General features: G+C 41.3%; 5 protein-coding genes across 8 annotated transcripts in view; 2 read left to right on the forward strand and 3 right to left on the reverse strand.

Moving 5' to 3' along the window:
- LOC128113978 (olfactory receptor 12D1-like) overlaps window positions 1–1,497 on the reverse strand; it is a 1,917-nt gene extending 420 nt beyond the window's left edge. Inside the window, exon 1 of the mRNA XM_052743819.1 lies at window positions 1–1,497. This exon is cut by the window's left edge and continues 420 nt beyond it. Coding sequence (XP_052599779.1) covers window positions 354–1,295 — 942 coding nt within the window. The 5' untranslated portion in view covers window positions 1,296–1,497 and the 3' untranslated portion in view covers window positions 1–353.
- Window positions 1,498–7,084: 5,587 nt separating this feature from the next.
- On the reverse strand, window positions 7,085–48,121 carry LOC128114217 (olfactory receptor 11A1-like). Of its 4 annotated transcripts, XR_008219732.1 has the most exons (4): window positions 48,012–48,121; window positions 25,895–26,023; window positions 14,890–14,983; window positions 7,085–8,240 (listed from the first exon to the last, which is right to left on the reverse strand). XR_008219732.1 is itself a non-coding variant. In XM_052744041.1 (2 exons), exon 2 carries the CDS (start codon window positions 23,426–23,428, stop codon window positions 22,487–22,489), a length of 942 nt encoding a protein of 313 aa, XP_052600001.1. In that variant the 5' UTR covers window positions 23,429–26,023; window positions 48,012–48,121; the 3' UTR covers window positions 19,653–22,486. The 4 variants fall into 4 exon arrangements, 1 of the variants encoding a protein (XP_052600001.1); XR_008219734.1 differs by lacking the exon at window positions 14,890–14,983 and having other exon boundaries at window positions 7,086–8,240; XR_008219733.1 differs by lacking the exons at window positions 7,085–8,240; window positions 14,890–14,983 and adding an exon at window positions 16,486–19,319.
- Window positions 26,033–42,560, forward strand: LOC128114219 (olfactory receptor 10C1). The gene has a single exon (XM_052744042.1). The coding sequence runs from the start codon at window positions 34,871–34,873 to the stop codon at window positions 35,807–35,809; it is 939 nt and encodes a 312-aa protein (XP_052600002.1). The 5' UTR covers window positions 26,033–34,870; the 3' UTR covers window positions 35,810–42,560.
- LOC128114220 (putative olfactory receptor 2I1) lies at window positions 43,406–49,061 on the forward strand. The gene is given in 5 exon segments (XM_052744043.1): window positions 43,406–47,871; window positions 47,873–47,954; window positions 47,990–48,084; window positions 48,086–48,111; window positions 48,113–49,061. Coding segments are annotated over 5 exon segments (1,182 nt in total). The 5' UTR covers window positions 43,406–47,841.
- A 1,184-nt stretch (window positions 49,062–50,245) lies between these two features.
- On the reverse strand, window positions 50,246–52,240 carry Ubd (ubiquitin D). Its single transcript, XM_052743820.1, has 2 exons — window positions 52,144–52,240; window positions 50,246–50,814 (listed from the first exon to the last, which is right to left on the reverse strand). The coding sequence occupies exons 1-2, from the start codon at window positions 52,159–52,161 to the stop codon at window positions 50,347–50,349; spliced, it is 486 nt and encodes a 161-aa protein (XP_052599780.1). The 5' UTR covers window positions 52,162–52,240; the 3' UTR covers window positions 50,246–50,346.
- Between the last annotated feature and the right edge of the window lie 19,849 nt (window positions 52,241–72,089).

Consider the following 72,089-nt stretch of genomic DNA (forward strand, 5'->3'; position numbering starts at 1 on the left):
ATAATGATAATCATCAAACTAATATGTGTTGACAGATAAATAGTCATAAGTACTAATAATTTATCCTAAACACAGGTAGTATACACATATTTCTATAACCAGTCACATTAGAGTATGTCACAAGTCAAAGTTACCGACAAATATGCCAAAAGCAAATTTAGGAACCAGATTCTATGATTAGAGTTCCACAAGTTCAAGTTTCCCTTGCTTTAATAGTTTAATACCACTAGATCATATTTTCCCATATATTTTCCATTACTCAACTTGTTCAGTTATATATGTGTCCATCTATTATACATAAGAATATATCTTAATTTCTCATTGCCTGGTTATTTATGCCTCAGAAGAGTTCTTTAGATCTCTTCAAGTTGGAGCCATCTTCTCATCTTCCTATTCAATGCACCCCTCACTTCCTTGTTTCTCAAGGTGTAGATGAGTGGATTGAGAGCAGGAGTGACTACACTGTACATGATGGCAATGACCCGGTCCTGATCCAGAGAGCTGCCTGAGGAGGGACGGATGTAGGTGAAGATAACAGGAGCATAGAAAAGAATAACAACCATGAAGTGAGAAGCACAAGTGGACAGTGCTTTGTGAAGCATGCTGCAAGAACGGGTTTTGAGGAAAAGATATGTGATAATATAGAAATAGGAGAGAAACGTCAGAAAAAAGGGGACTGAGGCAATGGTGCCTGTTACAGTGTTGAGCAGCCAAAGGTTGAGCTTGGTGTCTCCACAGGCCAATTCCAGCAATGGCTTAACATCACAGAAGAAATGATGGATATGATTCGAACCACAGAAACTCAAATGAGATGTCATTACAGAGTGAAGCAGAGCATGGAGAAAAGCAATGGTCCAGATGATGACAGCCATTAGGATACAGAGCTGGTTTTTCATGATGACCGAATAGTGAAGTGGTTTACAGATTGCCACAAAGCGATCAAATGCCATCACTGCCAGCAGCAGGGACTCTGTGGTGCCCAGAAAGTGGAAGAAATGAAGCTGAGTTATGCATCCCAGAAAGGAAATTGCTTTGCTTGTGGAGAGGAAGTTCTCCAACATCTTCGGCACTGTCACGGTGGAGTAGCAGATATCTAGACATGCTAGATTTCCCAGGAAGAAATACATAGGTGAGTGGAGTCTTGGATCCGAAATGATGATCATCAGGATGGCTCCATTCCCAGTTATATTGACAAAGTAGATGGTGATGAAGACAGCAAAGAGAAAGGGTTGTGGTTCCTGTATGTCTGTCACTCCCAGGAGGAAAAATTCAGAGACAGAGGTTTGATTCGGCATCACCTAAAAGAAAAGATGACATAGTTTGTGGAACACAGCCTGGAACAAGACCAATCAATTTTTCAAGATTAGAATTTTCTTGATAAAATGAAGAAGAGGAGGAGGAGGAGGAAGAAGAATGGTTGTTTTGCATAAGCCAGCCTCAGATCCTGTGTAATATTAGAATGTTTGGCTCTTGAACAGCCTCGGTTTGTGATTTAACTATTTTTAAATTTTAGATTCATCATTAACACTTTTATTCTCTGAGAGGTTTGCAGCATGTTGTCCACACATGCTCTTCTCTGGTTATGAGCATCTGTATTCTAATAAAACTATCATCTGTAAGTCAGCTCTGCGATATGCTGCTTTTTTAATATTCTACTATATCATTCTTCTTTATCTATTGAGATACTTCTTGAAAATTTTTAAGAATAAGAGTCAATAATAAAATAATTTTCTACTGAAAAAGTAGAAAAGCTCTAAAATAGCAGTAGTCTTGTGTCCTTAGATTATTAATGTGAAGATACTGTTTTATTCATCTCTTCCTGGCCCACATACCCAGTAAAGTCAAGGAGCCCTATTTGATGGAAAGTGGGAGGGGAGATCAAAACCACATAGTCTGTGTCAATTTGAGGTATTTTGAAAATCTTATTGCTATAGTAGATGATGGACTTATTGTCTTACTATACTTTGAGCCTGAACATTTCCTCAAGCAGGAAATCGAATGACATCTTTAATGAGAAATGTTGCTCTGCATATGCTGTTTACTTGTGGTCTGACTTTCTTCTCTAAGGTCCTTAAATACAAAACTCCTGCTTTCTGTGAGCTCAAGTTTCTTCATTATTTCACCATTATTTCTTTTTAAGTATCTATGCCTTTGGTCTCCAGAAATCCTACTTTTGTCTTATGGCATATTTTAAATAATTTTATTTAACCAAATAAACTCACCTCTCAACTATGAAGGTATATTCCAAGATGAACTCACCTTCATTACAGTTCCTCTAGTAGGTCCCTGGCCTCTATGTTGTATCGTGCTATAGCAGTCTGTCTGTCTGCTTCATACCAACTCTCTTCAAAGTCGCTGGCTCTTCTCGATTACAAAATGTGTTTTCCTTATCTCATCTTACTTTCCATAATAAGAAACTCTGCCTTCTAGTAAGGAAATATATTCAACTTCATTTTTTGTTGAATTGACCTAAAAATATTTTATTCAGTGAATGATTTAACCTCTAGGAATTATAAATGAGTAGTTCATTATGAGACATGACTTAAAACTAAATCTGTACTGATTGCTGCCACAAAAATATTCTTTTGAATATTTTATTAAGGTTCCAGCATTACCTTCAGCTGTTCTGACAACAGCAGATAGAATTGGTGAACCAGCTTCCTCTCTGCTTCTTTTCTTTAAATAGATGCCATGGGTAGCATCTGCATATCTTAGGAAAGACAAGCTAGATATGTGGGAAACTTTAAGAGGTGAGATGTATGAGTGGAGAGTAAGAACTGAAAGGAGGGGCTGGAGAGATGGCTCAGAGGTTAAGATTACTGGCTGCTCTTCCAGAGGTCCTGAGTTCAATTCCCAGCAACCACATGGTGGTTCACAACCATCTGTAATGAGATCTGATGCCCTCTTCTAGATTGCAGGCATGTATGCAGTACAGAACACTATACATAATGAATAAATCTTAAAAAAAAAACTGGGAGGAAATATGAAGAGACTGACCGACACAAGTCACTTCCTGAAAGATGAAATGATTGGAGTTCTGAGAAGAAGTGAATTTGAAGTGACCGGATTGAAAGGGAAATGAACTAGGGAAACTTCTAGGCACTTTTAGCATTATTCTGGAGATGAGTTTTTAGAACTAACCTCTACTCTACCTCCACAAAAGGCCTCCATCCAACAATCAGAGTAACTTTCTTTTGATAACTAGGTATAGTATATTTAAAATCCTTACTGCTACCTTTTTAAAATGCAAACAATCTTCTAAACACTAACCATCATTTTAGTTTTTCTGACCCATAAAATAGAATTGCATCAAAAATATATTGGGAAAAAAAACAAGAAACAATAAACCAAACAAGAGACCAACTTTTTCCTGAGTTTTAGAGAACACTGATTGTCTCACTTCTCTCTGTGACATGATTTCTTTCACTACAGTTTCAATATTTAGAGATTATGGATTTGCCTTGGATGATGCCTAAATAATCAGGCACATTGAATTGAGAATGGGACATCATGGCAAAAATGTGGGAAAGGATGTACTTTCATGACCCACAACAGGGAGTCTGTCCATCATAAAATGGGAAACTAGCTCTAAACCTTAAACAGCTTTTTCTAATACCAGCAAGAGACAGATCACAACATGGAAAGTTACGGGAAACTTCCCATCCTGCCCATGGTTACGCTTTCTTACCTAACTGCACAGGTAAAAGGCTCCACTTTCCATGATTGTAAATAATAGAAAATATATGAGGCAATAGCTCATGTTAGATAAATGGGCTCAGTCCTCAAGGATAAGCATTTGCACTGAGTCAAAAAATAAATCATTTGTCTTCTGAAAATTCTTCCTCACCTTCTGAAAAATATGCTGGCTCTAAAAATCTTAAGACTCTAAAAATAAAAGTCCTGAGAGAGCCTGTCCCCTGATGCTGAGAATTATTCTAAGAGTAATCAAGGAGCTGCCTTATGAAATCACTATTTTTCTGTTGTGTTTCCTATTGTCTAATTATGAATAATCCTTAATTGAGAACAATGGACAACCCAAGTCTCCATGGCCTAGTAAGTTTTCTTAACCAAACTTCCCTTCATTTCCTCTGATAGAGGTGGGACTTCACTATCTGTTCCTGAAGAATCCCCAGAAAATACCCTGGAATTTAAAGTGCAAAAAGTTGTAGATAAAAATTAATCAGTTGTTCATCTCACACTGACAGTACAGTCCTCCACATGTATCCTTTTATATTCTACTCATTTATTTCTATGATATCAGTGAGAAATAAAGAAAGCAATTTGCTTTTGTTTCTGCTAAACTGAATCTTCACTGTTGATAACAAGACTAAATTATTTACTCTGATTTTGAGATGCCAGAGCTTACTTGTGGAGGGACACGTTTGTTTTTACAATGTGTCTCTCGCTTTTTGCTATAGCTCATATTTTTAAAAAATCAGTATGTTAATACAAGGGATAGATATGTCTGATCAGCAATTTATGGAAGGATTCTAAGAACAGATAAAAATTATGCATTTTGTCCATTTTTATTGTGTTTTCATTCTTGTTCCTGTGTGCTTCATTGTACTGTCACACATTAATCATTCCTTATTATTTTCTAAGCAGAAAATACAATACAAATATCGTTCTCTTCAGGCTTCTTGTGTATTAGTTATTGTGCTGAGTTCCTAACATGCATTCAGACATTTAATTCTCAGGAAAACCTAATAAAAGAAATACTAAAATCATCCCTCGTGTTACAATAAGGAAGTAAGGGTCGAAGGATTTATGCAAACTTTCCATTGTCTTGCAATGAATTGTAAAACAAGGACTGACTGAAGCTCTTCAGTTCTAGAAAACTTTAGGTTGTTTATTTGAAATCTCTTTGGTTTTTTGTTTGTTTGTTTGTTTGTTTTTAATGTAGGCACTTACATTACATGTTCTGGTACAAAATTGTTTTCATTTTTGTTTAACTCAAAATGTGGCATTTGTCTTACTGAGTTGAGCTTATTTTCTTAATATAATAATTTCCAGGTCCATCCATTTTCCTGAAAATGATTTGTTTTCCTTTCCTGCTAAGTAAAATGTGTGTGTGTGTGTGTGTGTGTGTGTGTGTGTGTGTGTGTGTGTGTGTGTTTGGGAACAGAGATGGAATTATTTCAAGTGATGTGTTTAAGTGTCAACTTAACAAGCTTTAGAATTATAATAATTTTCGTTGTCAGCTTGATAGAATTTAGAATCACCATAGAAACACACCTTGGGATGTGTCTATGAAGGTGTTTTCAGAAAGGTTTTACTTAGCAAAGAACACCTGCCCTGAATTCAAATACTTAGTATTCCATGGGCTGCGGTTCTGGACTAAATAAGACAGTAAAGATGAACAGAGCAGCAGCATTCATTTCCTGACTGTGATGTCTTGCGACGAACTAGCTGTTCACTTCATAATTTCATGTGGTGGTTTGAATAAGAAGGGCCCACAGAGGCTCATATCTTTAAATACCTGGTCCCCCAGGTGCTGTACTGTTTAGGAAGGATTAGGAAGTGTGACCTTGTTGGAGGAGGTGTGTTACTGGAGGTGGGCTTTGAGGTTTCAAAAGCCCACCAGGGATCCAGTCTCACTCTCTGTGCCTGCTGCCTGTGGATCAGGATGTAAGCTCTCAGCTGCTGCTCCGCTGTTGTGCCTGCCTGTTGTCATGCTCTGAATCATGATGATCATGGACTCACTCTCTGAAACTGGAAGCTATGTCCCAACTAGATGCTTCCTTTCATAAGTTACCTTGGTCATGGCATTTCATTACAGCAATAAAACAGTAAGACACTTTGCTGCCAAGGGACCCACCCTCAGCATGTCAGGTGCTGAAGAGTAGGCATGGAGTCTGTGCAGCTGCATACACACTCAGGAAACTTCTGAGGGCCAAAGCTTAATTCTTCATTTTACTTTTCTCTTTCTGTTGCTTGTTACTACTCTGGTTGTTGTTTGTTTGTTTGTTTGTTTGTTTGTTCTGTTTTTCTACCCAGATGTTTCCTTCTTCTTCCCAGTTGTTCTCCTTTTGTATCTTTCCTGATATTTTCTTCTACGTCTCTCCTGGTGTTTTCCTTCTACATCTTCTCTGATGTCTTCTTTCTACATCTCTTATTTTTCTCTTATCCCTTTTATACCTCTCAAGACAAAAATTTCTATGCAAGAAAAGATTACCTTACAACCACAAGTTACATATTTTCCAAAAACAAATTAAAATCTTTATACAGGAAGAAATCACATTATGATCACAAATTATGTGTTTTTCTTAGAATCCCACAAGTAGTTAAACATTTTTCTTCACCCCAAAGCAATAATTTTTTTTTACACTTGATTAACAAAGTTTTAAGCAAGCTAAACATACTTCAGCCAGTTCCCCCTTTGTGCTGGCGGGCAGCGGTGTGTGTTTCAGCGCAGCAGATTCCTATCCTATTTCTACACTAGACGAACTTTAAAGGAGTGGTCAGCTACCCATCTATTTTCCTTCATACACAATAGTGTCATTTACTTTCCTTTCACAGCTTTTTTTTCCGAGGTACATCCAGGGCCTGTGATTGATTCTGTAAGTTATGTGACTGAGGAACTCAGGCCTAACCTCGGGTATAGGGACATAATTGCTTTCTCTCATCAGCCTGTTTCTCCACAGACAGAATTCATAGGTCTATAATGCATGAAACTTCCTTGTTCTTATTTTCCATCTTCTTCAAATCTCCCATCTAACAAAGGGGAAGGTAAGTTTTGGCCTATTTTTGCCTTTTTTGGAGCAATTGACAGAATAACATAAACCATTTCCCTAATCATCTTCACTAACCATCTTAACCACCTGTATCTTTTAGGCTGACTCAGAAAGGTCAATTAAATTATAGATCTAACTAAGCATCATTGCTTTTATAAAAAAAAAAATTGTCTTCATTATAGTCTGTAAGTAAATTTCCCAGTGAGGAGTAGGATTTTCCCAAGAAACAGTCACACTATACTTCCTCCTGTTTGCTGCTGTCCTGTTCCTGCTGTAGTTGCTGTGACTACTATATGAAGGGATCCCAGTGTATCTAGTACAGTGTGATGGACTGTGCCCTAAAATGGTGAACCAAGATAAACCTCTCCTTTCTTAAGTTGCTTTTCTCAGATATTTTGTCACAACAATGAGAAAAATTGTCGCGACCACCTCGACCAGCAAGGAAGACACAACACCGATCTCTTCTTTCTGCTGTTTATTCAGGAACCTTGAACAATCTTCTGACCCCGGGGAAAGTCAGCCCATGCCCTTTATAGCCACTGGGCAACCAACCCCGTAGTGCCACGTGGACAATGCTGATAGGGTCAGACATACGCAAACAAGCCAGATTCCACGCCCAAGCCAAATAAGGAGTTGTTTATCCCAGAGAACACCTGCCATCAGGAAGGTGGAAGCCAGACGCCGGCGCCATCTTTGAGGCGCGGCCGTGCACGGCTCTCTATAGTTCCCCCTTTTTTGTTTTAAGCAGCAGGCAAGAGCAGAGGTCTAATCTCTGCCAAAATACAACTTGGACATTGTACTGGTGTTAGTCCAGGTGTCATCCACCCAGAGAACACTTGACCTGTCCGATACCCTTTTTTGCAGAGGTGGGGATTAGGGTATCAACACACATGCAATTAGACTTGCTCTTCTTGGGTTTTGCAATACAGCTAGACCCAAGTGCAGTGCACTAGCCTCGCATCCTGCGCAATAAAGCTTTTAATGCAGCCAGCCAGGCCTGGGGAGACTGTCCAGCCTCTATGGCTGTAAAGGCTTGGATAATCATGGCTGCATTGCACTGCTGAGAACCCCTTAAATGAACAATGCACCACAGGCACATCAGGGAGACAAGTACCAGTAGCCCTGCCAGGGCACCTAATCCTGCCCACTCCTTTAAAAAGGTGATAGAATTTCGCAGCCAAGACATCATTTCCTCAGCAGAGGCCAGGTGCACACAAGTGGAGTTGACTGCAATGATCTCATTGCACAGGATCTGGGTTCTGCTCCTGCAGCAAGTCAACTCAAAAATAAAGCAATACACTAGAATGTGATGTTATGGGTAAAGGGTATGGCCAGGCTTTTATAAGAGCCCAGAGTAGTCGATCCTCAGCTGCTCCCGCTGGCACACTTGTCAGAATCAGGGCTATCAGGATCAGGCACATCAGCTTCTGGGGTGTCATCACGTCTCTCTGTCTGAGGGGCCCATCACACCAATCGTTCAGGTACCCAGATAGGGTCTAGCCGGTCCTGTGGGAAAACACAAACAGAACCTCGTGCCCATGTCAGCACGGGATCGGGGCCATGCCAGCTACCCATGAGGATATCTTTCCACTTCACCATGCCCTTCATAGGGCTGTATGGATTATGATGCCTATCTGCTGATAAACTTCCCGAGGCATCCAAATTCAAAAAATTTAAGGTGAATAATGCCAGAGAGAGTCTTTCTCTTGGGGTTCGGTCATGGCCTATTCCCCCTTTTTTGTTTTTGAAGAATTTCTTTGAGGGACCGATGTGCACGCTCCACAATGCCTTGGCCTTAACTACTTGGCGCACATCCACACGGGAAAGGAAAAATTTAGCCTGCAACATGCGTGCATTCACAATCCCAGTAAGACCTCTTATGGTGGTGGAGGATCTTCCTATCAATAAACCCACCATGCCCGGCTTCAAAGGGCCTTTAAAATCAGACTCCACTAATTGTACTCCCATCTGCGGAGTCAGTAATTTTAAACCGCACCGTTTTCGCTGTTAGCTGCTGTGGGATGGTCTGTATGTCAAATGTGTTGCTGATTGGTCAATAAATAAATCACTGATTGGCCTGTGGCCAGGCAGGAAGTATAGGCGGGACAAGGAGGAGAATAGAGCTGGGAAGTGGAAGGCTGAGTCAGAGAGACACTGCCAGCCGCTATGATGAGAAACAGCATGTAAAGATACTGGTAAGCCATGAGCCATGTGGCAAGGTATAGATTAATGGAAATGGATTAATTTAAGCTGCAAGAACAGTTAGCAAGAAGCCTGCCACGGCCATACAGTTTGTAAGCAATATAAGTCTCTGTGTTTACTTGGTCGGGTTTGAGTGGCTGTGGGACTGGCGGGTGTCAGAGATTTGTCCTGACTGTGGGCCAGTCAGGAAAACTCAAGCTACAAATGGCGCCCAACGTGGGGCAAGAGTTTCCACCTAAAAACTGAGAAAAAAGATTCTAAAACGTAGCTAAAAACAGCTTCCTAATTGTCTCTCTCAAATGAGCGGCAGCTGCCGGTTTGAGCTACTGGCGGGTTCCTAGCGTGCGTGCATGCTCGACCTGCAGTATGGCGGGAATGAGGCCTCTGCAAATGGCATATTAAGCTGTGTGGTGGATTTAGTCTTTGCTAGTACAAAACAACAAAAAAAAGAGGTTTCTGGGCTACATGCTGCTTTGATAGAAGCATAGACCCACTATTTCTGAGAGTTGATGACTCCCAGAGCTGGCGGAAAACGTATCACCGCCATGTTGGGAAGCTGAAGTGGGCGGAGCCAGCAGCGCCAGCGCCATTTCAGGCTTAGAAGGCTGCAGTTCAAAGCAATAGGCTCAAGCTAATATAAAAAAATAAGCCACGTAAAGATGGCTACCACACAGAGAATCTGGATTATGTTCTCTTTGATATTAGTAACTAAAGAAAAACATTTGATTACAAAAGCTGTTGAGTTATGCCAAAATGTATATTTTAAAGGTACCTTGACTTCAAAATTTGGATGTAAGGATATGTTGCTTTGGAAAGGAGGCTCTGCTTTTGTTTCCACAGAAAGCCAGAAGCTATGGATTTGTTCCAGATTAAGACACATCAGGTTTGACCAGCCAAGACCCCCTGAAAGGTCTCCGATGACACGATGGCCCAGATGATCCAACATCCAGAACCGTTTCAAGGCAACTGGCTCAGACGATACACCCTCATGGACTACTCCATAATCCTAAAATATTCTTTGTGTCCCCATAAGATACAGCGCCCCCCTCCAGCAGGAAGTAGTAAGAGAAGCTACGCCCAAATTCCCAAATATACCAAGCTGACTTTGGAGATGTGTAAAGGTTAAAACCTTCCTTTTTAAGAAAAGAAAAGGGGAAGTGCTGTGGGATGGTCTGTATGTCAAATGTGTTGCTGATTGGTCAATAAATAAATCACTGATTGGCCCGTGGCCAGGCAGGAAGTATAGGTGGGACAAGGAGGAGAATAGAGCTGGGAAGTGGAAGGCTGAGTCAGAGAGACACTGCCAGCCGCTATGATGAGAAACAGCATGTAAAGATGCCGGTAAGCCATGAGCCATGTGGCAAGGTATAGATTAATGGAAATGGATTAATTTAAGCTGTAAGAACAGTTAGCAAGAAGCCTGCCACGGCCATACAGTTTGTAAGCAATATAAGTCTCTGTGTTTACTTGGTCGGGTTTGAGTGGCTGTGGAACTGGGGGGTGTCAGAGATTTGTCCTGACTCTGGGCCAGTCAGGAAAACTCAAGCTACAGTTAGCTCAGGTTTTTCTGTGTTGCATTGATTTTCCACAGATCTCAGCTGCAGATGTCTTGTTGTGCTGGTTCTGGCGTCCACCATTCTTAGCTTCTTAGTGGCTTTTGGAGCTTTTGAAACCATTCAGACTGCCTACTTTGCAGTCTACTGGGACACTAACCTTCTTTGTCTCAGGTTCTTTCACCACATACATTAAGCTTAGATTCACAATCAACATTTACACCTTTTCACAAACTCACATATAACATGTGCTTAAGCCTAAACTCACACTCAACGTTTACACATTTTTACAAACTCACATATAACATATTAACATCTACTTATTTATATTCTTTAATGAAACTATAGAACTACTTTAGCAAATATATTTCTTATTACTTCTTATATACTTCTTATATTTCTTATTTAAACTTACATTTACAATTAACATCTTTACTTCTTACAAGCTTATAACTACATGTCTTAAGACTACCTTAGATACTTCTTGCAAGCTTATATTCTTAAAGGAACTCTATGGATCTATCTTACAAACTTATATAGGGCTACCATTAGCATATATTTAACTTAGCAAACACCTAAAGATTTCTTAACACAGATTTAACAAGACAGAATTTCTACAAACTCACCTATCTTATTTTCATCCCGGACAGATTCCGCTAGAGACTTGATGACCTTAAAATCCAAAGGTTCATGGTATCTCTGTTGAGTCTGGGCATTAAGAAACACTGGGCGAGCTAGCTGCATTTCAGTTCTAACCTGTCTCCAAACCTCCGGGTTAAAAGAATTCCCCATGGAGACAACTCTAGACATGGAGGCAGATTCCAGATACGGTGGAGGAGCTGAGGGAGCGGCTCCACACTCAGACTCACATCTTTTAATTCTTTCTCTTTCTCCCTTATTTCTACCCCTTTTCTTTCTTATTCTCATGCTCTGCAAGGTTTCACATAATGACTCTACATCATCAGAATCAGGGGAAGAGATAGGGGACTCGGAACGCTCTAGGTCCGAAAGGTCAGGATATAACCTTGTTTTTTCTTCCCCCTTTTTTGTTTTACTTCTGGTAGACGCTGCTTTAGCAGACATGGCCTTTTCTGATCTTTCCTCCTGCAACATTTCTAAGGCTGCCTGCCCATTCTCTACTGCATCGCTGCAGCGCTGGTCTTCGAGACACCCTCTCACTAATTTCCAAACTGGTCTAACCCCATGTTTAAGCGTCCCTTGTTCTGCAGCAAAGTCTAGATCACGGCCCAACTTTTCCCAGGAAGCTATCGTGAGGCTTCCAGAAACTGCGAACCAGGGTGCCACGACATCACATTCCTCTAGAAATCTTTCAAAAGTACTCTTCTTAATCTTTAATTTCTTTGAAAGGAGCAGCTCGTTAAGAGCCAGAAAAATTGGGTGCAAAGAAGTTGTGCCCATGATACTAGCAGCACTTTTGCCTTCACCTGCTTTCACTTTCTTTAATTTTCCCGTCCGCTTTTGTCGCGGCTCTACTCTTTAATTTTCCTGTCCGCTTTTGTCGCGGCTCTGCTCTTTCCCACTCTCTCTTTATCTACAGATGAGAGCAAAATCCGCTTTTATCGCGGTTCCCCAAATTACCTGAGGACTTACCGGTATACCACCCTGACAGCAAAAAGTTCTGAGCTCCACGAAGAGGCTGAGGTTCCCTGTACGGGCCACCACTTGTCGCGACCACCTCGACCAGCAAGGAAGACACAACACCGATCTCTTCTTTCTGCTGTTTATTCAGGAACCTTGAACAATCTTCTGACCCCGGGGAAAGCCAGCCCACGCCCTTTATAGCCACTGGGCAACCAACCCCATACTGCCACATGGACAATGCTGATAGGGTCAGACATACGCAAGCAAGCCAGATTCTACGCCCAAGCCAAATAAGGAGTTGTTTATCCCAGAGAACACCTGCCATCGGGAAGGTGGAAGCCAGATGCCAGCACCATCTTTGAGGCGCGGCCGTGCACGGCTCTCTACAAAAAATAGCTAGTGCAGACTGTTCTTACTTTTCAAAGGCCTTGGGGTGTGTCATTAGATTGTTTATTTAAAATCTTTTGGGTTTTTTTGTTTGTTTGTTTTTAATGTAGACACTTAAAACTATAAACTTCTCACTCAGTACTGCCTTGCTGCATTCCACACATTCTGGAGCATTGTTTTCACTTTTGTTTACTTAAAATGTCGCATTTGTCTTACCGAGTTGAGTTTATTTTCTTAATATAATAATGTCCAGGTCCATCCATTTTCCTGAAAATGCTATGATTTGTTTTCCTTTCCTGCTAAGTAAAAATCTATATCTATATCTATATCTATATATATATATAGATATATATAGATATATATATATATAAAACATTTTGTCCTTATTTTTAGAAAGATTTCTTTTTATTTTTATTTATGTATGTGTTTTTGGTGTATTCTGTGTGTGCACTGCCTTCAGAGGCTAGAAGAGGATGTTGGATCCCCTGGAGCTTTCAGATCCTGACCAGCAGTAAATTACCTGCCTACAGAGATCAAGCAGTACAATAGACTTGATTTTATTCAGAGCATTCAGCGCTGCCTGACAACAAACCTCTGGCCAGTGGATCTGATTTGTTTTCACAGCAATCTGCAGAGAATGGGACTTGCTTGTTTCAGATGGAAAGGGCCCTAAATCTGAGGTCCCCCAAATCCTAGGAGCTAAATCTGCTCCATGGATCTACATCTGACCCTCCTCTCTCCAAAAATGCCTTTCATGTCTGTCTTCCTCACAGACAACTGTGTTTCGATGTCTTGGGATCCTTGACACGACTTTCTTATCTCCAAGCTCCCAGTGCAGCCCAGTCTCTAACCAAAAGCCTGTGCTCACAACAGCCCCTAGTTTTTGCACTCTGCTAATTTTAGAATCTTGTTTCTTTAGCAAGTCTTGTATATTATTATAAGAACCAGCCTTAATAATATACTTCCCAGGGGCTCAGGAGAGAAACAACGAACAGTGAGAACTATTTTCGGGAAATGAATCTAAGTACACCAAGCTCTTTGTCATCTACTTTATTCCTCTGGGATAAAATCCTATCTACACAGCTTCAGTTCTGTTCTCGTGCCTAGCTCCTTTCTTGACTGATTTCTCTCTATATTTATCTACTGTTCCCTCTAAGTTCTATCTTAATTCTCTCATCTTAAATAATTACCCAGCTAGTACTTCCCCATCTGACTCTTTCTCATCTTCCATCTCATCCACACATTCTCTCTGGTCAAAATCCTCCTTATCCTTTATATATATATATATATATATATATATATATATATATATATATATATATATATATATAAATAATTTGATTTAATATTACATGACAGCCACGGATTCCCCTGTCCTCCCTCCTCCCATGCCCCCCCCTCCCCCAGGGCACCCAGGCAGTGGGACCGGGAGGAACCTGGGGCCTATGCAGGGACACTTTGCACAGCCTGGGAAAGGGGACTGGACCTGCCTGGACTGAATCTACCAGGTTGAGCTGAATCCCTAGGGGAGTCCTTATCCTTCTCAATTCTTCATCCTCCAGTACTCTAGGGTATCCAGTTATAAACCCAAGCAATAACAATCCTCCCCCTCCAGCAAGGTCACCAGGCTTGAATTCCTACAGGGTCATAAAGGTAGGTAAGAATTTTCCTTGGGCAGTGACTGTCAGGCTTTCTTTTACAACCTGAAAATGGAGTGATTAAAGGAGGAGGTCAACTGAGAGTTAATGATCGGTTAGTATATCAAGAAGGGGATCTATGTGCTCAGCTACATTCCTAGATGTAGTTAGGTAAGAAGTTACAAGTCTATAATGTTAGTAATAGAAAAGGAGGGTCTCAGTTAAATTGTGTGAATCTATTACTTAAGGTCCACCTGGCCTAGGAGATAGGTGTTGTTTCCATAAGGGTGTTACCCTTAGTTCAGGATAACATTTGGCCTTGGATTCTTGATAAGTGTTTTAGATAAATACACTGTTAGGAGTTCTTGGAAGCACACAAGAAAATCATTTCAGGAACCAGCTAATATATATACAAAAGCTAAAATATCACCAAGATTTCTTAAGCCATGGCTTAACGTTTGGAGTTGTCCTTGACTTTTCCAAGTAGTAGCTTTTGTGATAGTAGCTGAATTCCATTATATTTTCCTGCAGCTTGCAGCAAGCAAGATTACAAAAGACAAAAGACAATCCAAGAAACATCCATGAAGGAGACAAGAAGAGACAGCCAAGTCTTAAAAACCCATCTTTTAACATGGATGCTTCCTCCCTGCAGAGGCTGCCCTGAGAACAATGACTGACAGGACACTCAGAAAAGAACAGGATCAAAACTCACAGGAAAGAACTAGAACAGCTGTTGTCTTCTACAGAAACACGACGTGAAAACAAAGGTGATACCTGAGAAGAGGCTGAGAGCCATCCCTGGAGCAGACAGGACCAGACCCGGTTATATTTGAGTCCTTGTGATCACAGGTCCTGGTGGAACAACATTCTACCGAGGAACAAGGACAGAGTTGGTGAAGATGACCTAGTTAAGGATGACTACGTCAAAGCTCATGAAAGGCAGAACACTGAGCAAGCCCAGCCACACTTGACTTCTCCAGTGCTCTGCCCAACCCTTACAAGAGGTAACATCAAATACTTGGATCCTGGACATTTTCAGGTTTCATTATCTCCGTCAGACTTTGTGGATAGTCTCCCTTAAAGAACCCACAAACCACACATTATATCTAGAAATTGAAATACAGACTAACATCTATACCATTGTTTTCAGCAGAAAATAAGAAGCTGCATCTCAGTGGTGCCTAAAGTTCAGTCAGGGATGGAGACGTCCCAGTCCTGCCTCTGCTGGAACAGAAGAGATGACTGGAGACAAGATATGGGTCAGTGTCAGAAGGAAGATAATGCTCTTGAAATAACCATATTGAAGACGAAATGCAAAAACATCCTGTATGGTTCAGTCCCACATAAAGCAACAGTCACATACTGTAGAAGAAAATAATAAGAAATTCACATCTGGGGCTGGAGAGATGGCTCAGTGGTTATGAGTACTGGATGCTCTTCCAGAAGGCCAGGTGTTGTGCCCAGATCGTGATCCCCAGAGAGACCACCAAGGACGAGCGTACCAGAATGCAAAAGCAAGGTTTATTTCTGCTACAAGTCATGACAGGGAACTCAACTCACTGGCAGTGAGGCAGGGAGGAGTTACTCTTTCTTGGGGAAGTTAGTTTTTATAGGCAAAACCCATAAAATTTCTTAGAGGGGAGGGGGTTAGTATGGGTCCATCCTTGATTGGTCCAGGTTTTCCCGGGCCTGGACTTTGTCTTATTTTACCTTATCTGTTTGCCCTGTCAGGAGTTTTACAACTCATCTCTGGGGTCTGGTCATGTTATCTCTGGAGAGGGGCATCTCATAGTTAATCGGTTACCACCAGACATCCTGACTTTGTTCTTTTGAAAACACCTGTCTTTACCCTCTCCAGGAAGGGGGAACTGACTCATTTCTAAGATATCTCTTTCCTCAGTTCTTTTGGGTTTCTGAGGAAGCTGTGTCTGGGTCTTTTATCTCCAGTGCTGAGATTAAAGGCGTGTGCCACCATATTCCCATCCCATTTGGTTTTTAGACAGGATCTCTATAGCCCAAACTGGCCTGTGTTATGCCCAGATCGCATCCCTGAAGAAAGAGACTTTAGGTACAGAATGTAAAAGCAAGGTGTATTCTAAGTTTACAAGCCTCGGCAGGGAGGCTCATTCCAAATCTCTCATGCACAGCAGGGAGGTTGGAAGGAGTGATCCCCTTTCTTTGTGAGGCTAGTTCTTAAAGGCACAGACCATATAATTCATTTTCCACAACCCACCTCCCTTTTTTAGTCTTTTGGTCGAATATCCTGACTCTGTGGGGGTTTTTTTGTTTTTTTTTTTTTTTTTTTTGGGTTTTTTTTTTTTTTTTTTTTTTGGTTTTTCGAGACAGGGTTTCTCTGTGTAGCTTTGCGCCTTTCCTGGATCTCGCGCTGTAGACCAGGCTGGCCTCGAACTCACAGAGATCCACCTGCCTCTGCCTCCCAAGTGCTGGGATTAAAGGCGTGCGCCACCACCGCCCGGCCTGACTCTGTGTTTTTTAAAGTCCCTGTAGCTGATCTACACTTAGGAATCCTGGTTTAAGCTTCTTTTTGTCTGTAGGGGATAGAGTGGGGGGGGGGGGTTACTGAGGTTTCACACCAGGGTTTGATTTCCAGCACTTACACCATGTCTCACAACCATCTGTAACTCCAGTTCCAGGGGTTCCAATGCCTTCTTCTGGCCTCACCTCTGCAAGCACTACAGGCACAGGGTGCATGCATACATACAGGCAAAAATCTCATACATGTAAAATAAAAATAGATAAATATTTTTAAAAGAAAAAGAAATTCACATCAGTACTGAAAATTGTGATACAACATGCCATCACACATTCAAAATGTAACAATCCTGAAAGTCTCCACAATGCAAAGGACTATTATCCTCTGTCCCACACCAGGCACTCAGAGTCCTCTTTTTAAAGATGTAATAGATGTATCAGAGCTCTGGGCACTGTATATGCCTGGAGTAGAACAAAGAAGAACCTGGCCACAGCCTACAGGATATGAGGGTATAGGGAGGATCATGATACCTGAGCTTCCCAATGAGTTCCCAGTTATGGAAAAGGTGCAGGACTTTAATCCCAATAGGCAGATTTCTTTGAGTTCAAGGCCAGTCTGGTCTACACAGTGAGTTCTAGGAAAGCTAGGACTACACAGAGAAACTCTGTCTCAAAAAAAGCAGTCAACACCATGTAGAAGTAACCAATCATCTTATTCAATAAGAAACACAGAACCAATGCAAAGAAGAAAGCCAAGAGGTCAGAGCTAAGAGCTAAAAACCTTACCCTTCCTCTCACAGTGGTCCTACCTCTCCGAAAGAGACCTACTTCCTGTGTGTCTGTCTTTAAAAAGACTTTCTATTCTGCCTTCTCATTGGGTTGTAAACCCAACCACATTGCCTGTCTGTACAGACCTCCAGGTCTTCTATGGTTGGTATTGAGATTAAAGGCGTGTGTCTCCATGCTGGCTGTATCCTTGAACACACAGAGATCTACCTAGCTCTGCCTACCAAGTTCTGGGATTAAAGGCATGCACCACCAACGCCCAGCTTTCACTAAGGCTTGCTAATAGCTCTGACCCCTAGGCAACTTTATTTATTAACATACAAATAAAATCACATTTCAGTACAAATAAATATCACCATAACACCACACTAGCATGAGGTATTTTGTCTAGGTATTAATTAAAGTTGCTTAAATATCAGTAGAGAAATTGGAAATTACATTGTATAGACAATCCTAAAGGCAATACTGAAAATTATGTTAAGCATTCTAATGGCCTGCTAGATATGCTTTCAAGTGTACATATTTGTATGTATGAGGTAGCACATGCATGTCCTCTCTTGGATTCCATTTTTCAAAGGACTGTTTTATACTAGTATAATTCTTACTTCTGTTACTATGTAATATCATTTGAGTTCATGTATTATGGTACCTTAAGCATTTTTTTAGAAAACAACAGAAACTTAATAGTATATTAGTATGCATTTAATATAGTATCAATATACCAGCATATTAGTGTAATAGCAACAGTATACCTTGTGTATGCATGGGGGATACTCAGAAATTCAAAGACGTGGCCTTGTAGTCATAGTTAGCTGATGTTCTGCTGAACCAGAATGCAGGGGTGAATTATAGCTTAAACTGGTGCCTCTTCCACTAACAAGAAGGTCTGGTGATTTAGCCATTCTTTCCTGATACAAAAATGAAGACTTCACACTAGCACTAAAGCACCAAGGAGATGAGGCTTATTATTATTATTATTATTATTATTATTATTATTATTATTATTATTTTAACTGAAAATTCTTTTTCATTCAATATATTCTGATCACACTTTTCCCTACCCCAACTCCTACCAGATCCTCCCTCCCCACACAATGCCACATTCTTTCTTTCTCTCTCTCTTTAAATAAAACCAAGAAAGAGGCATATTTGAGGAGGCTGTATTTTGGTCTCCTCTAGGTCAGAGACACTCACAATAAGCAATTCCTACAATTAAAAAATACATTCAGGATTTTGAAGTTGTAATTAATTTTAGATAATAATATAGATTCCTTTGAGGGCGTGGCATTAGTTATAATTTGGTCCCAAATGTGAATATTACATTTCCCCCACATGTACCAATATAAAATACTCGACTAAAAAAATAAAATCATTTATGCAAGGTCAATCAAGAGTGACACAGGAACACGGATCCAAACTGCCCAGAAGGATGTGCTTCACTGTGGAAGGTGTTACATGAATCTGCATAGTCGCAGAACCAAGGAAGAAATAAATCAGTATGCTTTCCAGTTATGCTGGTGGATCATCAGGGTTACAGCCAAATGGGAAAGTTTGTTCTAAAGTTGCCAGATGTTAAAACATTGCTTAGCTTTGTGTTGGTAGAGGAGAGACATCTGCTAAGCTCTGCGATCCCTGCCTGGGGAGTTTATCTATTAGTTACAATAATGTCTGTGAAATACAAAAACGAAGGTAACCGGCCACATGTGGCCCAAGATGATTACGATACGTAATCTACAGAATGTCAACTCTCCACCATCATGATATTCTATGCAGCCAGGGTCAACCAACCAGTGGGATCTTTAATACAGACAGAGCTTCTTCATAGGACTTAGTTTGTCTGTGGGCACGAGGTCAGTCGTAAGCCTTCTGAGCAGTCTGGGTGAGTTACACAGCTACTGGAAAGTTTTTGTAATTCATAAATCCACCTGTATAGTAAAACAACGATAAAAAGCACAATAATAATAGCACCCACATCTCTTTTGTCCCTTCATAGGTGCCCACACTGCAGTAGGTGTTGCACACAAAAATTTTAAATGTAATTTCCCCTATACCCACACATAGCCTGTTTATGAAACAGCATTTTATAATTTCTTTACTCTCCGCTCTTCTTTTCTTTTTGTTTTTCATTTTTCTTTAAGAAATTTTCTACTCACTCTACATACCACCCACAGATCGCACCTCCTCCCTCCTCCCACCCCCCCAAGCCCTCCCTCCCAAGCCAGTCCACATCCCCACATCCCCCAAATCCCACCCACCATCTGAGACTGCAACTGTTCCCTGAGACAGAGCCCACTTTAAGCATTTTTCCTTCTGCTTTGGCTGCTCATGGACTTCAGTGTCTCCCTATGAGTGTTAGTATTATTTTTTCCTGATTTTGTGAAGAATGACATTAAGATTTGAATGGAGACTTCCAATGATCTCAATAATGCAGCCAGTTACCCAATATTAATTCTGCCAATCCAAAAACATTGGAGAGACCCCCCCATGTGTGAGTGTGTGTGTGTGTGTGTGTGTGTGTGTGTGTGTGTATTTTCATAGATAATCCGACACATATGCCTATACATGTGCGAGTATATGTAAGCCAGAGGACAACCCCAGGAATCATGTTACATATCTCAGGCATTGTCCTCTGTTGCAGGATATTTGATCACACTGTGAACCCCTGGAAATGTGTTAACAAAATTAATCTTGGATTGGGGGCAGAGCCAGCAACTAGTTGACCGAAATTAGCCATAGAGAGTCCAGAGGAGCTAGAAATACAGATAGAGAGATACATAGAAAGTATTAGTAGGGAGAGACTTTGAGTGCAGCGGTCTTTTTTGGTGTGGCAGAGTGACGCTCTCTTTTGGAGATGCTGGCAAAGAGATAAGGTCATCTAGTTGCTACTCAACCTCTCTGAGCTAGCAGGTTTTCACCCAAGCTTCTGACTCCCGAGTCTTATTGGTAAATAGAGCAATAGAGATTTAATTAAAAACTACGTTTAATGGCAGTGGCAGGAGGCAGACTGGTGGGACATGAAAGCCCTACCTGGCCACTGCCTGACAAGTGGGCCAGTGACTGTGGAGCCACAATTACTGGCTGAAGCATCAGCAGATACAGGTGCAGCCACTGTGCTGATGGAAAAACAACAAGTTCTCCTTTTATCTTTTGAGGCAGGATCTCTCACTGTCCTGGAACTTGTCGAATAAGATGGGATGGTTGACCAGCAAGCCGCGAAAATCTGCCTGTCTCTGTCTCCCATTGCTGTGATTACAAGAGTACCACCACCATGGGTGGATTTTTCTAGGTAGGCTCTGGGGGATTGAACTCCAATCTCTGTGCTTACAAGGTAACTGTTTTGCTGAACTATTTTTTAAGCCCCTAGTGGGCATGCTTTAAAAACTATCTTTTTATTGTTGTTATTTATGTGTATCTTTTCTTTACATTTTAAATCATATTACAAATAAAATTTGTTCTTTGACAATTTCATGTATGTGTATAATGTATTCTAGTTACTCTGATTTCTTATCCTCTTAATCTCTTTCCCAACCCCATTAACCTCTTCTCTATCCTACAAGCCCACATTCATGTCTTCTGGTTTTGTTTTGAAACCCACTGAGTTTAACCAAGGCAGCCTTTATGACTGTGGGTACAAGCTATCCATTGGAGACTTTAACCAAGGTGGTCTGTATGACCATGGGAATGGGTCCATTCATTGGAGCCTTTAATCAAGAGGGTCTGTATGGTTATGGGCACAGAACTATCCACTGGAACCTAGTGAAAAACTGTCTCTATAAATAGGGAGGTATAATGAAAATTTGTATGTGAAATATATACATAATTTGTGAACAGCACAATCTTTAGCCAACCTCTGAAATTTGCCCTAAAAGTTTTTAGCAAATATGCATTCACTACCACTACACTGTACTCTATTTTTGTGTATGTTTCTGTAATAAAGTCACAAAGTAAATAAGTAGAATAAAATCAACTTTAATATTTGTAAATGCACATATCATTAGGCCTAGCAACTTATGTTCTGAAACTGTATTATAGAAAAACATGAATGTAAAAAAGTTGAAGTGGCTTCTAGAAGCTGAGTATAACTAAACATTCCTAACAACAAAAGGTTATTTAAACTATTCAGTTATGTTTAGCCATATGAAGAAGCTAAAAAGAGTAAAGAAGTGGACAATAGTTAACACAGGATTTGTTCATGATTTGTTCAGTGGGAGAACAGATTGCAAATTCTATTATACAAGTTGTAGACACACACATCCAAAAATAAAGAATGCTTTAAAAGTCATATTACATTAATATAAATGAGAATTAATTCTAAATTTGTTTCAGTATTGATATTTTCTTTCTTTAATTTTCCTTTCATTAATCAGTAGTAGTAGCACTACGTATAGCAATGGACTAGAGAGTAACAATTCAGTATATGTCTGCCCTGTTTGATGATCAAAAAAGTGCACTATTTATGGTGTATTCAATTAAAAATTTTCATATTAGTTTACATAATCTTTTAAACTAATTGTCTTAGTCAGTGTTCTATTTCTGTGAAGAGACACCATGACTCCAGCAATTCTTATAAAAGAAAGCATTTAATTGGGGCTTGCTTACAGTTTCAGAGATTTAGTCCATTATGGCAGCACACAGATGGACATGGTGCTGGAGAAGTAGCTGAGAGTTCTAAAACCAAATCTATGGGCAGCAGGAAAAGAAAAAGCCACTGGGACTAGCTTGGGCTCTCAAAAAGTCAAAGTCCAACCCCCCTCACACACACACACACACACACACACACACACACACACACACACACACACACCAGTGACACACATCCTCCAACAAGGCCACACCACCTAATCATTTCAAATAGTGCCATTCCCTGATGACCAAGCATTCAAATTTATGAACCTATGGGGGCCACTCTCATTCAAACCACCACACTAATATTTGAAAATTGTTGAACTGTTATCTTCCCCTTGAGAATAATTCAGAAGACTTAAAGGGAAATTTTGGGAAATAACAAAGTGTTCATCCCCGGCCCATTATGGGAGACTTTTCAAGCAAGACCCTGAAAGTCCAATAGAAAATCTTCACTGCTCTCCTTAGGTCACATTTCAATTGCTTTGCAGTAGAGAAGCCTTCTTAGTGACTGATGTACCTCCTGGTTCCTCAAGGTATAGATAACAGGGTTGAAGATGGGAGTGACCACTGTGTAGAGCAGGGCAACAACCTTAGAGAGAAACTGCGAGTGGACAGCAGAGGGTGCAATGTACAAGACCATGAGTGTTCCATAGAATGTAGACACCACGGCCAGGTGAGAGGAGCATGTGGAAAAAGCTTTTGTTCTTCTGGCGCCAGAGGGAACTCTCAACACAGTCACCACAATCTGAGCATAGGAAACCAGAACCAGCCCAAAGGGGATCGTCAGGAAGACAACAGAGAGAACAAATGTGGTCACCTGGGCCACTCCGGTATCTGAGCAGGCCAGGACCATCAAAGGTGAGAAATCACAGTAAAAGTGGTCAATTTGGTTGGGGCCACAGAACCACAGCTGGGCCATCAAAGCAGCAACTAGTCCATCTACTATGAATCCAGACATCCAGACTGTGAGCACCAACCCCAGACACCGTTGAGGCCCCATCAGGAGCGGGTATCTTAGTGGGTGACAGATTGCTAGGTAGCGATCATATGCCATCACAGCCAGAAGAAAACACTCATCTGTAGCCAGAGAGCCAAAGATGAAGAACTGGATCAAGCAGCCAGCCACAGAGATTGCAGACTCCTGTAGGAAGCCCTCCAACATTTTGGGCACCACTGTGGAGGTATAGAGGATCTCAATGAAGGACAGGTTCACCAGAAAGAAATACATAGGTGTGTGAAGCTTCTGGGAGCTGACCACCACCACTACAATGAGCATGTTCCCTGTGATGATGGAGGCATAGACGATGGTGAGAACAGAAAAGAAAGGGAGGTACAGCCCAGGGACTTCATGGAAGCCAAGAAGTATAAATTCAGTGACAGTTTGGTTTCCTGTGGAGATGCTTTCCATGGGATCATTCAGTTTTCTGGTTGGCTTGACAGTAACTAGAGAAATTTTAGTGTGTCTCTGTTGTCTGTTGCAATTCTAAGATTGACAAGGCTAAAACAAGATAACAGAGTGTACAAAATGAGGATGGATTAAACTCGTCTTCATCTTTCCCTTTTAGTTATTACCACCCTGGCTCTTCCTTCCCGTGCCCTTTGATGTAGCGTATTCCTAATGGCCCAGGAGAGCTTATCCATATTCAAATTTTCAATAAAAACCAAAACTTTGTGTAGTGACCACCATGTGTGTTCCTTGACAACAAACTTTTACCTTTCACAACCAAAGCCAATACTGCTACAAAAGAATTGAATGGTATGCTGGAGTCCCATGGTGAAGGCCAGTCATCTTTACCTCAACAGTGTCTCTGGCCTCCATCACGTAGTCACTTCAGTCTCATCAATTTCTTTGATTTCTTATCATTTCTTCCTCTGTGTCCCACTCCTGTGTGTACAATGGCCCACTGGGTAGACTTTTTGTCTCTAGTTTTTAGAGTATTTTATCAAAATAATCTTCTGAAAGCACAGTTTCTTTAGCTGACTAGAAGTTTTAATTAAGGTATAATAAATGATGGTGAGAGGGAAGTATAGGAGCTGTGGGAACAGAAGGAAAAGAAACCCAGACTCAGGTTGTAGGGTAGAGGATTGTGGGGCAGAGAGTGTGGAAATAAAGTTCAGGGAAACTTCCTGAAGACAGTAGCTTTTAAGTGACTGTTGTATAAGCTACTGTCTTACATTAAGCTAAGTTTTGAGAGCTGGATAACAGTGGGCTAGCCAGCAGACTGGACCGGGCAATGTGACCTGATGCAAAAGCTTGTGGGTGCAGAGGTGTGATGGAGCACAGTGCTTCTGAAGAGCTGAAGTGATCCTTGTATGGCAGGCAGGACTTCACATGCTGACTGAGTCATGTCTGCTTTTTACTGCAGAGAGAATATGTAGGACGGCTGGAAGCAAAGGAGAACGGGGAAGAAGAAAGAAGGAGCAAACCATGCACATGTTCTCATGAAATGTAACCTGTTTCCACTCCACAGTAGTAATAAAAGTGCGTGTCATTTATAACATGAAATTTAAGTTGTCTGACACCGATGCCTACAACAGCTGCCTGGGAAGGTGAAACTAAATGACTCAGGGAACTGCTTGCTGTTTATGACTCTGCCACAGGCCAAATCTGTATATTACATGGAATGACATTTTCTATTCCTGTGTAGCACTGGTGCTATATCCTCAGAGACAGAGAGGTACAGTTTAAGTTGTATGTTGTATGTCTCCCCCGGGGTCTCCTTGACTAACCATTTTTCTTTCTTTAGCACTCTTATACTGAGTATATAGAGGATATTATTTTAAACCTTGAGGATTCCCAGTCAAATAAAACAAGGCCATTACCTTAAGGAGCCTTATGGAATAGATGCACACATCAACAGATAATTGCAGCACACTGAGAGGAAGCTGATGAATTAAAACTGAATGAAATAGTTCTGGGAGATGTGGTGCTGAGTAGACTGCTATAGCTGTGGAAAATGTAAAGGGAAATGATGGTATTCCAGATAGAAAGAAAACTATGGCTAGATTCTGAGGCAAGAAATGTCACAGATGTGAGGATGAAAAAGAGGCTGCAGAGCTAAGTAGCCCAGGATGATAAAGAAAGTCATCTTTGAAGGAGCATCATGAATGGTGGCTCTCAACCTGTGGGTCATGTCCCCTTTGGGGGTCGAACAACCCTTTTACGGGGGTCACATATCAGATAGCCTACATATCAGATATTTATGTTAAGATTCATAACAGTAGCAAAATTACAGTCATGAAGTAGCAACAAAAATAATTGTATGGTTGAGGGGGTCACCACAACATAAAGAACTGTATTAAAGGGGAGCAGCATTAAGAAGATTGAGAACCATTAATCCAAGAAGCACAGAGAGAGGCCAGCAATGGACATGCCCCCCTCTGCTGATCACAAACTGTATCTACTCTGTCCTGTTGGCCTCAAAGCCTGCCTGAGGGCTTTTAGAAAGCAGAGTGGCATGGTGGTTAGTCCAGATGAAATTAGACAGCATTAGGAAGGCTCAGATCCAAGATAATGGAGAGAGAGAGAGAGAGAGAGAGAGAGAGAGAGAGAGAGAGAGAGAGAGAGAGAGAACGCTAGGAAGGGAAGAACTGAGGGAGGAGGCAGGGAGGGAGGGAGAGCTCACCCAAATGATAGTGAAATATAAAGACATGGTCACAGGTTATGTTTATAATTTCTATTCTCCCAAAAGCAAGTTCAGTCACCACAGATTTCTCTGGAATTTGCTATGTAAACCAGGCTGGTCTCTGCCTCCCAAGTGCTAGGAATAAAATCATGCATCAATCACCACAGGAGATAAAATTTCAATCTACCATAGTGAACAACAAAGTCCTGCAACAAATACAGAATTTTTATACAGAAATGGGAGCTCACCTGGGAAGCATTGGAGAGCAGCCTGTGCTCTATAGACTGAACTGAAGAAAAGGAGATAAGCTAAGGTTTCTTGAAGACTTCAGAATGGCCAAATTTCCCAACTTCAGCTCCTTCATTTTTTATCTCAACCTGAAATAATGCAGGGTCTTGATTAGAAACATCTCCCTTGCTACCCTCCACCCCTGAGCTGTTCTCTCCAACCTCTATGCCCTCTTCTAGCTCCCAAGATATCCTGCCCTTTCACTGTGAGCCCTTTTATCACAAGGGAAGGCTGGCAGAAGTGGCCCCTGAGAACAAATTATAGATTTACTGCAGAGAAGCCTTAAGTGAACAAGATGGAGCAGCCCACTGGGGCATTATTATCATTATTATTATTATTATTATTATTACTATTATTATTTATAGATTTACTGTAGAGCAACCTTAAGTGAACAAGATGGAGCAGCTCACTGAGGCATTATTATTATTAATATTATTATTATTTATAGCTTTACTGTAGAGCAACTTTAAATGAACAAGATGGAGCAGCCCATTGAGGCATCATCATCATTATTATTATTAGAGAATTCCTGAATGTTGGTTTGATCAAAACTGGAGCAGAAACTAAAAGAGCTACAAGAAACTTTCCTTTCCATCCCCTTAGGGAAAAATGCTCTGCACTCCCCAAGGCATCTCACCACTAACTTCCAGCCTTTTTGTTTTTTTATTTTTTTTTTTACTTTTTTTTTGGTTTTGATTTTTGTTTTTCAAGACAGGGTTTCTCTGTGTACTCCTGGTTGTCCTAGAACTCACTCTATAGACCAGTCTGGCCTCGAACTTAGAGAACCACCTTGCTTCCCAAGTGCTGGGATTAAAGGCGTGCACCACCACTACCCGACTTTTAAAGGTATATTTATTTATTTTGTGTGTATAAGAGTGCTCCATCTGCATGTATGTCTGTACACCAGGAGAGGGCATCAGATCTCACTACAGATGGTTGTGAGCCACCATGTGGTTGCTGGGAATTGAACTGAGGACCTCTGAAAGAGCAGCCAGTATTCTTAACCTCTGAGCCATCTCTCCAGGCCTAACTCCCAATCTTTTTCCAGTAACTCACTAACAAATTCACCTGACTCTGCAGTACCCTAACTGTCAGATAAATGGCAAAGATATATTGTGATGGGAGGCATGAATGGAAATGGTATAACCTAGCAAAACTTAACAAAGACATCAAATTTTATATACCTCATACAGGCAAGACAGCCAAAAAAGAAACTCCCGAAAGTCAGGGTTAGGGCAGGGTTTTGTTTTTGTCTTTGCAGGAGAATAAAAGTACCCAACTAAGGAATCTGGAGACTATTGGGAAAGTGAAACATCTGAAGAAAAAGGACAGATAATCAAAAACAAATGTCCCAAGAAAAAGAGTAAATTGGCCAAGTGGTATTGCCCACCTCCAGTTGACTGACCTGAAATCCCAGCTCAAAGCCCCCAACTAGCATGGCCCCCATGCCACCATCTTTGACTGCTCCTTCCCACCAGACAACCACCAATGTTCTCCACAAACACTGGTCACCTTTGAGTTGACTGCTGTGTTCTACCAAGTTAGGATTGCCACTAAGCTCAAAAACACCACCTAAAGATCAGCTTCAGACTGCTCAGGACACTCAGATTGTTGACTTAATATGAGACTGACATGTACATTTTACAGAACTTTGAACTCAAAAATACTTAATCCTAAGACTGCCAAATACAAGCACACTGGACATTGTGGAAAGCTTTGCAGAAAGAGCTTCATTATTGTAAATAGTTTTACTGTGCTAAAACCTTTCCCTTTATTTCAGACAAAAAGAAAGAAATGTTGCAGGATATTTGATCACACTATGAACCCTGAGATTGTGTTATATACTGGAAAAACTTGTTTCTAGTTGTGGTGTGTCTCAGCCCTAGCACACACCTTTAATCTAAGAGCTTTCTGCTTGAATATTGTAAACAGCATTAAATAAAGTCAACCAGAGATCAAGAAACTGAGCAAGCAACAAGTTGACAGGAAAAAAAACATAGAAAGTAAGAGATTCAGGAGGATGGACAGAGAGATGCACAGGAAGTAGAAGGGAGGGACATTGAGTCTGAGGAATCTTGTTTGAGATGGAGCAGGAGAAAGGTCCTTTTTCTGGGATGTCAGTGGAGGAGGAAAGACAGCTGGGTGCTTTCTCTGCCTCTCTGAGCTAGCAGGCTTTCACCCCAACATCTGGCTCCTGAGTCTTCATAAAAATCAAACGATTTTGTTAAAAATTCATTGTTCCGTGATTGTGTAACATTTCCAGCTGCTGGCCTTCTCCCTCTTCCTCCTGGTTTCCTTATGCTTTTGCTGGGCAATGTCTTTGCCATGCTCCTTGTGACCCTGAATGGAAGCCTTCAGACTTCCATGTACTTTTTCATCCGAAATCTCTCTTTGGTTAAGCTCTGGTACACCATGTTCACTATGTCCATCCAACTTTCTAAATTTTGAAGGACCAACTTTCTAAATTTCCCAGCTGTATCACCCAGTATTGTTTCTTCTCCTCTGGCTGCCATTAGTTATTCAACCTCACCACCGTGGCTTTTTTTAAGCTATATTTTATTATTTTATGTGTATGTGTATGGACCTGAGTGCATGCATGTGCACCAAACACACGCAAGTGTCCACAGAGGCAAGAAAAGGGCATCAGAGTCTCTAGAAACAGAGTTACAGACAGTTGTGAGCTGCCGTTTGCTGCTGTAAATTGAACCTGGGTTGTCTGCAAGAACAGCCAATGCTCTTAACCACTGAGCCATCTCTCCAGCCCCAACCACCACTGCTTTTGACTGCTGTGGTGCCATTTGTTGAATATTCCATTATCCATTATTTTTCAGTTCCCTAGCATGTACCACTCTGGTTAGGATCTGATGGTCTGTGGGTTTCCTATGTCTCACATTCCCATCCTTCCTCCTTGCACAGACCTTCTGCATACCAAACTAAATCAGCCATTTCTTCTGTGATGCTGACCAGACCTTTGACTTTCCTACACACAAGTGCCATCTAGGTGATGAGCTATATTCCGAGCAGCATTATTAGCCTAGAATTCTTGGGCTTCACTGTGGTTTCCTACTTGCAAATCCTGGCTGCAATCCTAGCAATGGCAGGAACTGCCTCACATAAAACCATGTCCACCTTTAGCTGCAGCTGCCTTATCTCCTTCTCCTTTACTGTTCCTCCTTCTACTTACTTCTTGTTTTCCTTCTACTGGCCTCATACTAATTCCTGTCTGTGTTGGTTTGAATGAGAATGGCCCTCTGTAGGCTCATATATTTGAAAGCTTGGTCTCTAGTTGATGGAACAGTTTTAGTAAGATTAGAAGGTGCCATGGCCTTGTTGGAGGAGGTGTCTCATTGGGGGATGAGATTTCAAAAGCCCACACCAATCTCTCTCTGTCTCTGTCTCTGTCTCTGTCTCTGTCTCTCTCTCTCTCTCTCTCTCTCTCTCTCTCTCTCTCTCTCTCTCTCTCTCTCTCTCTTGCTCACTCGCTCTTTCTGCCCCCTACTTGTGGTCAATAAGATCTCAGTTACTCTGGCAGCACCATGCCTGCCTATCTGCTGCCACACTCCCTGCTGCAATGGTCATGAACTTACCCTCTGAAACTGTCAGTAAGCCCTCAGTTAAGTGCTCTCTTTTATAAGAAGCCTTGGTCATAGTGTTTCTTCACAGAAATAAAAAAAAAAAAAAAGTAAGACAGAAGTTGGTACCAGGAACTGGAGTATTGCTGTGATGGGTCTAACCATGTTTTTTGGAGAAATATAGAAGACTTTGGAACTTTGGACTAGAAAAACAGTTAAATCATATAAATGAAACTTAATGGGTCATCCTATTAGGAGCCTGGAAATCTGTAGTGCTGAGAGAAACGCAGACTATGGAGGTTCAGGTCAAAAGATTTCAGAGTGGAACAAAATTAATAACTGGCCTAAAGATCATTCTTGTGATATTTTGCAAAGAATGTGGCTGCTTTCTACCCTTGTCCAAAAAAGAATGCCAAATGCTAAATTGAAGAGGTTTAGATTAAGATCATTGGGAGAGGAAATTTCAAGACAAGCTAGTATTGACTGTGTCACATGATTATTAGTAATCACTCTTATAATGACATATAATGAAAAAAAGAGCAAGCAGGGCAAAAAGAAATATAAAACATAAAACTTGAGGAGAAAAACAACCCCAAGAAATTCAATATTAAAGCCAAGCCTTGTACTCGAAGAGATGAGAAGTTTAAAGAAAGGCCTGATGCTAAATGTAATAAAGGAAGTGGAAGCCCCAGGGAAAGACCCCACCCAGCTAATCCTGCATTCTGTGAACCAAATAAGCTAAGAGATTTCCTATACCTAAAAAGCAGCTACAGAGCTTATGCAAATATAACTCAAGAAAGAGGTTAGGTTCCAGCCCAAGTACACAGCAGGACTTGACAGCTTTGGGACTTATTCTGGTTGTAGAGTCAAGAAAAATACAGGAGTAAAAGGGTTGTGGACTCTCCCTCCTCAGTTAAGAGAAGCTACTGAGACCAGGGGTGTGACCAGAAAGTCCCTTGGGACCCAGAGAGGCCACTTCATGAAGCTGTGGAAGTGATTCCTAGATTGCATTGGAGAACCCCAGCGTGTTGGAGATGCCCGAGCCATGGGATGTCTGTGGGGTATGCTGCATCCGGGGTGTGCAACCAGCCCAAGAGAGAGATGTATGTTGCAGTCAATAAAGCTGGAAGAAGTGGGATATTCAAAGAGCCATCTAAGCCATTTGTCATCTGATATAGAGCTTTCTCTGCTGGGTTTAGGTCTTGCTTAATCCAATACTTCCACACTATGCCCTCTTTGCTCCCTTTTGGAATGATAATGTATATAGTCTATACCATTGTATTTTGAAAGTATGGAATTTGATTTTTGTGTTTACAGAGGGTTGCATTTAAGAGATTGCCTTGAGTCACAGAAGAGACTTCGGACTTTTAAACAGTGTTGAGGCTGTGAAATAACTATAGGGACTTTAGAAATTGGGCTGGATACATTTTGCTTAATCGTATGGCTACAAACCTATGGGAGCTAGGGAGTGGAATGTGGTGGTTTGAATGAGAATGGCCCCCATAGCTCATGTGTTTAAATGTTTGGTCCCTAGGTGGTGAAACTGTTTTTGGAAGGATTGGGAGAGTGAGATCTTGTTGGAAGAGGTGTGTCACTGGGGGTGGGATTTGAGGTTTCAAAAACCCATGCCAGACCCAGTCTCTGCCTCCTGCTTGTGGATCAGATGCAAACTCTCAGTTACTGTTCCAGTGTCGTTTCTGACTGCCTGCTGCCATATTCTCTGCTATGATGGTGAAGGACTCACCGTCAGAAATTTTAAGCAAGCTCCAAATTAAATTGTTTCTTTTATAAGATGCCTTGGTCATAGTGTCTCTCTTAGTTAGGATTACTATTGCTGTGAAGAAACACCATGACCAAAAGCAACTTGGGAAGGAAATGATTTATTTGGCTTATGCCAAATCAAAGCAAATGTAATTCAAGGAGGGGGCCAGGTATTATTACACTTCCACAACAATGATCATCATTGAAGGAAATCAGAACAGGAACTTAGGCAGGGCAGGAACCTGAAGCCAGGAGCTGATGCAGAGGGCATGGAGGAGTGCTACTTACTGGCTTGCTCTCCATGGCTTGCCCAGCCTGCTTTCTTGGAGACCCAATGACTACCATCCCAGGAGTGGCTCCACCCACAATGGATGGAGCCCTCCAAAATTAATCACTAATTAAGAAAATGCTCTATGAGCTTGTCTACAGGCCCATTTTAGGAAGACATGCCTCTAAGAATTCAGTCCTCATCTCCACAACTGTCACGATGATAATTCTGCACTGTATTTTCTATGTTGTCACAATGATAACTCTGCACTGTATTTTCCATATGCTTTATGATAAAGTATGAGCAAGGAGGCTCCAGGCTTTGTGAGCACCTGTGTGTGATGCTACTTCACAGTTGGGGCTGATCATAACTCAGAAACTTATGAATGTCACAAACTCTAACACCAAAATCCTGCAAGATCAAAAATCTCTTAAGTCTAACATCCTAGGAAGTCATAAATATCATCATATTTCAGGTAACTGTGGGTATAAAGCTCTGTGCACACAATTGCCAGCCATACTGATATGTGTTTACACATTTTCCTTATTGATTAATGTCTTTATGAATATAGCATTCATAATTGGTATACCTATGTGAGCTTCATGAACATACCTGAGTCAAGTGATATGCATGCAAAAATGTGTACACTTTTGCCTATCTTGTGAGATAGACTATTTTCCCATATTTTATGTTCCTTCAATAAATACTCCTTTGAAAAATGCAAATAAATGTCCTTAAAGTAATTTTTTAAATACCTCCTGAATTACATTTTAGAGATTTAAACTTTCGTGATTATGACATTCAAAACTGTGTCTTTTCTGATAGTGATACACACTCCTTACTGGACATCACTTGTACAGTGTTTTCCTGCTTGGGAAAATGGCTATTGATAAAAGCAGATAGTTCTGATGACTGGCTTATTTTTCTGCAACATAAGGAGAATTTTCTTAAAGTCTCCGAGGGCCTGAGTATCCCAGCACACTCTGCTTTCCAGTCCAGGTGAGCCTGGCACAACTCTTACGAGTTAATGCACACTAAGAGAGGGATCTCATGTGGATTATATCTGTCGATATCTATCACATTAGAAAGAAAAATTGTTGAAGCTTAAGATTCCTGCTACACCAGCGTAAGGGTGCATGCCTAAATTCCCAACATTTGGAAGGTGGAGGCTTTGATCAAGGAAGAGTTCAAGATCACTCTCAACTACATAAAGAATTTGTAGGCAGCCTGGGCTATATGAAACAAAAAGAGAAAAGAGGGAATTGGGGATAAATGAGGGGAATTGGCTAACAGAGAAAAGAAAGGATGAGAAAGAAGGCTAAAGGGAGTCTGGCATTCTGCAAAAATATAGTTTAAGATGGAGGTCTGCATTTTTAGCAGCAAACACTGGCACAGAGGCTCCCTGTTCCTCCTAGTTTGTTCAGTGGTGTGGTGGTGGTGAATTGTCTTAAAAGACTTAAGGGCATCCTGGTCTATACAGGTCAGCCAGAGCCACATGGTAAGATTCTATCTCAATAAATAAATAAAATTAACTAGGGTAAAAACAAAACAAAACAAAAAAAAAACATCAACTTCTGACCTCCACGTGTAGACACATGAACACTTATATACATGTACACTCACACACACACACACACACACACACACACACACACACACACAGTAAATTCATTATTGAACCATATCAATAAAGAATATATCAATAATAAGTAGAATTACTGGTTTTGTAAATGTAGTGACATCTACAGTGATAAAAAGGAGAAAATAAAAATGGGTGACCAGGGATAGTATATGAGAGCTAAGAAGGAGACCCATAACCCTTGAGGTTGTCTGTGAAACCTTCTCATAGGTCAGCCTCTGCCTCTTGCCATCTAAGGAACAGACTCCAAAATAACATTAATTAGTTGTGTGAGGCTCTCCCAATTGGAAAGTAGAATGTACTGGGAAACTCAGGTCCTCAGAGACTTAAAGAAAATTCTCCTGATGAGGGACCCATGTTGCAGAAGGAGAAAAAAAGCCAGTCATCACCCCCTACCTGCCTTTATCAATGTCTGTTTTCCCAAGTAGGAAAACACTACACAAATGATGTCCAGAAAAACGCTGGGAGATCCAGGATGAAATAAAGCAGGGACTGAACCGCAGCAGGACCAATGTGTGGGCTCATGGCTCTAATTAATATTTATATTTTTGCATAGCATTTGAATTTATGTATCTACTTAAGTTCATCTTTTTAGGTATCTAAATTTTTATTATATGTAGTCACTTTCAGTGTTATTTATAATGATGTTTGTATATGTACATAATATATGATACATTTGTGACCTTGAATGAATCTGGCTTCTGAGGTTATTAGTTTACACTTCTGTGCTTAGATTTAGAAGTATAACATGTTAGTGTGTGAATCCATGAGGTTTGTGTACAAAATCTGGGGAGTTTTATATGTATTGTGATATAAAAGGATGAGTCTGAGAGCACCAAGATGCAAAGATGGGCAATTGGAGAAGGCTTTGTATTCCACTACATTTTTATTCAGAGATCTTCACTCCTCTGACTGGATAACAGCTTTATTTCCTGCAGCTGCCTCAAAGAGATGATTTTGAGTCTTCTCTACAAACGGGAGACTGTGAACTCTATCTGAGGTAAGATGATAGCAAATAAAGAGAGGCTAATGGAAGGGGGAAAAGAATGGATCAGAGAAGAGACACATTGAGAGCGAAAAAGAAAGAAATGTACTGGAGAAGAAAAGATAAAGGATTTCGAGGAGGAACAGGACAGGAAATCCCCTTGACTTGGAATAGGATTTTTCCCGCTCTGAATGTGGATCAAATTCGGGTTCGTCTGGGGAGGAAATGTCCACCCCAGCAAGGATGGGAAATAGAGAAGCATGAAAACGCTGGATTGTGGTGGCTACTTATTGTAATTCCAGTGCTCACGCCCAGTGCACACAAAGCTGATGCAGGAGGATCGAGGTGAATTGGAGACCAGTTTGGAATACAGTGAATTCTAGGCCATTCTGGGATATAAATGAAACCTAAAACAAAAGGAAGAGTGTGAGAGAAGGCAGAACAATCCGGAGTCAGAGCAGAAGAATCTAAATTCAGTGTGTACTTTCTGACTGTGGGGACAGCGCAGAGATCAGAGACAAAAATCCACCCAGCGCGTTCTTAGGGTGGCCAGGGTGTAACATGGGCCTGTGCATGAACATCTCAGTTCAAAGGCCCTGATAGCATAAGAAAAAGGGAGTCCCCGGGCAGACAGGTCATCTCTGTCCTCTTTGAAGCACACACAGTGGTGACTCTTCCCCACCCCTCCTTCCTGGCCAAAAGCTGTGGCAGATGGACACCAACGCCTCCCTGGTGACTGAGTTCGTGTTGGTGGGCTTCTCGCGTCTGGCCCACCTGCAGGGCCTCCTCTTCTCCCTCTTCCTGGCGGTCTACCTGCTCACGGTGGCAGGCAATCTCCTCATCGTGGCGCTAGTCTCCACAGACGCAGCGCTGCAGTCTCCCATGTACTTCTTCCTCCGCATCCTCTCAGCCCTGGAGATCTGCTACACGTCGGTCACCGTCCCCTTGCTGCTGCACCATCTGCTCACTGGCCGGCGCCACATCTCGCGCTCCGGCTGCGCTCTGCAGATGTTCTTTTTCCTCTTCTTTGGTGCCACCGAGTGCTGCCTGCTGGCTGCCATGGCCTATGACCGCTACGCCGCTATCTGCGAACCCCTGCGCTACCAAATGCTGCTCAGCCGGCGGGTGTGTGTGCAGCTCGCCGGCGCCGCGTGGACCTGCGGGGCTCTTGTGGGGCTGGGGCACACCTCCTTCATCTTCTCCTTGCCCTTCTGTGGCCCCAACGCTGTCCCTCACTTCTTCTGTGAGATCCAACCGGTGCTGCAGTTGGTGTGTGGAGACACCTCGCTCAATGAGCTGCAGATTATCCTGGCTGCCGCCCTTATCATCCTGTGCCCCTTTGGCCTCATCCTTAGTTCCTACGGGAGGATCCTGGCCACTATCTTCCGCATCCCATCAGCTGCTGGTCGCCGAAAGGCCTTCTCCACCTGTTCCTCCCACCTGGTAGTGGTATCTCTCTTCTACGGTACTGCCATCTTTATCTATATCCGTCCTAAGGCTAGCTACGACCCAGCCACGGACCCCCTGCTGTCCCTCTTCTATGCTGTGATCACCCCCATCCTCAATCCTGTCATCTACAGCCTGAGGAATGCGGATGTCAAGGCCGCGCTGAAAAGAAGTATCCAGAAAATGGGGCCCTCGGAGATTTGACAAAGGAGTGGAAGACTCCTGAACAGAACTCCAGGTTGCAAATTACCAGGGATCAAAGGAGAGGAGACCTGGTACACAGACTTACCTTTAAAGAGCTATTGATTTCCCCAACGCCTACTGCTCTATTCTGACTCCTGCTGCAAAGGGTTGATTTTTACAAGTAGAACAATTTAACTAGGAACAAAGTTGCAGAATATCAACTTCCTCACCCCACCACACACACACACACACACACACACACACACACACACACACACACACACACACACCAGACTATGGAGGTAATAAAGTTTTCACCTGCGGAGCAATGGTCCTGGAAGTTATCTGGCATTCAGACATGGTAAGAAAGGACTTTTTTCTTGAGTTAGTAGGCTAGCACACATAAACATATCCAGGGGGAAAAAAATCTGTCCCTAGTAAAGCTCTTAAAAAGTGAAAGGAGATCTGAAAAGAATCATGGAAGTTAGATCTTATGGACATTAATACATCACAGTGGTTGAAAGAATTGATATTAAAACACACTTGAATTCAAATATTTTATGTTTGCTTTTTGAGACAGAGTCTGATAGAGCTCTGACGGGTCTCAAACTCATTATGTAGCCCAACCTGGCCTTAAACTCCTGATTCTCCTGCTTCTACCACCCAAGTGTTGAGATTGCAGGTGTGTACCACCACACCTGACTTGAATTCAAACCCTAATTTTTCCAACTAATTAGCTGTGTGATCATAAACAAATGATATAATCTCTCTTCACTTTAAACTCTTTATCCATAAAGCTGAGATGACAAGTAAGTCAATTTCTCTGGGAGTTTGTGAGAACCCATGCTACATGGGTATCTCTACAATTATTTTTAATACTAAGTCAAACCGATTGGCACAGAAAGTAGTGTCCATCTGACAGTGTGTGCAGGGGAAGAAGGTATTTCTGCATCAGTGGGGTTGGTGCTATGGAAACCCAAAGGAAGGTGGAGAAAGATGCAACACAACAAGGCTGCAGAAAAGTGCCCCCATCAGTAAGACAAGCCAAAAACATCCAGGACAGTGAAGAGGAATAGAGTATCCATGAAGTATGGGAGTTTGTGGAAAGCAGAGCAAATTAATGAGAAGTTCTGGTGATGCAATTCTACCACCCCAGGGCTTGGGAGACTGAGGCAGGAGGACTATTGCAAGTTCCAGGCCAGTCTAGGTTATAGAATAAAACCCTGTCTCAAAAAATAAGTCTCCCAGAGGATCAAGAGGACACATTAGTTAAGAATTCACTAATGATTAAAATGCATAAGGGATGGTGAGAGAGAGAAAGTAATCAGAATTCATTATATACAGGAATGAAATTTTCAAAGAATAAATTTAATTTAAAAAATAAAATGTAAAGTGAAAAATAAAATCCACATTTTATTATCCCCAACACTTAAAACTTCGCCAGCACTTCTTCATTATCTTCTATGTGCATGTTGTTCTCTTGACACTGTGGTGAAAACTGAGTGAACACAGGCGGTGATTCTGTCCAGACAGACCTTGTTTGGAGAGAAAATGCTGATTCCCATGAAACTGTCATCCAACAATGTGAATTTAGGAAATGTGGCACTCCTTGAATCCTGTCACTCAGAAGGCAGAGATCTGTCTGGATCTCTGTGAGTTCAAGGCTACACTGGGCTACAAGAGATTGATCCAGTATAGGAGAGAAACAACCAGGCAGTAGTGTCAAATGCCTTTAACCCCAGGAAGTAATATATGGCAGGGTAGAGAAAGGTATATAAGGCGTGAGAAAATAGGAACTCACTCTCTTTAGACTGAGGATTTTGTAGAGGTAAAAACTAGTGGCTGGCTGTTCTGCTTCTCTGATCTTTCAGCTTTCACCCTGATATCTGGCTCTGAGTTTTTTATTAAAAGACCATCTAAGATTCAATCAACAGGTTTCCCCATGCCCCCACTACAGTATTTCCCTTCCACTCTTCCCTGCAATCCTTATTCCCAAACAACCTTTCATCTGCATTTCATCATTACAGATCAGTTTGCCTTTTCTTGAGTTTAACATTAATGGACTTTTGGTCTATTTTAATACAATATAATTGTTTTGAGATTCATCCATGCTATAGCGTATAACAGCCCATTCATATTCATCTCTGAGTAGTGTCCCATCATGTAAGACCTCAGTTTATTCCCCCACCTGCTGATGCTTTTACTTCTACATATGAAGTGTTTGTGGGCATTTGTAATTATGTCTGTACTCATTGCAGTGGTGTATCCAGTTGCATACACGCAGATTACAACAGACATATCACATGAAAACAGGACTTGGTTTTGAACGGGGAAAGCCCTGGTTAAGGGTTGAGACTGGGGACTGGAAAGATGGCTCAGCAGGTGAGAGCACCTGTCACCACGCATGAAGATCTGATTTTAATCCCCAGAAACCACAGGTAGAACCAACTCCCACAAGCTGTCTTCTGACTTCAATATGTGTGCTATGGTGCGTGCTATGTATACCCGCAAAAATGCACACACCTGCAAACATAATAAATAAGTTTTTAAAGTTAAGACTGAAGATTTGGAGCCAATTACAATAACTCAAACTTGTAATCTCAGTATTCAGAATACTGAAGCAAGAGGATTGTCTTTAATACCAGGCCAGCTTAGGCTGTATGAAATCCTGTCTCTGCAAAAAAAAATGATAAAGGACTGAAATCCTAGATTATGAGCTTCACTGCTACAAAATTGCCAGTGACCTAGAGCAAACATCACCTGTTACCTTTCTGGTTTTCAGTTTCATGAAAAACAAAGAGAAGTCTGAATTAAATGTGCTGTGCTAGGCTAGGAATCTACTGCTCTGGGCTTATCCCCCTGAGGATCCTCTACTTTCTGTAACTGGATCTCTCACAAAGAACAAAATCAGAAAGTGTGGTGAATGCCCTTTCTCCACCATCACTGCCACAGGGTCTTGAACCAAAAGATCAGTCCTGTGCCAAATTTAAGTATGCCCACTTGATTCCATAGTCAACACCAGTCATAATAGGTAACAAAGTTCTAAATTCATTAATTCTGGCCCTAGACAGGAAAGAAGGCCAGAAGAAAGGTTTCTGTCTCTTGTGTTCACACAGACTTTCAGCAGACAATAGACAAATTTAGACACAGGGAGATGCTGCCCACCAGATTGAAGAGAACAAGACATCAGATGATATCTCTTTTCCGAATGCAGTGTGTTTCCCACCCTACATCTCTCTCATGTCTGTGAGCTGCACCTGAGCATCCAGCCTCTAATCTGAAAACTCCTCTGAGACAGCCGTCTCAGCTCAATGCCTGGGTGCCTCCCCGTCCCCAGTGTAGCTCCTCAGCCTGAGTGCTGTTAGAATGCAGCCTCCTGACATAGGAGGTCTACAAGTTAGGCATGAGCACTAATCCATCAGCTCTGTTGTCTGATCAAGTGAGGAATACTCCTCCCAAAGACTCATGAAAATCCTTCCCTTTTTATCACAGATCATGTTTTACTTTAAGCTGTTCAGAAGATTCATTGCTTAAACCATTAACTTGGAAGAAAGATCTGGAAAACAAGCATAACAAGAATTTGATCACAGACGGCCCCCCAAAAAAAAGAATAGCTAGAGATGAAATGAAAGCAGAAAGGGTTTTTGCAAAGTTAGAACTGAACCAAGTCCGAATCTGCCCATGCCCCCATTGTACCCAGTGAACAGGATAACTGTGGCAGAGAGGCCTCAGGTCCCTTCATTATTTCCCAAGGCTCATTTTGAGCTTTACTAATGACCTACAAGGAGGATAGACAGTTTGAATAATTGCCCTGCAGTGAGACAGGTCATCTCTTCAACAGTTTGCACATACTCCAACAGTATAATCACTTTTTATGTGGAGCAAAGTGGGAGCCTGTGATAGTTAAATCAATGCTATTGACCTGTCAGGATAGCACCAACATCAGCACCAGAGAATTTATACATAAAAATTATCAGGTTAATCAATAATTCTATGAGTACAACTCATAAAACTCTGATGATTACTGCTCTAAGCTTCAGTGAGCTCAAGAGAATATTGCTATGTTTCAGGATTTGAGAGCCAGCCTTCCAGAACTGCAAAAGGTGTCGTTGCATTATTTAGACACATGGTGGCAGCACGCGTCTACTATACTGACGTCCAGAGATGCATTCTGTGATGGTTTGTTTGTTTGTTTGTTTGTGACGGTATTTAAAAAGGAGGAGGATTCTGCTCAGAAATTGTTGGACTCTTGAAAATTCAGGTAAAAGTTTTTTTAAACAGTAACTTTAAATGCATCCCAAAGACAGCACAACAAAGTGATTTTGGTCCAAATCAGTCATCTAAGAACAAGCCCTCCCTACCAACCACATGTTTAACAATGGCTCTTCCTCCTTCCAGTGGTTAAGCAAGTCACTGCATTCATGGAACAAACACTATAGCAGGAGCCCATTGGACCATGGGAAGAATTGCATTTGCAGGAAAACTGACTCCAGATGAAAGGCTGAAAGATTGACAATTCACTCGGGCCTTACCACCACCTGAGCTCCCTCCACTGAAACTCATTAAGCTCTGATGAAGAAGGCAAGGCCCTTACCACCCTCTCCTCCACCATCACTCTTTCCTGTTTCTTGTCTGCCTAGGTCCCACAGAAGACAAGAGATGCTTCTGGTTTTGTTTTAATTTTCTAATCACTCAGACGTTTTAAATGAGCAAAACATTCTGTTCCAGGTTGGTATACATAGGAGCTGAGATTTATTTCAGGTAAAAAGACAGTTTAATAACATCTAACATCGGCCACCACAATAGAGGTTTGTTCTGAATACCAACCAAAGAAAGTTCTTTACTATAGGTTAACCTCTAGGTTTCTAGAGAGGGTGGGTAATCTAAGGTAATATATGGCTTTGCTACAAGCTCATATATTATTTGAGTTACTATATGCCAGAAGTCAGGGAGGCAGAGAAAATAAGGACCAGGGCTATAACTCAAGGCTACCTGGGGTTCATAAAGCAGGGGTAGCAGCACTTGCTGAAGAGGAATGATAGAGAGAAGGAGGCCTGACGCTGCAGGAAACTGTGACTAGATCACTCCAATATTGCCAAATCTGGTCTCTATTTTCCTTTCAGTTTCTTTTATACACATACAATGTACTTTGAATTCATTCCCTTCCATTATCCTCTCTTATCCACCCCTCTTACCAAATCCCTTTTCTCCTTGTTTCAGGTCTTTTTATTTAATGTATATGAGCATTTTGTCTGCATGTATGTCTGTGCATCACATGCTTGCCTCATGCTTACAGAGACCAGGAGAAGGTATCAGATCCCCTAGGACTGGAGTTACAGACAGTTGCGAGCCATCATTTGGGTACTGGGAATCAAACCCAGGTCCTCTGGAAGAGCAGCCAGTGCTCTTAACTGCTGAGCCATCTCTCCAGCCCTCATGTCTTTTTCCCATGTACATCCTTCATCACACTTGACTAAGATCACTTGCATGAACATAGGGAGGGACTTATTACTTGAATAAGGACAACTTACCAGTGGCTACAACACTATGGAATATGACTTCCCTCCCCTGTCAACCATTAGCTGCTTATAACTCCTCAGGGTGGGGTAGTGTCTCATGAGCCTCTCCTCCATTCATCATGGAATGTTAATAGGCCCAGTCTTCTGCAGGTCTTGTTCAAGTAACCACCACAGCTGTGACTTTGGGAGTGCAGCAGCCATGTGATGTCCAGAAAAGAAAATTTCAGTTTCTTCCCCATTCTCTGACTCTTGGATTCTCTCTATCCCTGCAATGTTACTGAGCATTAGAGAAAGCAAATCTAGTCTCTCAAAGCTGCAGCATCTTACAATGTCAGGCCCATGATCTAGTACCAAATCTCATCACCTTCCACTCACAGAAAGGGCAAAGTACAAATAGAATTAAATCCTCATGCTCTTTATCACGGGTGTCCACAATATCCAGGATTCTTAACTGAAAGTTGAAGGTTTGGAAAATGACAGAAAACAAGCTTCCTGTGCTGAGTCATTATTAGGGCCCTGTCTGCATTCTTAATCATAGATTTTTATCATCCTCTGTACTAATGGTTAGACCTCAGATATGTTTCCTATCACTTTTACCTGCTTTCTCTCTTCTTACTGTCTAACTCTCCCACAAGTTCCAAGGTTTTGGATCCCAGGCAAGGCTCTTACCACATATGATTTGTTCTCTTTCCTCAAGGCCTGCCAGCCAGAAATGTTAGCTCGACTGGACAATATGCCTATCTTATCATTCTCCCCTTATCCACTTTTTTCCTGCCAAATCAGAGGCCAAATGTGGAACAGAACATCTACATGTGTTTTTCACATTATAGCTCATATTGGTAGGTTCTTCTTAGATAGACAGGTCAACCTCAGTTGCTAGTCTTAACAACCACAGTAGACCCTAACCAACAGCTGTCATAGCCTGACTACAATCCTGACCCATATTTGTTACTTTCGGGGATGGTAACTTTGGTGGTTTAAAGAAGAATGGCCCCTATAAGCTCAGATACTTTAGTCTCCAGGTGGTAGAACTACTTGGGAAGGGTCAGGAGGTGTGGCCTCATTGAAGGTGTGTCACTGGGGGTGGGCTTCGAGGTTTCTAAAGCCCATGCCATTTCCAGTTCCTCCCCCTCTGAGGATATAAGCTCTCAGCTACTGTTCAAGTGCCATGCCTGCCTGCCTGCTGCCATGACCCCTGCCATGATGGTCATGGACTCTAATCCTCTGGGACTGAGAGCCACCAAAAAACTCTTCTTTTTTTTTTTTTTTTAATGTTGCCTTGGTCATGGTGTTTTGTCACAGCAATATAAAAGTAACTAAGACAGTGACATATTCTCTAGTCCATTAACTATTTGAGGGGAATCCTTGTACATGTGGTATATCCCATCATCAAAAAGCATAACATATTATACTGTACAGAATAAAATGACAACCTTTGAGTTCCCCTCAAGGATGTTCCACCCTTGGATGAATCAGCATCAGTTGCATGTCTTACCATGGTAGAAACCATGCAACTTTTCCTCTAAAACTCATGTTTGGTTTTGTTTTGTTTTGTTTTGTTTTCAATCCTTATTTGGGCTATAATTTGCTCCATAGTTTTTCTTAGATGTTCTATTTTGTTCGCCCCAGATAGAAAGGGTAACAACAGTTCAGTGAAATTATTCCACCCAAGTGAAGTTTAGTGAAGCAATGACTCTTGCTGGGGTTATTTACAGGGCTATGAGTGACTCTGGCATCACAGGAAATCCAACCCAGCATGGGTTAAGGGCTGACAGAAGTTCCCTGTACACCTTGCAGACAGATGCATCACCAAGGAGTCTCTCGTCCTCCACCAACGGCTTACTGTCCATATATCCTCCAGATGTGGCTGATGCCACTAAGTTTCATGGGCCTTGTAAGTCTCCCTGTACCCTCCATAAGGGGATGGTCCAGTGTGTGTGTGTGTGTGTGTATAGTCAGATGGCTTTTGCCCCTGCCCTTTAAAGTCAGTTGTCAGGATAAAGTGAAACCTCACAGCCTGGCTGTGAGTTTTTCTCCAGTCACTATCAACCAAAAAAGCATATAGGTAATGGATCAAGTTAGAGTGTAATTTAAATATGGTAATAATTTAGCTAAGAGGATATTAAAAAGTGGAAATATTGCTTAGAGTTTACAAAGAAGTTAATTATAATTTTTAAACTTTTTATTGCATTTGTTTATTAGTGTGTGCAGTGGTAGTGAGGTATGGGCCCATGTGTATGCAACAGCCCACATGCGGAAGTTGGATGGCAAGTTGCAGGAGTCAACTCTCTCCTCCCACCATGTCAGTCTTGGGTATGAAATTCAGATTGTCAGGGTGGTGACAAACACCTTTACCAATGAGCCGTTTCACCAGCCCCAAAGAACTAATTGTAATGGCAGAAGGCAATCTGGACTGGATAGAGAGAGACATGAAGACATGAAGTAGATGAGGAACTGCAGTAAATTTCCAGATCACTGAAGAAGGAAATGGAAGGGGAAGGGGACAAGTTTTTAATTTTGTGGATAATTATTCACCAAGATTTACAAGAAGAGGAGAGAGTGGACCAACACAATATCTTCAAGAACAAAGAGGAGCTGAAGAGATGGAGGGGGTTAACAGAAACCACAAGTGATAGAAGGTAATAAAAGCCAATGTCCAGCTGAGGTTGAGATTGATGTGAGGAAACATGCCAGTAATCCCAGCACTCAGCAGCTTGGTCTATATATTAAAATGCTGTTCCTTTTTCAAAATTAAAAAAAAAAAAAAACTTAAGATGACTTAAATCTGCAGTATCCCTGGTAGATTAAGGCTGCTTTACAGATATGACAGAGATTTGCTGAGGGTTAGCAGGTCAGTCAATGAATGAGTAGAGTAGAAATAACAAGAAGAGGAAATTATGTTGCCTCCAGCCTCCACAGCCTGCCAGAGACACAGTACCCTGAAGGGATAGTCTCTCCAGGATTCCCCCTCCATCACCTTGGGGAATGCCTCTCTGGACACCTCCATGGAAAATGCTAATTATGGGAGTGGGACACAGATTCCCCAGCGCTCTGTCCCCTCTTCTAAGGAGCAGGGAAACTAGACTCTTGTTTCTTCTCTAGTGAGAAAAGGTGTCAGTATCCTTCATTTTTCTCTCTCTCTTGTTAGATTTTAAAAGAATATTTTTGGTGCAATCGCCAGCTAAGGTTAATTAGCTACTACCACAAGACTCAAGCGGTTGACCTGTTGTGCTCCTTACAGGACTCTCCAGTAACAGCCCTGACTTGTGCCTCTGTATCTCAATTCTACAAACTGAGGCATCTTTTTTTCAAACCATTGATTTATTCCTCTGCTGAACAGGATGGCACCCACCCCTTATCTTCATCCTGGGGCACCTGGCTCTGATCTCAGGTATTCTTTCCAGCAACCAATACACTCAAATATTTGGGTTTTTTGCTAATCTTGCCCTCTGTCACTTCAAACCAAGGGAATCCAGAACACAAGCAAGACACCAACATAAATTCAAGGTCTAAAAGTGGAGCCAGAGGTTAGACATGAAGGTAAGTTTGTTACATTGCTCTAAGAATAATGGTTTTTCAGCTAGGGTCCTAGTCTAGAAAGTCAAGGAAGGTTTAAAGACATGTTATACTATTTACAACAGATTTGCCTTCTGAAAAATCATCAGTGTGTGTGTGGGGGGGGGTGTTACAACTGTGTTCTTGGGGATTTGTGCAAAACATAAAGATTGTCTGTGAAATTTTATTAGTGGGTACCTGTTCTCATGCAGTGGCATGTCTGAAGGTAAATATTTTAGGGCTCACCTAGCTATGATGGTACATGGTTATGAAATCACAGTACTGAAGAATTTGATGTTTTGTAATTCAACACCTCTAGTCACCACCACTACACAAAGTTAAATGTCATGTCTTGTATTTTATCCATGTTCAGTTCAGCCCCAATGCGGTAAAGTTGTCTAGAAATAAAGATCAAGCTTTGCATGTCCTTTTGTCTTCCACAGTCTGGCATAATACAGCCTGTAAAGCTGAAAATCTTGGAGTTAGTCAGATTTAAGTGAAAGTCTTATAAATCCTTACAAACAACGTGGCTGTGGACAGTTTAATTTTGATCCCTCCCTACCCTGCTCTGCCTAATTTCTAATCAAGGAAATATTAAAGTTAATATATGAAAGGAAATGGATTTTTACATCAATTCTGTCAGCACTCATTTCCTGGAGCAGGAGTGATCCAGAAACATACACCTGTAATCTCAGCACTCAGGAGTCAGAAGCAGGACAATTCTGAGTTAGGCTGCATAGTGAGACTTTGTCTTAAAAAACAAAACTATTTCCAAGGCCAGGGATATACATTCAACACGTATGAGGACCTGGGTTCAATTTCCAACACCAACAAATATCAAACAATGAAAACAAAAATGTATATGCTGGTAAATGATAGGGATGATAACAGTTAACACTCACCCACTGTGTGCCAGGCACTGTTCAAAGCACTCTGTGTTTCACTCCTGTTACACACTTATGTTTTCAGGGGCACAGGCGCTAAGTTCATGCCCATAGTTATCATCCAGGAAGTAGCAGAATCAAGACTCAAACCTAAGGAGTCTGGGTCCTGAACCTTGTTCTTATTCATATTAAGCTTACTCTGCCTGATAAGGATAAGCAAAATGTTTTATTAGAAGAGGGATTGCTTCCTAGAAAACAATATAAAAGACTGTGATTGATAGACGAATCAGCATCAATTGGCAATGATCATATATGTGAAGGCCAGAGGACAACTTGAAGAAATCAGTTCTCTTCCACTATTTGGGTCTCAGGGATGAAACTCAGTCCATCAGACAGCAAGTGCCTCTACCTGGTGAGCCATCTTTCCAGCCAAGAGGAGTGTGACTTTTTAAAATTAAAAGCAGTGAGTGTGTTTACATATGATAATATCTGTCAGGAAACATGCATAGAAAGATTTCTCTGTAAATTTTATCCATTCCATCAACTATGATGGTTTCCATACCCACCAGATATTGGATTCAGTACCAATACCTAGGGCCTTAAAAATGAGGTTCTCTTTGTTTCTTGCATTTCCTTTTTTGGGGGGAGGGGTGATTTTTGAGACAGGGTTTCTCTGTGTATCCCTGGCTTTCCTGGAACTCACTCTGTAGACCAGTCCATTCTCGAACTCACAGAAAGCCACCTGCCTCTGCCTCCCAAGTGCTGGGATCAAAGGCATGCACCACCACCGCTTGGCTCTTGCATTTCTTTTAAATTTGTTTGAGAAATGATTGACAGGAAAGCCCAGGATAGACCCAAGAAATCACCCACTTCAAACTCCCCCATTGACACTAGTCAAAGTTGAGGCAGAACAGCACATGAAGTGAATTCTATATCTCAAATAACCAACTAGAGGCATCTGTGCTTGCCAGGAGTAAGGTCTTCTTATTTCTGCTTTGACAGGAAGTGTTCCTTCCCCCACCAAGCTAGTCTGTGGTGATCCTGAGTGCCACATCTACAGCAGGAGGTCCTGTGCTCTATAAGTAGCCTCCACAGGTTAGACAACAATATAATGGATTAAAAAACAAACTAGCTCAGTACTGAGTATATCCTTAGCTTGCACAAGGTCCCAGATTCAATCCTCAATCCAAAGGGGGAAAAACTGAAGCATAATAAACTTTTAAGGAGTTTATTCGAGTAAACAGTTGTTCCTGAGTCAGGTGGAAGTGATTCAGTGAGCCACAGTGGGAAAACAAAGGGAACATTTTTTTATAGGATAAACATAGAAGTAAAACAAAGAAACATTTGCTTGGAGGCTGGACATGGTGGCACATGCTTATAACTCCAGCACTCTGATGGTGAACACAAGAGGGTCAGGAGTTCTAGATCATCCTCTTGCTACAAATAGAACTGAAGGTCAACCTTCCTGAGACCCTGTTGAAAGGAAGTGAAGGATGGAAAGAGGGGCAGGCAGGGACGAAGGAAGAAAGGGAGGGAAGGAGGATCAAGAAGAAGAAAATATTTGATGGCTACAGTCATATTTGGTCTATTCCAGTGAAAAGTTTACAGATACATATATTTGCAGGCTGCTCCTAACTGGTTGAGATTACATTCTGTTTTTATATAATATAGGCATTTACAAGAAGCACTTCCACTTTGGTTTGCACATAGAGCAGAGTTAGGGTCACCTGTGAAGCGTGACTGGCTTGCCTGCTCAGGGCTCTCCTAGCTTCAACTGTAACTTTTGCATAAACCAAAAACAGTGGCAATGCTGCTCCATCTAGTCTCACTCAGGCTGGACTTTTAGACAATGCACACTTTTAAGGAAAATGGGGGAAGAAGGCTCAGAGTGGAGTGTGTCCTTCTGTACCTTCATAGCTGCTCCTGGTAGAGACACTGCATTTCTTCTTTAATTCCTGAAAGTGCAGCCAGAGCCAGGGAGACAGACCTGACAAGCGATGGACTCAGGACAACATGGTTTTCTAAATCCTCAACTGGCTCATCTGTTAAAGAGAGGCATTGTCTCCCTTGAAGGAGCTTGTGAACGAATACTGGCATGTGGCTATGTAATGAAAATAAAATTTGGACACGGGCTTTCCTCTCTTGCCCAGTTTATCCCACATTGGGGATTCTTATTTGTCGTGGATAGTGATAAGATAGGGTCTCACTGCATAGCTCTGGCCGACCTGGAACTCACTATGTAGACCAGGCTGGCCTCAAACTCACCACGATTTCCGGCCTCTGCCTCCCGAGCGCAAGGCCTGCACCACCAAGCCCGCTAGCATTAAATATCTTTGTCTTATCCTTCTGAACCTTGTTGGAGTTTCCCCTCAGGCTAACCACAGCTCAGCGGAGCGCTTCCTGCTGCTGGGTTTCACCGACTGGCCATCGCTGCAACCGGTCCTCTTTGCGCTGGTCCTTCTCTGCTACCTACTAACGCTGACCGGCAACGCGGCGTTGGTGCTGTTGGCCATTCGCGATCCGCGCCTGCACACACCCATGTACTACTTCCTCTGCCACTTGGCCCTGGTGGATGTGGGCTTCACCACCAGTGTCGTACCGCCGCTGCTGGCCAGCCTGTGCGGCCCGGTGCTGCGGCTACCGCGCGGCGGGTGCATGGCACAGCTGTGCGCCTCGCTGGCCCTGGGCTCCGCCGAGTGCGTGCTGCTGGCGGTTATGGCGCTGGACCGCGCGGCTGCCGTATGCCGCCCGCTGCGCTACGCCGCACTCGCCTCACCGCGCTTGTGCCGCTCTCTGGCCAGCGCCTCCTGGCTTGGCGGCCTGGCCAACTCCGCTGCGCAGACCGCCCTGTTGGCCGCGCGTCCGCTGTGCGCGGCCCGCCGTCTGGACCACTTCATCTGCGAACTGCCCGCCCTGCTGCAGCTAGCCTGCCGCGGCGGCCGCAGCGCCACCGAGCGCCAGATGTTCGCCGCGCGGGTGGTCATCCTGTTGGTGCCTTCTGCGGTCATCCTGGTCTCCTACACCGCCGTGGGCCGCGCGGTCTGGGGTATGCGCTCCCGCGCGGGCCGGCGGAAAGCAGCGAGCACGTGTGGCTCTCACCTGACCGCCGTCTGCCTATTCTATGGGTCCGCCACCTACACCTACCTGCAACCCACACATAGTTACAACCAGGGCCGCGGCAAGTTCGTCTCGCTCTTCTACACGGTGGTCACACCCGCGCTCAATCCCCTTATCTACACACTGCGAAACAAGGAAGTGAAGGGGGCGGCGCTGAGGTTCTTGCGGAGTCTGGGGAGGAGGCAGGTCAGACAGTGAGTGGACTAAGAAGGGCGCAGGGTCCCGGAACTGGGGTGCCCATTATTATTTGTCTTTGCCTGAGATCTGCAAGTTTTGTCCTCAAGGAGTCCAGGGTTAGTAAAAGGAAGATCCCTTTCTCTCACTGGCTAGGTTTGGATTCCTGAAGGGAAATCCCGAAATATATAAACACACATATGGTGAAGGGGTAAATAGCTCTTGAGACTTTCTACAGAAGGGAAGCATGATGGAGGAGGGGGCCATCCTCATCCTCGGGAGACTTTGTAACCACCCTTGAATCCACATGGAGATAAGATGATGAGCACCCTGGTGCTGACCTTTGGTTTTCCCCAGGCTTACAAAGGATCATAAAAAATTCCATGGCCTCAGCCATCAGGTGGAGTCCCTCCAAGAAGGCCATGTCCCTACCTTACATAGATAGCTTCCAGAAACAGGACATGTTTTCTCTTCTTGGGGAGCCAGCCCAGCTAATATAGCACTAGCCGGGTGACCAGTGCTCACCACAGAACACGGGATACATAAGACTGCAAGGAAAATCTGCAAGTATAGGAAATTACGCCAGGCCTGGTTAAGCTGGGAATCCCATCTGCAGGATATGGTTTTTGAACTAGTTTTAAAGAAGAGAAAGAACCAGCATTGGTGAGGATGAAGGTAGCCATGGTCAGGCTGTGAGAAAAGCCTGCCTGTGACTAGAAGTGAGGCAGAGGAACAAATAGAAGGAAGATGGAGAAAGGTATCCGGTGGCAAAGGAAGCTCTATCAGCCAGAGGAAGCCAGAAGTTAACCCCTTCCCTTCCTTGCCCGAGATGAACATTTTGTTAGGGGTTAGACACAGCAGATAGAGAAGGTACTAGATTTTATTTCATACCAAATATCTTTAAGAAGAGAGGATGATTGAATAAATTTCTAAATTATTTATTAGATTGTGATCCTTTTGGGGTAAAAGAAAAATAACACATTACTTCCCTATTCTCTATAAGTAGAACCCAATTTGGTTCAACAATTACTCATTGGTCCACCTCCCCCTGCCTCCCAAGTTCTGAAATTAAAAGTGTGTACCACCACACCTGACTAATGTTTCCGTTTCTGCTCTCGACAACAATCCTGCCACATAATGAACTATGTCAGAAACAAGGAATCACAGACTTGACAAATATGTTTAATCCACTCCACTCATCTCCAATCTTTATTTCATTCTCATTAATTTTTAGAAATCATCAAAGAATGTGATTGGTAAGAGCTAAAAGGAAGTGGGCTTTGTTTATTGTATCGCCCCATCCACATAGTCACCCCCCAATGCAGTGCATTGTCAGAAAGAGCAAACTGCCCCTCCTGATGTTGTAGTCAGCCATGATCTTTCCATCTTCCAGCCTCTTTCCATTGCAAGTCACAATCTGAGTCTTGGGGGTCACGGTGGTCACCCTCTCGATCATCTCTTTCACCTGGGCCACTGAGCTGGATCTTCGAACGTGGAGGAGGTGCCTTTGCCCCTCATTGCTTGACTCCACCAGAAACAAGGGCAGCTCTTCATCACTGGGCTTCACCACCTTCAGGGTGAGGTGGATGGTTGTTTCCTTGTCAATGCCATAAGATGACAGTTTTCTCTGGGGCTTGAGGATCTTGGAGCCTAGCAGAAGGATCTGGTCATGCACAGAAACCTTGGTTTGGGACCTGATATGTTCGTTTATCTTCTTCACTTTGTCACTCTCAGTGGCGTCAAAGGTCATCAATGGCCATTGCTCAGAGTGGACAATCTAAGCAAAGAAAGCCAAGAGTCACCTAGAGTGTCTGCCACCCTCTATACCCCACTCCTCACCTTCATTGTTCCGTCCACTTGGCCCTTCAGCTCCTACCCAACAATCTGTATCTCCCCCTCTTTTAAGACTTCGAATTCCCATATTATAACACAAATTGGAGCATTAGTCTCATTCCTCTTGAGATGTATATCTAATATATCTCCAATGTAACTACCAATTTCCTACCCTATTAACTGGCCTCTCCTAAGCCAGATATCAAAAGCAAAGACACTACATGGCTTTGAAAGACGTACACAGATTCTTAAACAACTCCAAAGCAGATTTCCAAGATGTGGCCGCCTCATAGGATACTCTCAGCCATGCTTCACCCTCTGTGACTAATTCAGAACAAACCCTGATTACGTCATAATCTCCACACTATTACATTCTTATTAATGTCCCCATTGATTTCTGATAATGACCATGTTGTAGTGATGCTGTGTTTAATGTTGTTAATCTGTATTGTTTGTATTTTTATAACTATTGTTATAAGAGCATAATATCTTCTTTTAATTAGACTAGGATCCCAATCACATAAGACAGGAACTATATCTAAGTTTAATTTCATTTACTGCAGAATTCTGGAAGATGGGAAAGAATCAGGTCTGCAAACTCTATGCAAACCTCCTCATACACCATTCAAAAACATCTTCCCAACCTAGATGTTTCAGATGCTCCTTCAGTGGAGGTTTCATCCTGTGTTGGGCACTGCCCTGACTGCAGGTTCTCTTCATGAGGACATATTCTTGTTTAAGGTAATGTGTTAGATAACTGATAACTTAAATGAGATTTGTGAAATTTTCCTTTGAAAAGAAAGAGAAGCTTAAAGTTGAGAACTCTGAAAATTATTTCCCTAATTTCACGTCTTGCCAGCCTTGTTGAAGCACAATGCCTTACCATTTCTCCCAAGTTTGGCTGGCAAAATGCTTATCTGGTAATAGTTCTTGCCACCAAGCCTCACCACCTGAGTTTGACCCCTATGACATAGGTGGTGGAGGGGCAGAACTGACTCTGGCAGATTATCGTCAGACCATGACCCTGCATATGCATGCGCACATACAATAATACATAATTAAAGTATCTTAAAAGTTTAATAAGCCAAATGACCAAGCTCTCTCCAGAGTACCTCCTCCTGTTGTGCAGTTATCAATGTCTGCCTTGTCTCCTAAATGGAGCCCACCCAACCCCCTCACCTTCCAGACACTGTCCCCTCATGAATTATGGAACTGTATTCCCAATGCATGGAAATGCTTTTCCTTCCCCTCCTTTTATCAGACCCCAACTTACACAGATGCAGGAAGCCATGTCTGCAATCAGAGGCTGAATGGGAAAAGAGTCCTCGAGTCTGCTTATATGTGAGTAGCTGGACTGGAAATCCCCAAGACCGCTGTGTTGTCCAGTTTAGCAACGACCTTTGTTCTCCAGAATTTCCTTTCACTTTTGCTTTCACTCTTTGTACACGGACGTCTCCCTTTAGCCTGTCCACCTGTTTGCCTAGTTCTGAACACAGAACAGCCCTTCTATAATAAGGGCTCCCAACCCTGCCTTATTACTGCTCAGCCACTAACCTTGACCCTCACTGGCTTGATAATCATGATTCTTGGTAGCCCTCTCTCACTGCCTTTAAGAGTTCCAGGCCTCTCTAAGAGCAAGGATACCCAGAGAGGACAGGTAGGATTGGTGATGACTGACCAGGTTGTCAGGAGCCTTTTCCCACTAATTGGGAAGAATGTACGAAATCCACCTGCATGAGATACAAGAGAAAATGAGCCTGGACTACAGAGTCATGACTTGGTGCCCTGGGGTACCACTTGCTACATACATTATATTATGGAAATATGTTCCCATCTTTTAACATAGGTCTATAAAATTAGGTAACTGTAGGCCATTCTAATCTCTTCCCAGTTCAGAAAACCTTACTTATAAAATTTTTAAACACACACACACACACACACACACACACACACACACACACACACACACTTTGGATTCCTGGTTCTTGAACCTCTAATACATTTCTAATCCTGACCCAGGACCTGCAAATCAAACATACTACTTGAGAACAATCCAAAACCAACTGTTAAATTCTGTCTCCCACCTTTCTCCATATGCACACCACAGTTCCTGGATTTCCCCACTGTGGTTCTTGGATCCCTCCCTCCCACTTGAGCTCAGAAACACACAAAGATGCTACTCATTTCCTCACTCTTGATATTTGGTTGAATGAGACCAAGAATGTGACTGAACTGTGTGTCCACAGGAAACTTACCCAATCACTCTGATACTCCTAATATTCCAAGTTTGCCACTGGCTTCTCAGGACATTCCATGGAACTAATTTTCAAAATTGTTTATTAAAGTTGATTCAGATTTTTCAAAGAATCCTGTAAATTTTCCAAGTCATTCCCTTGTTTTCTGTGTTTGCAGTGACTATGTACCTTCACTCACCAAAATTTCTCCTTTTTTTTTCTTTTTTGATCATGAAGGAAACCCTCCCTCAGTTCCTCCCAAATCCTCCTCCTCACCTCCCTGCCCACCCAACTTCATGTTCTTTCTCTATCTGCGTCTCTAGAAAAAAAACATACACTCACAAAAAACCCACAAAAATGAAAATCAAAACAAATAAACAAAAGACCAATAAGACAGAAAATGCCAAAATAAAGCAAAATAAAACAAAAAGTTCACAAAAATACTAATGAGTTAGTTTTGTGTGGACCAACTACCCATGAGTATGGGGCCTACCCTAAAGTAAAGTTAATGAGACTCCATTGGAGAAAAATGATTTTTCCCTTTGCAGGGCAGTATCAATTGCAGATAGCTTCTTAGTTAGGAGTGGGACCATTCCCTCTTCACCTACTGAAAGATCTTAAACAATTTCATTTTATTCTAGAAGGTCCCATTCTGAAGAACTTGGATTTACAGGGTACCTGTGTATAGTAAGGAAATCCAAAAAGCTTACTCAAATACTTCAAAATCCTCATGAAAATTATATTGAAGCTCTTATTAGATAGTCATCAGTTAAATTGAAAAGATTATTACTATATTTGGTGGAGTAATATACTCTTTAAACACGTAGGATTAACATGAAGGGAAGAATCCATGGTAGAATATACAGAATGCCACTGGCTCTACTGTTCTTTCAGATCCCCCTCATGCTCCCAATTGTTCTCAAGGATTAAAGTCCCAGTTTCTGACCTTTGGCTGCAGCCATTGCCCAATAGGATCTTGAAATTCTTAAGTATCATCAGTCTCCAGCAGAAAATGTCATCTCAGATTGAAGATGAATGGGAAACAGCCTTACAGTGAGGCAGCGGGGAGGGCTTGGCAGAAGAGAAAGGACAAGCTGCCAAGCTTGGTCTGCAACAAGTTCCTTCACTTTTTAATTCCTATCTGCAGTTACTACCTTCTTATATATTTATTCAGAATTGTTTGGGCCAGAGCCTGGGCCTTGCAGCCCTGGGCTTGGCCACTCGTCCTCCAAATGCCAATTAAACAAACAAGTAATAGTGAAAGCAGAGAAAGGAGATTAACTCAAAGTGGCCACATTATCTTTTTAATGTAACCACTTTGAATAAGGGACAAAGAGGTCCAGAGATTGTCCAAGTCCATCCTCAACTCCCTGACATGAGGTGTAGGTGTTTAACAAGCTAGGTGAATTCATAACCAGGAGTCTTAGCCAAGGTGTGGTCCTTCCCATCATTATCTAGGCTCTGGTCTATCCTACATGGTAGCCTGACAAGCTGTCAGAACTATGTGAAATCTCTTTCCAGAAGACAAGCTCTCCTCTCCATCATCTGGCTGGCATCAGGATTCAGTCTTTTCTTTCTCCCAGCATGAGATTTCTGAGGAAATTCCAATTTGGGTATTAGGAAGGTCCATTGTTTCAATACTTTGATAGCTAAAGAGAAGAGTATAAATATCTCTTTAGAATATTTTCATTCCTGCCTAAGTGTTTACATCTTCATATTTCTCTAGGCAGGCAAGAGAGAGAGTAGATAGTAAAATGTTGCTTACAGCTACACACTCTTTTAATTCTTTGTCCTTTCTTGTCAGTAACAGCCTGGGTGCCAGCATTTGCACAGTCACAGGCAGCAAGGACCTTTGAACAGAGCTGTACATTGCCAGGTTTCCATTCCAAGTAATAACTTTTATTAGGAATTATTTTTATTGTCTGATACTGCAGATCTGTGTCACTGCAAATCAGCAGGTCCAGCTTCTTTAACACATTTCCTCCATTTTCATGAGCACACGGAACTCTGCCTTCCCCAGCCAGTGAGCATGCCTTGTCCTCCAACACTATCCACAACACCATGAGTGTTTAAGAACACAACACAGGCAACATTGCCTCCAGGAGCCCCTACTCCTTCTCTCCAGTTCTGGATTATCCTCCCATACTTCCTCCTAAAGTCTTTTGAAGCCTATTTCTCTAGCAATAGGATCATCTGCTTGTCTATGATTCCTAGTGAGCACCTGAAGACCATGATTGTGTTTTAGTTCACTTGTATGTCCAGCTTGTTATCCGGCACAGAAAGATGCTTAATAAATACATAGTGTGTGAATAATTAGTGAACTAATAACAAAAAGTAATATTTAGTGAGAATATATATTTCAGAATAAGATTATTAAACATAGTCTCATTTGCTATTTCCATATTGTGGTGAAATATTGGTATCTTTAGGGATAAACAAGACCAGCTCGCTGAAGTAGTTCGAGTGCTAGCTAGTCAGCAGGATTCCAGTGCACATCTTTGCCACTCTAGTCCTTGGCTTCTAGCCATATTATTGTTGCCTCCAAAGGAAGGAAAGAGCAGAGAAAACACCCACAGCAGTTGGGGATTTCCAGCATGGAGTGACTGTGAGGGCAAGTCTGGGATACTCAGGGGTTTCCCACCAGAGAGGACTTAGATTCTGAGAAATGGTGCCTTTTGGAGTAATATAAACAATAAATCTAGACTCTGATCCCTTTTCTTTTTCTTCCTGTCCTCTCTTGCTCCAGAACTTCCTTCTCATCATTTCATAGATAGGAACACAAGACCAAGAAGACTGCATGAAGAAGTATTTATAGATCTCAAACTAAGGAAAGCTATGATACAAAGAACAAAGAAAGAGAAGAAATATTCTGAAATTCAGGGTGTGTTCACCTAACAGAAATAAAGCTGAATCTAAATGCTATGAGTTACTTGAAGATACTAAAGAAAAAATAAGAGCCTCCAAGTCACACTGACATTTCCTCATCTTATCCTAGCCCGAGTTAAGCTATTGTCATTAACCAAACTTAGTGTTTTTAAAGCAGTTTATTCCTTCAGAGATATAATGTATACTTAATTTTGTTATAGGTATTGTTATGATTTAAAACAAGTATTCTAAAGTGAAATTGTCAAAGGCTAATAAGATAATATAACTTTTTAGACCACATAGCTATATAAATATACAAAACATAAAAAAGTAGAGATTTCCACTGCCTTGGCACATGTTGTTGACTCTCTTTGCCCCTTAGACATATGGGTACAAGCTAGAAGACACACAGAGGCTGTGTGCAATTGAGTGATAGAACTCTTGCTTAACATGTATAGAATATAGGTCTGATCCCCTCCCTGGAAAAACAGAAAAAGAAAAAGCTACAGAGAGAATTTGGTGGGTTCTCTTCAGGAATTTTGTTGTTATTTTCTAGTTTTTCTGCTATTTTTCTCCACTTACATGTATTCTTTTTTGTTGTTGTTGTTTTGTTTTGTTTTTTTTTTTTGTTTTTTTGAGACAGGGTTTCTCTGTGTAGCTTTGGAGCCTTTCCTGGAACTCATTCTGTAGTCTAGGCTGGCCTCGAACTCACGGAGATCCTCCTGCCTCTGCCTCCCGAGTGCTGGGATTAAAGGCGTGCACCACCACCACCCAGCCATGTATTCTTGTAAATAGGAAAGCACTCTACCACTACCTCTCCAGCCCTAGTCTTGCAAATAATTTTTATTACATTGACCATTTAAAAATGTAGAAACAAAACCCATGAAAAAAGTAGCTGGTCATAGTGGTACACTTTTAATCCTATCACTCCAGAAGTAGAGACAAGAGAGACAAGTGGATCTCTGTGAGTTCAAGGCCATCTGGTTTACATAGTAAGGTATAGGCCAGTCAGGCTATACAGTGATACCTTGTCTAAAAAAATTAAAAACAAATGTAGGGAGGCATGGTTCAGCAATTAAGAGGGTGTTCTGCTGTTGCAGAGCACCATATTAGGAGCATAGTGAGGAAATACTGAACCAAGGCAAAACCAAAAACCAGTTAGGAAAACTCCAAGTTCTGCATCTCCACATCTGATGTCAAAACACTCTTCAGATCGCCAACTCCTTTCAGCTTTATTGACTGTAACACATTTCTCTCTCTTGGACTGGTTCCACTCCCTATTTTGCAGCTTTCCTCAGCAGGCATCTCACAGTTCTGGCATCTTCAACATCTTGGGGTCTCCAAGGCAACCCAGGCTTCACCTTCACAGCTTCACTCAATGACCTCTCTAGACCTCCATGAAGGGACACCCCTGACACATGCCTGGCCTCAACAGCTTTCCTTAGTCTCTCTTTGACACAAAGCCAGACCATGTTGCCAAACCAGCCAGGTTCTGCTGCTTGTTGGGGCTGGAACACGTACCCTTGTTCAATCACATCTCACCAGCTTTCTGTTTTCAATGGTTTCCTTGCTCTGTAGACTAGACTGGCCTCAAACTCAGAGATCTACCAGCCTCTGCCTTCTGAGGGCTAGGATTAAAAGCATGAACCATCATACTCATCTCTAAGCTTTTCTTTAATTCTTTTTCACAAGTTGGAAACTTAGCTGAGTGGGATCTTACCCTGAGGTCACCACTCTCTTTATTCCATCTCTTAATCTGTTTATCTCCTTGAACACAGGATTTAGCTCCATTCCACTTCCTGGTGCTCCTTTTCACCTCAAATTGTACATTTTATATTTTCCTTGCTCAGCTTGCTCCTTTTTATTATATATCTTCATTAAAGTTAACACTAATAACCACACAATGGAGTCGATATTAGGGCTGTTTTGAGATTTCCTCTGCCAATGGAATTAATCCAAAACTCTTCACCTTAGCCTCAGGCAGACTCTTCAGACAAGGGTAAAAACTATCCACATTCTTCACCAAAATATCACAAGAATGATCTATAGGCAACGTGCTAAAGTTCTTCTCCTCTGAAACCTCTTGAACCAGACCCCCACAGTTCATCAAATCACCCTCAGTACCACTGTCTTCCATGCTCTTACTAGTATGGCCCATTAAGTAGCACTTAAAGTATTCAACTGCTTTTCTAATCCACAGTCCAAAGGTCCATATTACTTCAAACAAAAGCATGGTCAGGCCTATCACAGAAATAACACAGTCCCTGGTATCAAGTTCTGTCTTAGTTAGGGTTTCTATTGCTGTAAAGAGACACGGCAACTCTTCTAAAGGAAAACACTTAATTGGGGTGGCTTACAGTTTCAGAGGTTTAGTCAATTATCATCATAGTGGGACATGTTGGCATGCAGGCAGACATGGTGCTGGAGAAGGAGCTGAGGGTTCTACATCTTGATCCACAGGCAATAGGAAGTGAGCCATGTCACTAGGTATAGCTTGAGCATAGGAGACCTCAAAGCCTATCCCCACAGTGACTAATTTCCTCCACCTAAGCCATACCTAATCCAACAAAGCCACACCTCCTAACAGTGCCACTCCCTTTGGGGGCCATTTTCTTTCAAACCACTACAACTCTTATTCTAAACATTGTTTCTTAGTCAATAGAACCCATTCTTGTGGAAGAGAGATCACAGGTACTTTGCAAAAGATGTGTGCTTTGTGAAGAAGTTTTGATGTAGTCATGCCCTAGGCTTTATTGTGATAATTGTCATGAGGAAACCTTTTCCCAAAGGTGTACTGTGTTTAAATGTGTCAAAAATAAACTGCTTGGAGTCAGATTACAGAAGTTTCAACCAGCCTGGCTAACTAAGTCATGTTGAACTGGATTTCCTTATTGGCTCTTGCAGTTCATTTCTCTGCCACCAGTAGAGCTTGCAGGGACCTCCCACAGTAAAGGTTGGCAGTAGTCAACATCCCTCTAGTTGGACTTAAGACCCATTCAACAAGAATTATGCCTGGAACTTCTAGTCAACTTCCCAAGGCTAATGAAATCATGGGTCTTGGAGAAGAACCTACAACTACCACTTCACTAAATCAGAATAATCCCTGACTACACTCTAAATATTTGTTATAATAGCCACAGATAAGTGCCGTCTTCATCCCTTATCAAGGAAACTTCTCTTTGCAATAGACAGAGATAATTACAGAAAACAATAACCAATCAACCTGCAGAGTTGTGGAGCCCTGTCCCAATGGATACATCTTCAAAACAACTCCTGCTCCTGAGACTCAGGGAACATTGCAGAAGGGCCAGAAAGTTTGTAAGAGCCAGAAGATCGGGGAGTTTGCTGTAAGATTGTGTCTCTGAGTAATGGCAGAAGTTATTCCCATAAAATTTAATCAGCATGACTACCTAAACTTGAGCTTATAAAGGACAATAGACATGCCAAAGTAGACAGAGAAGATACCAAGCCTCAACCTTATACAAAGACCTACAAGCAGCCAAGGAATGCTAAGAGTGAGAGAACTAATCCTCCCCAGTGAAGAACACACCAACTAGTTATCAAATACTAAATTCTTGGCCCCAAAACTCACACACAGACTGAGAAGGCTATATTTATGAATACATCTGTATACACATACATATATAGGTTGGTAATAACAATTAATGGAAAAAGAGGCCGTGAATCTGAAAAGAACAAGGAGGGGTATATGGGAGGGTTTGGAAAGAGGAAATAAAATGGAGTAATGATGAAATTTATATTATAGTAAAAAAAAGAAATAAAAAATGAAAAAAAGATAGTAATTCTTTTTAAAGTAACTGAAAAGCCTAAGTAATCACTATGATATTACTATGCTTTAAAGCTTACATGTTTGTTACATGTATTATTTGTGGTATAAAATTTTGTGATAAAAATAAATTTAAATGTTTTTAATGTACCTATCTTCTAATCTGGCAATTCCATACTAATATTCATAATATATGAAATGAGAGATACTTCTGTGGTATTATTTGTAATAAACGTGAAGGCAAAGCTTACCAAGATAACTAAAGTAATGAATATATAGAAAAGAATTAACTGAAAAACATCAAGTTTAAAGTGTCTATATCATACTAAACGCGGAAAAGGGAACCAGCCATGGGCTTAACTATTTTTGCCTCTTTAACTTTCTTTCCTCCTGAATCACTCTCTCCTGGTAAGAACTTGGATTCCAGGAAAGACAGGACTGACTCATAAATATCTTTATGGTAAGAAACTGAAACTACTCTTATGCTACAACAAGCCTTGTAAACAGTCCCAGGATGACATCATGCTCTGAATGAAGGTGACCGCTGTGATATCAAGACAGCACCCTGAGCAATAGACATCACCCTGTGAGAACTAGACAAGTTCTCCTGAACCCGCTGAAGAATCAGGGCTGAGACTGCAAACAGCAGGCCACTGCCTGACCAAGCTCACCGCCTCTGTCACTCTCCAAGCTTCTACTTTGTTTCCCTTTGTCTACAAAATCTCAAAGTTTCTGTCAGCTCCATAAAGGCCATCATCTGTTCTTCCCAGTTGTTGCCACAGTGTGTAGATCTCCCCTTTCTGCCCTTCACCGTTGCTTGTTTCTTTGATTGGCTTATTGGAAGGGGATTACAACTAGCTTATTAGAACCCTCAGAACTGGGCCTTTTGCCCTAAATCTCCCGAGTAACAAATGATCTTTATTTAGAAAAAAAGAAAGTATGTATTATTCTAAAAATATGTATGCATGCAATACCTCAAAGGGAAGATGTTGCTTCCGAGTTGCCTGGGGTATGATAATGAAAGACTTATCATATGCTCTGTACTATTGTTGGGGTTTTGGACTTCTTTCAGCCTCTACATGCTTTGCTTAAATTTGATGGACAGATGGATAAATTGGTAGAAGGAAGATAGAGGAATAGAAGGAAAGATGAAGAGAAAGAGGAGAGAGAAAAAGAGAGGAAGAAGTAGAAAAAGAGGAAGAGGAGAAAAGGTGAGGGGTGGAGAGGAGAGGGTACTGGAGAGGGAAAGAGAAGAAATGTAGCTCTTCCTTGTTGTTGGCTCAGAACAGGACTGGCTATAAGCTCTCCACCAATAGGAACAACCTTCAGTGCTCATCACCAGTTGCCAGGCTAATGGCCATGTGTCTTAGTTACTGTTCTATTGCTTTGAAGACCAAGGGAACTTACAGAAGAAAACATTTAGTTGAGTCTTGCTTAGAGGATTACTCTGTTATCATCAGGGTGTTGAGAATGGTGGCAGGCAGACAGTTATGGTGCTGGAGAAGTATCTCAGAGCTACATCCTGAACAGCAGAGAGAGAGAGAGAGAGAGAGAGAGAGAGAGAGAGAGAGAGAGAGAGAGAGAGAGAGAGAGATACTGTGTGGGGCGTTTACCCAACCACCCCCACAGTTCCCCAGAGTTTTCTTGAGTGCGAGCAGCAGGAAATATTAGATAGAAGGATTTATTGCGGAGAATATCGCGGAGAGAAACAGATAGAAAATAAAGGGTAGCCTCGAGAGGGCCTGGAACCTATTCCAATGGGCCCCGACTGTCTCTGCCCCAGAGTATTTATAGAGACGCCAAGGGGTGGAGCAAAAGACCTCCTCCCCCAGCACAGCCAAGTGCAGACCATCCCAGACACCTGCACTGAGGCCCGTGGTCTAATCATCCTCTATGCGGACCTGCTGGGTAAAGCCACGAGGAACCTGAGAACGGGTTCCCACAGGTCCCCCTTTCTTAATATATAAAAAAAATAACTATTAATGGCTTACAGCAATCTCCATAGCTGTTACACCTCCCAGTATGGGAGTAGAGGATGATAAGGATGGCATTTCTCTTTTGAATTAGGTCCAAGGTGACTACAAACTTAAAGAATCCCTTAGCTTCATCATTACCATTAACAGGTTAACATAAATATTGCTATACATAGTCACAATTCTCTCAATCTTACAACTCAAAGCAAACTCTTAACAGAACCATTTGAATTAGCATATATGGTGCTAAATATAGTTAACAATTTTCTCCGTCTTACAACTTTAACTCAATCATTTGAATTTTCTTGCTAACAGAACATAGGAAAAACTTCAATGTATTCACATCAAACTTAAATATTTCCTTAACTCCACAAAACCAGGGTGCATTAATATCAATAGAGTAAATATAATTTCTGCAAACATAATTCAACCTCATAACTCCTCCTTTTCTTTATAATTTTTTAAGCAAAATCTCAAACCTAGTTAGGAAACCCAAACTTTTCCATTTAAACAGTTCCACTTATAACACAATACCAGTTCTGTAAACAGTTCCACAAAATTCATGAATCACCAATTAATAAAGCATATATGCATACACAAAACTGCATCTTGATTCTAGGTAGAAATAAATTTCTTCATTTAAACAGTTCCATTTTTAACCCAATTCCAAAAAACAGTTCCTAGGTCATTACTATAAGTAAACTCAAAATTGTCCCATATCAATGAAATCTCTATTGTTCATTTCATTTCTTAAGTCTTAAAATTCAAATGATAAATTCTGGTACTAGCCTTCCAAATATGAGAAATCCATAACCAAATTCTTTTTGTAATTTTATCTCGTTTTAAGTTCAAAAAGTTCAAACAATAAATTCTAGTATCAGGCTTTCACTTCCAAATATGAAGAGACATTTTTCAACCAAAACTTTTTGCAGTTAACAATTTTTGTTCAAGCAAGCGTCTCTGAACTTTTATTCTCAAGCCAGAGACCTTTTTAGGTACAGTAGTATTCTAAACCGCACCATTTTTGATGTTAGCTCAGGTTTTTCTGTGTTGCGTCGATTTTCCACGGATCTCAGCTGCGGATGCCTTGTTGTGCTGGTTCTGGCGTCCGCCATTCTTAGCTTCTTAGCGGCTTCTGGAGCTTTTGAAAAGCACTCAGATTGCCTGCTTTGCAGTCTCCTAGGACAGTAACTTCTGTATCTCAGGTTTTTCATCATATACATTAAGCATAGACTCACACTTAACATTTACACTTTTTTATAAACTCACATATAACATTTTTTGCCTTGCAAAGCATTTAGACTCACATTCATCATTTTACAAACTCACATATAACGTATTAATATCTACTTATTTATACTCCTTAAGGAAACTATAGAACTACTTTAGCAAATATATTTCTTACTACTTCTTATGTACTTATTTAAACTTACATTTACAACTAGCATCTTATTACAAGCTTATTACTACATGTCTTAAGACTACATTAGATACTTCTTGCAAGCTTATATTCTTAAAGGAACTCTATAGATCTATTTTACAAACTTATATAGGGCTACCATTAGCATATGTTTAACTTAGCAAACACCTAAAGATTTCTTAACACAGAGATATAACAAGAGAATAATTTCTACAAACTCACATATCTTATTTTCATCTTTTTCTACTTCTTACTCTTAATTATTATCACTATCTCTATTAGAAAGATTCTCTTAACTAGACAGGAAGTACGTACATCATTTCTAAAGTTTAGAGTTTATAGTCAGCTTTGTTATAAAGCACTGGGATTTAGTGAGTGTTGTTATAGAATTGTGATAGTTGTTGCTAGGGGACTATAACCTTCAGGACAAAGCCACACTCCAAAGTTGCTAGTTCTCTCAGCCGTTCCGGACCGGCAGAGATGCACTGTCAGTGGTAAACGGTTTTTAACTAGAGGCTGTTCCTTCACCCAAATTCATAGTAGTTCCCCTAAGTGCTTCAATTTAGACAAATGTTTCTATTACAGCAGTACTTTTGGTTTGTTCTACGGAAAAACTTCACTTCACGCTGAGGGTGAAATTACCGTATTTAGCTGCTGTAAAGCTCTTCGCCAAATACTGCACAGCTATTAGGTGATATAAAGTATTTTTCTAAAGGAGCTAGTAAAGCCAAAAGTGGCACAGCTCCGAACTGTATTTAGGATTTTCACTTCATTAGCTTTAACTCCTGATGTTGTTAGCAGCTGTAATATTTAGCATTGATTTCTTATAAGGAACTTTCAGGTGAAGCAACTCTTTTGTAAGACAGCTAGATTTTCTGGTTTGTTTCCTACTATAAAGTAGTCATTTCTTTTTGAATGCCTGTTTCTTATCCCCTTAATTAGATTTGCAAAGGAATCACTCATTGCAGGCTGTTTGTTCAAGAGGTAAATAATTTTTAATTTCACATAAGTTTCTTCTTATCTAAGACAACGTTCAGTGTATAAACTGCTCTCTTGCTTTCTTAAGGATTTTAAAGTGGCTTATTTGCTCTTAAAGGTAGCTTTTTGTCTTCCAACTACTGTAAAAACTTTGCACAGCTATTAGGGTAAATAAGGCATTTTACCAACGGAGCCCCAAACTGAGAAGCACCTAGTTCCGTATCCTTTCAATTTTTCATTGGAACTGACACTTAAACTCTTAGACGATTTTCCTTATTCTTTTAAAAGCTGTATTTTAAATTTACCATGAACGTATTTTCGAGCTGACAAGTGTTTCAGGGCAATGTCACCATCTTTAATGGAAAAACTACCTTTCCCAGAATGCATTTCCCTTATATCAGTCCATAATATTATCAGTCCCTTAAATCAGTCCTTTATATCATTTCCCTTATATCAGTCATTTCCCATAGTTCTTTTTGGGTCTGAGAGTCAACTGGTTCTCTTTTACCAGACTTGCTTACAAATTCTTGCCTGGGAGGTTTGAACAAAGTTTTTTGCTTTTGCAACGGGAGATTTGAACAAGCATTTTACATTTTCAACTATGGCACATTGGGAGATTTCTATTCTCTCCTCAGCTGGCTTCAACAGGTGTCTCTCCTTCATTTGACACTGGCCCCCAAATCAGAACTGCACCTGCTTTGTTAGCACGCATTGAGGTGGGCATTTCTGATAGCAACTTTCCTCGGGGCTTGTGTTTGCCTTAGCCAGTCAGTGAAAAACAAGATCATTTACAACAGCTTTTTCCATAGCTCTTTCAGAGAGATTTTCTCCCACTGATCTGTCTCATTTTGCTTATTCCTTCCCCAGATGCAGAGCTTCAGGTATCTGTCTGTGGCTCTGTACCTCTGCTGCCTTTGGAGGTAGGGGCTTTTTTTTCTCCCCCAGAATCTGCCTCAAATTCTAGCAGCTTTTTCAGGTCATGCATTTTTCTGGGGAGGATTATGTCCCTTCTGTTTCTTCAGAGTCTTTCCCCCAGACAGTTCCCAGTTCGATCTCAGTTTATCCTGCTACCCCAGAAACAGTTTCCAACACTACAGTGGCAGCTTTCCCTGCTACTGAAGGTAGGGGCTTTTTGTCTGTTTCTGTTTTCGGGGTCTGGTTTGCATACAAACTGAAAATCTAACAAGGGAGGTTTTTGCCATCTCTAAGCTCACATTAAGACAGGTGTTTTGTTTCATCAGTCCTTCACCTGGCCCAGTCCCCCAGTGGGTTGCATTTGCTTGTCTGAGTGCTCAAAGGACAGAGCTTATGCCAGAGGCAATCACCCCTTAGGGCTACACTCCCTCATCTCAGGGAGTCAGTTGAAACAAAGCTTTTCTCAAAGTGGTGCTTTCTCTGACAGAAAAGAAAGCTTTACTAGTTCTGTTCTACCCTGACTGGGCTCTTTCCCCAGACAGCGTTCTGACTCGGCAGCACAACTGCTTCAGACACAGTTCAGTTTTACTGTTTTCCCAGAAAGGTCCTTACTCTGATAGGAAAGCTTTTTCTCAGATTTCTGTTTGCAGCTGTGGACCTATCAACCCGGGACTTATAGGAAAGTGGACAACTGTGCCGTTCCCACTGGCTTTAGCTTTGTTTGTTCATTAGCAATCTTCCCCTGGGTCCTGCACCTCCCTGACTCAGCTGTGCAATCCAGGAAGTTTACAACTGCAGGAACCCTAGTATGCCCGAAATGCACCCCAACTCAGATGCTGGCCAGTCGCCTCTGGGTTTTTGGTCAGAAGTTAGGATACAATGCTAACAGTTTGCATTGCTTCAGGGGATCTTTGCATTAGGACCATTAGAAGCACCTTTTCATTCTGAAACGCTCACTCAAAAACAAAACCCTTGATGCCTCAGCTTGGCTGTAACTGAAAAGCTTGGCTTTTTTGTTTTTCCTCAGGTAAAGTTTCCCGCCCTTTTGGGCTCTCTGTAGCTCTTTACCCACACTCTCCCAAGCGTTTCCCTCAGGGTACTCTGACACACTGTCTTTTACTAGCTTAAAGAGGCAGAGCTTAGAAGAGGTTTTTAGGAACTTGTCCCTGCCTCCTGCTTTGCAGGGAGGATTTTTAAAGCTCGAAAGAACTTAGGTTTTGCTGTCTTCAGAGGTTTGTTGTTTTCCCTTAGAGCTAATCACAGGTGGTCCCCATACTAATATCTTCAGGTGATTCTAATTTTTGCCCTTCTGAGAGAGTGAGTTCTGAAAGACTTTAGTTTTTAAGTTTGAGAGCTTTTGAGAAAGATGAAGGCTTTTTAGAGAGTTTTCCCCCCAAATTTTCCAAGAAAAGCTTTATAGTTTGAGAAAGATTTTTTTTTCCCCAGGAGAAAGACCAACTTTTCCCAAAACTTCCCAACTTTAAACTTTGGCTTTTTACACCCCCATTTTTGCCTCAGGGAGAAATCACTTTCTCCTGCCGCTTGGACTTAGCATTTCAGCTGTCCCCCAGGTCAAAAAGCTTCCATAGGAAACTTTTTCTTCCCCATAAGCTCACAGAAGAGCTTTTTTTACTACCCATAAAGCCCAAAGAATTTTTCCCCCAGTTTGCATTCATAGCCCCCAAAGTTAGAAAATTGACTTTCTGTCTAGTTGCCATTACTTATTTTTTTCTACACAATCTTATACTTTTAAGTTTTTTGTACACTATATTACTACACTGTACCTTATACTTATTTTTCACAGATAGAAATTGAGAAAGGGATAGAAGATAGAAAATTTTGACAGAAGAGAATTTCGCTGCAGCATCGGACATCCTTCCAGTCCACTTTCCTTTTCTCTCAAGGATAAAACCCCTGCCTCTCAATAATATATATAAAATATATATTTTCCATAACATCGGCATAGCCTTATCCACTGGCAGGGCTGACTCAGCACTTTTGCCAAAAACTCTGTAATAAGACTATTATTTTCCTTTACCTTTAGTCCCTATCACTTTGTCTTTAGTCCCTGTTCATTTGTCTTTAGTCCCCCCTTTTTTTAGTCCCCCCTTTTTTTTCTTCAGTCCCTTTTTTTCTTTTTTCTTTAGTCCCTGTTCAAGGCGCCATTCTGTGGGGCGTTTACCCAACCACCCCCACAGTTCCCCAGAGTTTTCTTGAGTGCGAGCAGCAGGAAATATTAGATAGAAGGATTTATTGCGGAGAATATCGCGGAGATAAACAGATAGAAAATAAAGGATAGCCTCGAGAGGGCCTGGAACCTATTCCAATGGGCCCCGACTGTCTCTGCCCCAGGGTTTTTATAGAGACACCAAGGGGTGGAGCAAAAGACCTCCTCCCCCAGCACAGCCAAGTGCAGACCATCCCAGACACCTGCACTTAGGCCCGTGGTCTAATCATCCTCTATGCGGACCTGCTGGGTAAAGCCACGAGGAACCTGAGAACGGGCTCCCACAATACTGGGCCTGTGTGGACCCTTGAAACCTCAAATCCCACCCCCGTTGACACATACTTCTTCCAACAAGGCCACACCTACTCCAACAAGGTCACATCTAATCTTTCCCAAACAGTACTACTAGCTGAGGACCAAGCATTCAAACACATGAGTCTACGAAAGACATTCTCATTCAAACAACCTCGCTATGAAAAGCCACTAGCTAAACCAAAAAAGAAAAAATAAAAGCTGGACAGTGGTGGTGCACCCCTTTAACCCCAGCACTCAGGAGGTAGAGGCGGATAGATCTCTGAGTTCAAGGCCACGCTGGTCTACAGAATAAGTTTCAGGACAGCCAGGGCTACACAGAAACCCTGTCTTGAAAAAAAAAAAGAAAGAAAGAAAGAAAGAAAGAAAGAAAGAAAGAAAGAAAGAAAGAAAGAAAGAAAGAAAGAAAGAAAGAAAGAAAGAGAGAGAAAGAGAGAGAGAAAGAAAGAAAGAAAGAAAGGAAAAAACTCATTACCTATATATAAGTTAGTTTTTGTGATTCTATGCCCTCCCTACCTCAAAATAAGTAGGTCCCACTAAAAGTTTTTTGAGACAAGGTCTCACTATATAGCTAGTGCTGGCCTTGAACTCATAAAGATCCACTTGCCTCTGCCCCCATAGTGCTGCAATTACAAATGTGTACCATCATACCCAGGAAACTAATATTTTATGTACTAAAAGGGGAATTGGTCATCCATCAAATAACATATGTTAGCAAAAGAAGCTAAAATTGGCTAAAAAATAAACTCAGCATTCAACAGTCACTTATTCTTAGCATTTTTGACCAGTTATGAGTCTCAACAGTCACGTGTTACAACTTCCTACTGCCAAAAGAAGTTGGCACCAGCACTATTCTTGGGTAGAGAGATACATTTTGAGAGGAACTAAGGCTGTTTATTAACAGCAAGTAACATGTGTCTGGAACATCTTGTAATCCTCAACTAAGTCTTATAAATATCCAGCCTTGTCCAGGCTTTCTAAGGCTGACAATTTGCTAACTCTGTGACCATAACCTCTCAAAATGTATCTCTATATCCAACATTAGAATGATTTCTCTTGGGTGAAAAATCAAAAGAAAGAACAAGGAGGATGTCACAGTTCTACTCAACTTGGTCTTGGATGACACACATCACCATTTCTGTCACATTCTATTGGTTGGTATTTGTCTTAGTTAGCGTTTCTATTGCTGCAATGAAACACCATGACCAAAAAGCCCTCACTGATTTTTCACAAAGATTGACTTCAAGTGTAAATAGAATAAGATCAATTCCAGAAGTCAGATGAATATTAATTGAATCTTTGGGTTTTGAAGACGCTAATTCAGAATGTAAAAGGGTTAAGACTTTAAAGGCAAGATCAGCACCAATAGAGGAATGGATTAGAGATACAGCTGATATTGGAACTTATGCTTGTGATGATGCTTTGATAGGATAAGTGATTACTAAAAATTTTAAGAAGAATCAAAATGTCAGATGTTTTAATTGTGATAGACAAGGTCATCTGAAAAGGCATTGTAGGAAAGGTGTTCCTAAAAACAATGGTTTTTTTTTTTCCTAGAGATAATGCAAACAGAAGGCCCCAGCATTCTAGAGTGTGCAGAAGGTTTGGCAAAGGCCAGCATTGAACTAATAAATGCAGATCAACAGTGGACAGGTAAGGTAAGCCTTTGCCATTGGGAAAGACCTTAGGAGGCCTCCCATAGGCCCCAATATCAAACTCAGTTCAATTATTCCCTGTCAGCATTGGAGAAACTCATCCATAGAGCAATTAAAAGACTTAAGGCCTGATGTTAAAAACCATACTTCTCTCAATGTAATCAAAGACACAACAGCTTCAGTAGATAAAATGAAAATTTCAGGGGAGATCATAAAACAAGTATTTTGGCAAAATTCTATAAATGATCAAAGACCAAAGCTAAAAATATGAATAAATGGCATTGAAGGTTTGATAGACATGGACACATGGGTGTAACAATCATTTCACCAAAATCTTGGCATCTACATTGGCCTATTCAGGAGGTAACTATCCAGCTTCTAGGGACTGGAACTTCATCTCAGGTAAAAACAAAGTACAGGGTGGGTCAAGTGTGCAGGGCCAGAAGGACAGATAGAAAAAATTAAAGCTGTATGTGGCTAACATAACAATGAATTTACGGGGGTGCGATTTATTGCAGAAATGGAAAACACAGATTAACATTCCTCCAATCTCAGAAACAAACCATAAGATAAAGAATGTTTCTGAGAGAAGTATTGAAAGGTATTATCAAAAACAGTCACTGATCATGCAGGACACAGCAGCTGCTGAACTTTCAAAGGTACCAACATCCCTACCTATAAAATGACTAACTGACAAACCTGTGTGAGTGGGACAATGGCCTTCGACATCAGAAAATTACAGGCACTAGAACAGAGCAGCTAAATGCTCAACGTATTGAAGAATCGACCAGTCCTTGGAATTCTCCTATATTTGTCATTTTTTTAAAAAGTCTGGAAAAAAGAGAATGTTAACAGATTTGAGAGCTGTAAAAAAGGTGATACAGCCAATAGGCTCTTTACAGCCTGGAATTCCCTTGCCTTCTTTATCACCAAAGGGATGGTCTATTATAATGATTGATTTAAAAGACTGCTTTTTTCACTATACCTTTACAAGAACAGGATAGAGAAAAATTTGTCCTCATGGTGCCCACTTATAATAATTCTCAACCTGTTAGAAGATACTCCTGGAGGGTCTTGCCACAGGGAATGTTAAACCGTCACACTTTGTGTCAATGTTTTGTACAACAGCCATTAGAAATAATTCATAAACAGTTTCCTCAATCTATAATTTATCATTATGTGGATGCTATCTTATTGGCTGATTCAGATGCAGATACCTTAGGAAAAATGTTTGATGAAGTAAAGAGAATTTTGCCTTGTTGGGGATTACAAATTGCTCCAAAAAAAAAAAAGAAGAAATTCTATTAATTATTTAGGATATAAGATAGGCTTACAGAAAATTCAACCACAGAAAGTACAAATCAGGAGAAATCAAATATGAATTCTTAATGATTTTCAAAATTGCTGTAAGATATTAACTGGCTACAACCCACAATTGGATTAACAACTAAAGAACTAAATAATTTATTTCAAACCTTACAAGGTGATAAGGACTTAAATAGTCCAAGAAAATTATCAACTGAGGTTGAGAGAGAATTGGCTCTAGAAGAAAAGAAATTACAGGATGAACATGTGGATAGCCTGAATCCAAAGCGTGATTGTAGTCTAGTTATTTTTACCCTCTACTCATTCTCTCACAGGAATTCTTATCCAGAGAGAAGATGATATTTTAGAATGGATATTTATAGCACACAAACAGTGTAAAAATTAAAGACCTATGTAGAAAATGAGTTCTGAATTGATTCTGAAAGGAAAATTGAGACTTTGTCAACTACCAAGAATAGACCCAGCTAAAATTGTGATACCTTTCACTAAGGCTGAAATGCCTCATTATGAGCAGAAAATAAACATTGGCAAAGAGTTTGAAGAATTTGGGGGGGAAAGATTAGCAACAAATATCCCAAAAGCCAGAGACTTCAGTTTATAAAAAGAACTAATCAGATTCTCTCTCACATGATAAAAGTAACTCCAAGAGGCCTACGTTCTATACTAATGCAAATAAATTAAGAAAGGCAGGTTATAAGTCAGGAAAACTAACTAAAGTGGCCCAAAGCCTATAATTCACTTCTAAAATCATAATTATATGTTATTTTCATGGTTTTATTAGATTTTCCAGAACCTCTTAAGATAGTTACTGACTCTCCGTATGCAGAAAGATTTCTTTTACATATGGAACTGCCGAACTTATTTTAAATGATTCAGAATTAATTGTGTTATTTATTCAATTACAAGACATAATCAGAAATAGAAATCATCCATTGTGTATAACACATACCAGATCCCATATGGGTCTACCAGGCCCTCTAGCACTAGGTAATGATGACATTGATCAGTTAGTAGGAAAAGTGGTAGAAGCCACAGAATTTCATAATGAATGCCATGTTAACAGCAAAGGTTTGAAGAAAGATTTTTTTATTATTTGGCAACAGGCCAAGGAAATTATAAGAAAATATTCTACTTGTTCTTTGTCTAAACAAACATCATTACTTACAGAAAATAACCTAAAGAGTACTTAAGGAAATAAAATTTGGCTAATAGATGTGTTTCATTTTACAGAATTTGGAAAATTAAAGTATGTGCACCATACCATGGATACATATTCAGGATTTCAATGAGCAATTGCTTTGAGTTCTGAAAAGGCTGATTCTGTAATTGCACATTTATCAGAAGTTATGGCTATTATGGGGACACCTGTACAAATTAAGACTGAAAATGCTCCAGCATATGTCTCTAGTAAAATGAAATAGTTTTTTGCATATCATAACATAAAGCATATTACAGGTATATCATATAATCCTACAGGACAAGCAGTTATAGAAAGATCTAATTGCAATTTTTTAAGAACTTTTTTTT

The sequence above is a fragment of the Peromyscus californicus genome, unplaced genomic scaffold (genome assembly GCF_007827085.1).
Source record: "Peromyscus californicus insignis strain IS unplaced genomic scaffold, ASM782708v3 Scaffold_19__1_contigs__length_69161282, whole genome shotgun sequence".
NCBI lineage: Eukaryota > Metazoa > Chordata > Mammalia > Rodentia > Cricetidae > Peromyscus > Peromyscus californicus.

Excerpts from the sequence above, each read along its gene's own strand:
- LOC128114217 (XM_052744041.1), bottom strand. The coding sequence starts at position 23,428 with ATGGAAAGCATCTCCACAGGAAACCAAACTGTCACTGAATTTATACTT.
- LOC128114219 (XM_052744042.1), top strand. The coding sequence starts at position 34,871 with ATGGACACCAACGCCTCCCTGGTGACTGAGTTCGTGTTGGTGGGCTTC.